Source organism: Castor canadensis, chromosome 10, assembly GCF_047511655.1.
Source record: "Castor canadensis chromosome 10, mCasCan1.hap1v2, whole genome shotgun sequence".
NCBI lineage: Eukaryota > Metazoa > Chordata > Mammalia > Rodentia > Castoridae > Castor > Castor canadensis.
In genome coordinates, this window is record NC_133395.1 from 107,980,167 (window position 1) to 108,052,255 (window position 72,089).

Sequence of the window (72,089 nt, forward strand, 5' to 3'; positions counted from 1 at the left end):
TCTTAAGGTGAGAGAGTCTCAAAAACTGATAAGACCATACAATTTTATAGTGGTATGAATTAGAATCAGATACTTCTGTTGGGATCAATCAAGCAACTACTTCTCTGTGTTAAGGTGAAAGTCACATTCTTAGGTAAGCTGCTAGACTATTCCCTTACATAGATTTTTATAGACCTTGAGAATCCCATTATTTGAGTAAGATTCCATCTCTAGAGTTTTGGTAAGTAAGGGGTAGGGCCACCAATTTAGTTTAGAAGCCAACCTAATGTTTCATTTCCACTAACATTTAAGATCTTTTTCTATAGCAAAGCTTTTGTAAGCCTTGTTATATTATCCTTGGAGATATTTCGTAATACCTGGATGTGTCTCTAGTATATCTTTTTTTAAATTTCCTTTATTCATATGTGCATACAATGATTGGGTCATTACTCCCCCCTTCCCCCCACTCCCTCCCTTTTGCCCCCACCCACCTCGCTTCCAGGCAGAAACTGTTTTGTCCTTATCTCTAATTTTGTTGAAGAGAGAGTATAAACATTAATAAGGAGGACCAGGGGGTTTTGCTAGTTGAGGTAAGGATAGCTATAGAGGGAGATTCCTAATTTTGCTTCCATGTACATATGTGTTACTTTCTAAATTGATTCTTCTTGAACTACCCTTTTCTCTAGTTCCTACTCCCCTTTTCCTATTAAATATTTTCTTTGGCCTTACTGGGGTTTGCACTCAGGGCCTAATGCTTGCTCAGTAGGTGCTGTACCACTTGAGTCACTCCACCCACCAATCCATCTATTAAATGTTATAACCAGCTATCAAGTAGCATTTCACTATTCTAATATTTTGCAAAACTTATACATCAACAAAAACAGGACTCTGTGTATATATATATATATATATAACTTGATAAGCCTGAAGGAACACCAAGGCGCTTTCCCTATCCCACTCCCTCCTGTTCTCTGCTGGAGTTGGAGCTTCTTTCTCCAGCTCTGAAGAGCTCTGGAAGTCTGCTTCCTCCCACCACCTCTTGGAGTCCCAACACTCTTATAAAAATACGACCTATGAATGCTAGATTTTTGTTTTGAAAACCCATCCTCCATTACACATGCTTTAACTCTCACCTAAGTAACTCAGAGCAGGCTAATTTCAGAAGTCAACATCTTCTCTTGGGCTAACTTAGAATCTTTTCAAGATGGGTGGTGCCAAATGCAAATAGTTCTACTAATGGTTTTACAAAAAGTATTTGAAGCATCCCAGACAGCACTTGGGGAGTCAGCAAAGAATTAAAGATGAACAGCATTTGCAGCTCTTAATCAGAAGCTCTTTCTATGGGGAAAAAAAGAGAAATTTAAAAAATGTTCCTGCATTACCTACAGTGTTGTTAATGTAACTTTCTATTTACATAATATGCAAAAGGCGCTGTCTGCAAACTGCAGTAATCTATATGGAATGAGGACAAAAGATACTGATTTCTCTAAAATGTTCTTGTTAAGGAATAATCAAGAAGTTAGAACCTCTAATCTTGCAGTCAAAGCAGAAGTTTGGGGGATTTTTTTCTTCTTTTTTTCATTTTTGCTCATGTATATATATTCACATGCACAGACGAGTACAGACAGATTTACAGATATCAAATATATCATCTTTAACATTCAGGAACAAAATTAAACTTCAAAGAAAAAGTTAAAGTTCCCAGTGAAGGAAACATTTATTCACTTTTGATTTAGCCTTAAGCACTTCCAAGGGGTTTACTATGAGAAGTCCGAAGAAACATTAAGGGTGTGAGTGTATGTGTATTCACCTACATATAACAGGGAGAAAGATGATGGTGGGAAGAGATGGAAAGCAGAGTGGAGGAGAAAAAAAAGGAAGAAAGAAGGAGGAGAGCAAGGGAAAGAGGGAAGATAGACTAGACTGAACTGGAATTGAATGGAGAGAGAAGGAGGGAAAATGAAGAGAGAATGAGAGATTAAAGGAGGGAAAGAGGAATGCAGGGAGAAGATTTTCTGATACTCTTTCTCCTCCAGATTCCTGTCTTTTAATGGTTGTGAGGTGTATTTTACCATGAATTAAAACAGTCAGCCTAAGGAAGCTACTGAAGAAGAAAATTCCAAAAGCAGAACTATCGAAGAAAAAGTTCAATGGCTTATTGTCTTCTATCTTCAGTTGTTAAAGGAGACTCTGGCTGGTATCAATTGTCATGAGGCCACATGTAGAGAAATTTTTCTCTAAGGCAGCAAGGGATGATTAGAAAAAAGATCAACACCTGGAATTGTAGTTGTGAACATACAGCCAGTGAGTACACAGTCCCGTTGGGACTGCTTTGTAAATTACTGCATTCTATGCTAGTGTGAACTTCCCAGAGTGCTGAGAGGAATACCTGTAGTCCAGTGGGTGCCTTAGAATCCTACAATTTTGATGAGTACAGCCAAATTAAAAAGAGAGAGTATGGTAAAATCTGTTGTAAAAACCTAAATCTAATAGTAGACTTTCTATTATATCTTTATTTACATACAGTTCTTCAAATATATAAACGATTGCATTGTTGATTAATTTTGCTCTCAAATACAATGATACCTTTTAAAATTCACATTCACCCAAGACTGTTATTCAAATTTTGCATGACAATATGAAAGACAAATATTTCCTGAGCCAAAATGTAAGTTTGAGTACTAGATCTACTTTAGACTAGCTCTGTGTTTTTATCCAAGTCTTAAATTACTGTGGGTCTCCAATTATTCCTTTGTACAATAAAGATGATTATATAAATGCTACATACTTCATAGAGACTTCCTGGGGGGGTCAATTAAGCCCAGAGGAATTACCTGATTATAATTCATATAGCTACATAAAACCTATATGGCTTTATCAGTTTATGAGACTGTCTCACCTTATAATGGTGTTATATTGTCATTGTTGAAAAGACTCCTCCACTACCCTTATTTCTATTATGTGCATATATTTGAAGGGACCAAGGAGAGAGAGAAAAAAATTAAAGATAGTCTGAAGGGATGGGTACATATCAAACTTAAATAGCGGGATGGAGAAGTATCAATAGGGATGAAATTTGAATTGATGTTATTTCCTATTTTTTAAATAAAGGCATACTGTTTTGCTTTAAAAAGAATAGAATTTAAAAAATATATTTTACAACACTTCTGAATTTTTTCTAAACTCTGTGTCTGAATGAATTTAAGCCAGGGGAATGCTATTTATTTGAATTTTTTGCTCCTGTTCCTCCACACTGATTCAATCTTTAACTTCTATCAAAGTCATTATAAGAAAGAGCTGTGAGGAAAGACCCTTTTACTTCTCCTACAGACTGGTTTCCAGAATATCATTTATCTTATCCTCCTCTAATCTGTGTTAAATTCCATATATTTATTAAAATATAATCCCAGAAAAAATTCTTTTCCCTGAAGAATTGATAAGCCTTCTTCTTTCGACTAATACAGGAGACAAACCAATCATCCTGTTTTCTTTGTGCAAGATGGAGGGCTTGGCCACATTTTCTCCTTTGTGATAACTGTGTTCATCTTTTATTTATTCTTTTTGCAGTGCTGAGGATTATACTCAGTACCTTGCACATGCCAGGCATGTACTTTACCCCTGAGCCAAACCTTTCCTCAGAGCTAGTTCCTATTTTGCTTTTGTTTCTTTTAGTGGACATATATTCTCTCTTCTAAGTTTCTTCAAATCATGTTTAAGAAGAAGTACTGTATGAAGCACTTAGTAGTAAACTATAATAGTTATGCATTTAGGAGGTGGGACTATATCTACCAAAGGAATAAAATTACTTCTGATATAAGTTTCATTTATTAATTCAACAAAACATATAATGTTGCCTTTTGGGTAAAAGCAAATAAAAAACACAAATAATTGAAAAACTATGTCCAACTATGAGATGTTTGGTAGGGTAATGAATAGAGAATCATAAGAGCTCTGCATGAGTTGCATTCAACTGGTTCAGTTGGATAGTTCAGTTACTCATGCACATTTTTGAAATTCAATAGCTAAAGAAGTGATGGAGATGAACCAGGATGCAATAAACATGTGCATGGAAGCAATGCTAGGAATCTCATTGCATAGCTATGTTTATCTCAAATTAGCACAAACACTATGTCTTTCTTATTATCTCTTCTGTTTTCTCTTCAACAAAATTGAGAACAAGAAGGCAGCACAGGTTCTGCCCAGAAGCATGGTGGGGGATGGGACGGGAAGAGAGGGGAGGTGGCCCAAATAATGTATATACATGTAAGTAAATATAAAAACAATTAAAAAAAAGAAAAAAAGGAAAGAAAAAAAAAAAAGAAGTGATCTCCCCATGAAGCCCGAGCCAGGGGAAAGAATTAATGGAAAGGTTCTGAGAGAAGTCTAAGGCAGGAATACTAGAACGAAATACTGAGGATATTCATCAGAGAAAGCTTAAAGAAGCCTTCTGTAGCTGGATTGGAGAGAAATGATATAGTTGAGATTCTAGTTGGATATAGACATGGATGCAAATGAAGGTGTCTTATAGAAAATGGCAGAAAAATAAAGGAGATCTGAAAGTCTCTGGAATTTATTTAGTGGGTTCCACTATGGAGCAGCCTCTATGCTCCATGCTAAGACATTTCAGTGAACTCAGCAGCTGAGGTCTGAGTCATGTCAAAGGATGCATGGTAAAGGTGGATATGGGTGCAAATACCCATGGATGGTATGGAGGGAAAGCAAAGGATTTTTGACACGTGAGGTCTAGTGGATCCAGATTTGTAAAGTGACAGGATTCTGAGAAATGATCTCACTTTTTTTGTTTGAATTACAAGCTCATTAAGATTTTCATCTTCTGGTGAGACAGAAACAGGAAATGTCATACTAGAGAGGAGGCAATTTTGTCATCTGAATATAAAGCCACCTGAGAGCATGGCAATGAAAATGACATTGTCTCAGCACACTGTTGGGTTAGGATTCTCTCATTCTTTGATTAATCAGCACACTTGATTTATCCACACCCTGCAACTTTCACTGTGTAAAAGTTAAGACCCAAGCACTATGTGGAGCTTGAATCAGATACTTTTTGTGCCCTGGTCCCTGTTCATGTTCTATGCAACTGTGGTGGACAGTTGTTTACATGCAATATCATTTCAATTCAGCCATCCAACTCAGCATTTCTCTGCTTTTTTTTTTTTTAAATGGGGTTTTATGTGAAGCCAAAAACTGTCCTCAGTTCACTTCCAGATGCTCCTTGGGAATGAAAGAAGTTAATCCTGATTGAAGTCCCTTGACCAATGAGGGGTGGAAGTTGGTGGATATTTTCCCAGACCTTTGTCCTTAGAGGATCACTTATGAAGAAATTGCTACACAGTTCCTCACAGTTTCCTAGCTGGATTGAGCTCTGACTGCTCACAGCACTAACCAGTTAGTAATAGTTATTACTTTCCCTAGTTATTCATCTTAACTTCCTGTTCCCTCATACCTGCTTCTTTGGATCAATTTCCAAATAACAATATTTTTGGCCTCTACTTTCAAGGGAATCCAAACTAAGGCAGATCTCAAGGTAGTTCTTCAGATTCTTTCCTACCTCCATTTTACAGTCCTCTACTTACTTTGGATCTAATCTCTTCTCAACACCTGACCTCTTAGCTATGTATTCTTGATTTTGATCCAAGGCATCACCATTTGAATTCCTCCTTCTTATTTTTAGTTCCTCCTAGTTGGACCTCAGTTTCTTCTTCAAAATTCTATATTATGTCATCCCTCTGTGTTTCTGAGTGGTGAATTCTATTTTAGCTCTGAAAAACATAAAAGTTACTTCCATTTGTTGGAGAAATCCCCAGGCAAGAATTCTGACTTAAATATCCTTCCAGCCAACAAAACGAAAATGTTTTCAATTATTGGGGTTGATTTTAAGACTTTTATTGAGTCACACAAAAGACAAAATAAACAATGGCTTTGTTCTGAGATGCTAATTCTTAAAGTCAGAGGTGATAAGTCAAGTGTAACTCTCAGATTGTCATAACATTGTGACTTTTCTGTGTATGTGGATTGGAAGACAAAATTTGGGGGTATATCCTCTAAAATATCCACATTCCACAAGAAGGTTTTTTTTACAAATATGGTATATCTATAGAGTAGAGTAAAAGGCTAGTGCACAGAAATTATAGAGGAAAAATGTTCCCTAATTGGGTTTTTACTTACTGTTTTGGTATGAACTCCAATAATATATTTATTTGAACCAAGTTGCTCTTCCTCCATTAGCCTCACAAGTAGCTATCAATCATCAACTAAATGCTTGAATTTCTCAGATAAGATAAAATCATTGTAATGATAGCTAATGGGTTAATATTTTCTTCTAACAATCAATATCCTCTCCCAAAGTAGCCTCCAAAACATTGATCCATATCAGCCTTGGAGAATGGTTAGCAACTTCAGTGGCACTGCAGAAATGAAAACAAAAAAATTTACAATGTTAACCTCACGAACTTCTAAAAAGGTGTAGTATCAAGATAGCAACTTTGAGAAAAGCTGTTATTTTGAGTGGTGGAGCATATATCTTTTGAGCATCAGTTTCTAATACTCTGATTCAAACTGGAGATACAAAAGAATATATGATCAGTCAGAATAAGTGACTACAACTGTTCAGACTAGATAACAACCCCACAGGTGGGCCAGTGGAGGAATAAAAGTCAGAAATGAAGCAAAATAGAGGCAATGCTTAGAGACTGTCTTAAAAAGGGAGGACTGTATTGTCCTCAATCTCAAATGACAATGTGGGAGGCTAGTCATCCTTGAGGACTAGATGCAACTCTACATATCTACAAATGCTCATGTATCCCCAGAACTTAGATGCAACCAAGGATGATAATAATGGGAAGACAAAATTAGAAAATAAGTGGCTTTAAACATGAATTGTCAGATTCAACATTTACAATTTGGAGGGATTTCATTTAAAAGTTGCCTTTCTAGCTTCATTTGAAAAATCAGAAAATGTGGCAACACCAGATATTCTTTGTGATCTGGCATTTTCCCACTAGAGGTGAGTATTATTTGTCCCTTTTCAACTTAGTTGACCAGTTGCCTCAATCCCTACAACCAATGTGTTACACCTTCACTCACTTAAATTACTACCTGGGATCTGGAAGTATTTAATTGATTACTTTTGAATTAAAGTAAAGCAAAAGAATCACTCAAAAGAATCTATATATCTTCAGAAGAGGAATTATATTTATCATGCAATTTTGTCAACAAATGTTGCCATTTCACCAATTTGATAATTCAGATGTTTCACCTGGAAATCATGACCTGCTTTTTTCAGAAGGTACACTTAGACCCCATGAGACTCGGAGAATAGAAGACTTAGTCTCTGACTGGATGTAGACAGAAACATTTATATTTTTGTGTATATGTGCATATGAATTAGCTCCCCTAACACCCAACAAGTTTGTCAGAATATCCAACTCTCGAGTTACAATTATGAAAACAAAACTGGTTTCCTCTTAATTTTGTAGATACCAGGTTTGCATACAGCATTAGCCATTTTCCTGTACATTTCCATTAGTAATGTCTTTGCTGATTAGTTTTTTCTAAATTAGCATGTTTATCCATTAGCATATCAATATTGCTGCCAACCATCCTCTTAATTTTTAGTTTTCTTGTTGCAACAAAAATTTTTTTGCCAATAAAAGCAGGCATTTCTTAAAGCCTTAATTAACTCCAGCACAATTCTTTTTTGCTTCTTTAATAATAGTGTGTAATATTTACTAAGATTATAGATTTTGCCTTATTCAAAAACACCACTCACTCGAATAAGCAAAATCTTCACATTTTTGGATTTGGCATTAACACAGTCTCTTCTTGTTGAGAGAGTTTCCCTGATTTCTGAAATGCTCTAGAAATACTGTAAATTTTCATGATCAGTGTCAATAAAGCTTTAGAGGCAAGGATTTTTTAAATATAAGAACTTTTCTAAGGGTTTATTGCAATAAGGTGAAATCTCAGTAAGCATTGTAAGGGGGAAAAGCAACTGTCTAAGCCTGCACTCTCTTGGCACAGTCTTCTTATCCTTAATATATCACCACAAACAAGCAGAATTCTGCTTGACTCATAGATTTACTGTGTACAATTACATAAATTTCAAGTCACCTACATAGAATAGGTTACACTATGTTTAACAAAATACACAGGAAGACAGTTAAAATATACAGTCCGTTACAGACTCTTGTCTACCCTGTTATTTAAGGTAGGTTCTTTTGACTACGATAATGAAATATCTTCAATAATTTTTTTTTCTGCTGAGTCTGAGTAGACAGTTGTTAAAGTTTTGCTTACCCAGCTCTAAGCACTGTCTTATTAAGGTAAGTGCTAGTAATTATAAATGTTTATGTTTAAGTGTAGGGTTTTTTTCACACCTTTCTGGTGATTAAGAAGGGAAAATGGTAAAGATGTTGATGATGTTGATAACTATATCTCACGTTCTCTTGTGGGGGTGTGAATTGTCACAGTCTTTCTGGAGGGCAATTTGGTTTTACCTGTCAAATGAAAATACCCTTCAACCTAAAGTTCCATTTCTGAAAATTATTCCTAAGGAAATAATTGGAGAAGACAAAGATTAATGTGTAAAGATGTTCATAATAGTGGAAAATAAAAACAGTCATAAAATTCATCAATCAAATTATGAAAATTCATACAGTGGAATACTAGGAAGCCATAAAAATGGATTGAAGTGCATAAAAGGTTAGTTATTTAGTATTTAAATTTAAAATAACATACATCATATCATATAGGAAGATATGTTTACCTTTGTAAATAAAAAGCCAGGAAAGATATAATCTAGCCATTAATATTGTTAACCTCTGATAGTCCAAATATGAAGGCATTTTTCTTTTTTATTTTATTTACCATTTATTTAAATCATTTCTATGGTTTAAAGTTTTCACAACTAGTAAGTCTTGGCCGACAATTGCCTATTTATTTATCCTTTTTAATGATGTGTTAAAACACCCAAACCCTTGATTTTCACTTTTTATCTTAATCTCCTTCTTGAGGGACATCACTGCTTAGGTGTAGCCTGGCTGAGGACAGTGCCGACCTCTCAAAAAGGACGTTGAAAAGACCCAATATTCCCTGAAGCTGCAAGGTGCCCATATGGCACAATTTTCCCCAGGACTTCAATGCTCCAAAGAGTCATTAAAGGAGTGGGGGGAAACAAGCTGTCAGATGCTATGTTGGGAGCAGAGGATGCATAAAACTCAGCCATTCCCATGGGGTGACTTTTCTTGTTTTCCTGCTACTCAGCTCTTGGGACACTTCTTGTCCTTTGACACACATCATCCTCCAAATGCCCGCCAATTTCATCAGCCCTTTCTATGCCTCTCATTATCTCCATTTGGCTTTTGATGGCCATAGTCTGCTTCTAACTGATATATATATATATATATATATATATATATATATATATATATGTATATATATATATGTTTGTATGTATGTGATATGTATATATAAACACATATACAAATATATATAGTTTTATTGTTAGGAGAAAAAACAACTGTTTCTGTTTCTAATTATGAAATGAAATAACATACAGTATTTGGATAACAAAATAAGTATTAGTCAAAAATCAAAATAGACACACATGAAAGCAAGAAGAAGAAGGAAGAGGAGAAAAAAATTTCCTTATAATTCCAAAGTGTACAGCAACCAGATAAATTAATGGTATGGACAAAGACCAGAAGTGAGAATAAAGGTCAAAGTGTGTGTGTGACTGTGTGCAGCTAGTTAGAATAATTAGTATATGTCAAGAAGTAGTTCACTTCTATATTTTTCTTTTAATAAAATAAAACAGGGGCCATATTAACAATTTAATTTTTATTGTTCACTGTAGATTTATTGAACTATGAGTCCCTTGGGGAGGCCTGGTTAATTTATTTCATATGAAAGAGGTACCTTCTCTATTGGAAAGTATTGTATTTTGTTCATTTTTGAAATGCTAAATTATCCAGCCTTGTATATTTCCCTTACTAAGGTCAGATAGACTCCTGGATTCACAATAATAGAAGCATAAACAAATAACACTGAAATAATGCAGAAATAGTTTAGATCATGACTCTCTGTAATCTGAAGACATAATGTTCCCTCTTTGAATACCCAAATAATTCAAGTAAAGGAATTCTTTAAACTTTTCCAGTATTCATATCTAAGAACATAAAATATTTTCACAATACAAGTACATTTACCAAGAGCAAATGTTTAAACAAAAGAACCAGGGTTCTTAATGAAACACCCTCAGGAAAATGTTTAAACTTTGCCCTTAAGTTTACTTTGTTCACTAATAGGCTTCTATTTCGAGTAGAGAGTAGGAAGGGTAAGTTCAATGTGTTAATAAGAAAAAAGTAATAATATTTAATTAATTCTGGCTGAACACACATGGTTTAATATACTTGGCAATATCATTCTATCACATGATATGATAATTTAATGGAACTTTTTTATTTAAATTGCTGGCAAGTTTATGAAATTATAAAGCAAATAGGCCATGCACTTGGGTGTAATTGACTGTATAAATGTGTTTTATACTATACTGTTGGCAAATTAGCCAATCCCTGTCACGGAATCAATTATTATCTAGCTGAATTCCACAAACACAATAGCAGAAATATTGCATTTATACAAAAAAACACTATGATTGTTAATCTTACATTGTGCATCTTAAAGCAAGGCAATAAACATTTATACACTGGATAATTGTCTTAAGATAATGCTACTGCCAAATGATGCACATTTAAAGATTCCTTGTTGGAGACAGTCGTTTGGGTTTTATTTGTGCTTGCCTCTCAGATCAATGAAGAGAATAATGGAAGCTTCAGTAGTTCAAGTCAAGTAGAGGTTCAGCCACCTGACCTCCATTTCAAAGATATGCACTGCCCAATGACAGCATAACATGATACATGCATACCTTGCTCCAGATGTTCTAGAGGTAATAATAATGCTTTGTATTTAAACAGAGCTATCGTTTTCCAAAGGTTTTCATGCACACTCAATCTTTTCACCTTTCAAAGTAGAAAGCTGTGCTATGGATGACCACAAGAAAAACTATGTTTTATCAGTTTCTAGTCTAGTTTAGCATATTAAACACAGAATCTGACAAAGGAGGAGCAAGAAATAGGCTTCCACATATTTTGTTTCCTTTTCAGGTTGCCCCCACAGTATTTCCAGCCTGAGTTGCTGTAAACTGCTTGCCACTACAATTCCTGAGGTCAGCTTCTTGGATTGGATTGTGAAGCTCAAAAGTTGCCCAAGGATACGATGAACTCTTGACATACTGTTTTTAAAATTGAATTCAGTGAGATGAAGTGCCCCTTCCCCTGGATGTGGCCCTTAACCTACATTTCCTCATTTAAGCTTCATACAAGCCTGTGAGATGGACATTCTTCATTTGTTTGTTATTCTTAACATTAGTTTTCTAACTAAGACCGAAACAGTTAGGAGGATCTATCCAAAATCACACATATATCAAGTGACAGAGTTGGTCTGTCTATCCCACATATTCTAATCTAAAATATTTGTTTTTTCATTAAGATGAAAGCCTAAACAACAAATCCATCTTTATGTATGGCTAGAGAAGAAATTAAGTCTGAAAGACAATGCTGAAATGGATTCAACAGGGAGCTTATCAAGAATATACCCTGTGAGAATATTTTCTCCTTCAAGAGAGAGGAACATTCTTTTTTGTCTCTCCACTCCAGCAGGGAGTGGCTTTCTTTAAGTGCTATCTCCTCTTTGTTTTTTTCATATTCACTTGGATGAATGTTGTAATGTGTCACTTGCTCTAAGAGAGGTTTTCTACCTTGAGGTTTAACAGATTGCATTCTATGTGTAGAGTGCACAGAACAAGATATTGTTCACAGTAAGTTTACAATATATGTTAGCTCTTCTTGTTACTATTATGATCCAAAAGTTGATTTTGTGAAGGAGGCTTTTATTCCACTCATCATCCTAGAGAAACATGGTTCTTCAAGACCAGGATCTTAAGGAAGACATGCACAATTTGGCTGATATTTGTGCCTTCTCTTTACACCAACAGTGCTTTGTTCATGTGTTTAATAAAGGTTTGCCTGACTGAAAGTTACATACCAATTTCGAATATTTATTTCTCCATTAAACTTTAATGTTATCAAGAGAACACACAAGGTCATATTCCTTCTTGGATACCCAGAAATCTAGTCAAGTGTCAGTTTAATAGGCACAGAACAAATAAATGATTGTTGATTGAATAAAAGACACCTCTTACATGACATTAGAAAAACCAAGAGATTGCTGTGTATCATATGTAAAACCTTAAAGAGACTTAAAAAAATTTCAAAATCTTAGTAATCAATTTATACCTCCAAGAGATCTTGCCCTAGATTGTTGAACTGCCAAAAGCTTCCCTGTTCTTGCATACCTTCCTCCAGAAGGATGAGAAATTGGTCCATTCTATCTTTTTCTGTATCATCCTTTTGAGAGAAGAATGGGTGGGGTAGAAATATTCTATCTTACTCTGTCTTACATGTATTTTAGAGTTTGAGGTAGAGTATTGCTGTGCTAGTAAGATTCAGAAAACATTTCATTCATTTGCATGTGACTCATGCCAGAGACCTGCCAGGGAGTGTAGATATGAATCAAAAAATGTTGTGATTCATTATTCCCTATATAGAAGTGATTATCTATGCCCATGAGAGTCTCCCAAAGGGACAGCATGATATTTAAAACAGAAGAATTTATAGCTCTCACACATATTTGCATCTTTTTAAAAGTTGATATTTTTGAAAAGAATTGTGTGGAAGAGATGGGTGCCCTCAGGCCTGCAGAGTTCCAATGAAGCTTGCCAAATATTACATACTAAAGAACTCCACTTGATTGGCAATCCGAAGCTTGATCAATGGGTGTGGAATATTACCATCTTGAGGTGATAGCCCTTACAAGTACAAATGACAGCTCTTACATCCTAGGTTTTCTTCAGGATATTTTCTCAAATGTTTTGGTATTCCCCAAGTGTCAGGGGGAATGAGAATTAATTTAGAATGATTGATGGTTTGGCAACCATGGAATGAAAATGATTCACTCCTTCTCTCCTTGGCAGTTAAAACTCAGTTTGGTTTCCTTCTTTCTGTAACCCATGAAAGTAGGATTTTCTAAGTGTTTAGTAGAAGCTGCTGAATGGTTTCATTAAAACTGACTTGCCGAAACAGGATACAGAAGAGGTATATGATAGTAACCTATCATAAATTACCCAATTATTTTCATGCTCAAACACTAAGACTAAAACTACTGTCCTTTTTTGTTTTTTAAGAGATGGGTGATTTAGGCAGGCTGTTCTAAGTGGCCTTGATTATTTAACATTGCTCAGGAAAATGGTTCAATTCCAGTTGTTTTGGGAGATTTTAACAAACTCAAATCTAATTACCAGTCCTCTACCCTTCCAGCAGAAGGTCCAAAGACTTGAAGGATTCTAGTTAGTGTCATTTTATTTCAGCAAGAGCCTAAGTCTTAGTGTTTCTCAAACTCTAATGTACATAGGAATCTCCTGTAAATCCTCATAAAAAGGCAGAGGTTGAGTCAATGGGTAGGAGAAAGAGTGTCAGTCCTAACAAGCTCCAGGTTCTACAGATCACACTTTATCAGGGTTTAGTTGCAGGTCTCAGGCCTGAGTTGATCCTTTTATGTCATTCAGGGTCCTCTAGCTACAATGTGTGGAGGAAATTAGATGTTTTGGAATGATAGAGTAAGGCATAGATCTGAAAAGGAATTTTTTTAAAAAGGCCCTCACAAGCCATTTGGAATTGAGAGGCTTAGAACTTCAGAGAACATATCATCTGATCTCTTTGTTCTAGCAACAGAGGGCCCCCAGAATTGCCCAGGTTTCCAGACTTTTTTTTTTTTTAGCATCATCTCAGTATTTCAAGAGTGGGGAAAGAGGTTATTAGAGGTTTACTTTCACATTTCTCAAACTGAAATCCATTCTTGCACTACAATGGATAATCTTGAACTCCGTAAGATAATCCAAGTAATACTTTGGGCATATATTTGTGGAGTCCTGTAGAGGATAATACCTGTGCCTCTTCCAGACCCCCTGTTGGATCTGTTCCTAGTTGCTGTAATGCATTGGTTGGGTTAATTTTCCTGGGTTAAGTAGGAATCTCCTGCCCTGGGAGGTTACCTATCCCCTTACCTCTGCGACCACTAGAATTGAATAAATGGCCAAACCATCCTGGGATGCCAAACAAAAGCTATCAAGCCTCAAGGCCAATTTCATGCTCCAAAACTGCCCTGTGTGCAGGCTGAGGTTAGTCTCTAGTTAACCAAGTCCTTGCATGGTTCTTTCCCCTGAAATATCCTGCTTCCTTTACTGCTTTTTCAGATCAGTCCCCAATAAATTACTTTGCACAATAGACCTCAATTCAGGTCCCACTTCTAAAGAACTGACCTGAGATAGATTCTGTCACAACTCTCGATTGTCAAAGTCAAGAAGTGCCATTTATTTTCAAGAAATGTCATTGGTTTCAAATGAGAAAAAGTAAGGAAGATCAAAAGTAAAGGGAGGGAAGGAAGAAAAGGAGGGAAGGTGGAAAGTCTGAATAAATGACAATATCTAAATGGCAGGAAGCAACCCTTTCTTATAGTGGTAGTATGTATTTCTTGAGTTGCTGTGTAGTTTGGGATAGAATAATTTGCTAGTACTGAGTAGAAGGAATTATCCATGTTGATTTCTTGCTTACATAAGATGATCTGGGATAAGACAAGAAAACCAATGCTATCAATTCCTTACTCAGAGCCACATTAATATATGCTCACTTTCTGAAATTCTAAAGAAATATGGTAAAAACCAAACTCTTAGAAGAACAGAATATAAGCCAGATTATTCAGGTTCAAATAGATCTGTTTCTGTTCAGATTGAAAAGATGAGGCAATTAAAAAAGGATGACGTCTCTATCTTGTCTTTGAATGAGTGGTGGAGTTATAAATAAAATGTTCAGGAGATGTATAAATAAATTGGCATAATTAGATGTCATAATTAGGTGCCCATTGCTGTATCAGATACATTTACATAATTGTCAGTACTGCAATGAAAATAATTGTTTGCCAGGATTGCTTCTGTTAAGGTTGATAGAGCCTTACTTAGTATAGTTTGTTCTAAGTGGTTGTTTGGAAAATATTCTAAACTCTGATTGTGGAATCATTGTACACACAGGGCTAAATTTGGGCTTATCAAAATTTACTTTTTAAAAGTAAAGCAAGGGGCAAATAGCTCATAATTGGGAACTTTACCCATAAGTGGAATTTGGAAGTACATATATACATACATTTAAAAATGTATGCGTATAAAAATAGGTACTGTGTGTGGAGGGTGTACTAGTGGGGAAGGGGGAGGGCGAATGAAGGAGACTAAGGTGAGAGAATACGGTGGATGGACTTCATATTCTTACACAAAATAGAATGATGAAAACTCTTGGAACTGCTTTAAGTGGGGCAGGAGGTGTGGACGGGGAGTGATCTAACCAATGTACAATATAAGCTTATTTGGAACTGCCACAATGAATCTCCCTGTATTACAGACATATCCTCATAAAAATTTATACATATATAAATATGTATATAATTATATGCATATATTTAGGCAACTTTTACTCTAGACTTCACCTTTTGAAATATTGTTTTATTTAACTACAAATTGCTTTCCTTATTAACAAATAACTGTTGAAGGTCAACTGGAACACAGTAGTTTTAAGAAATTAATGTGATTCTCCCTGAGAGAGAAAAGTAGGAGAGAGAGGCTCCCGTAGCCACTGGATATCTTTATTAATTATCTGTCCTAGGACACAGACTTCCTGGATTCTCTTTCTCCAGATGTCCCTCAAGTCCATTAAGTCTTTGCTCAGATGTCACCTTCTAGAAGGTTCTACTTCGGCCTCCTCCACCATTCACACATATGTTTCATATCCTGCTCCATTTTTTATCCATAGTAGTGATCATCTTCTACCAGGCTACAAGGTTTAGCATTTAATTATGATTATTATTATCTGTTTCCTCACTCTAGAAAGTTCCATGAAGCAGCAATCTTTTTTCTTATAAATAAATAAATAAATAAGAAACACAAAACATAACAGCAAGAAGGAATTTATTAGCATTGAGGGTATAGTTCAGTGTTAAAATGTATACTTAGCATTCATGAGGCCCTGAGTTTAATACCCAACCCCATGAGAAAAAAAATGAAGGAAGTTATTGGTTCACATAACTAAAAGATCTAGCCATCATTACTTGTAGTGATGGCTAGATCCAGATTCACATAAAGTTCTGAGAATGTGCTATTTCTTTCACTGTCTTCCTGCTTTTTCTTCTCCTATTCATCCTAAGACAAATTTTTCTATGCAGTGGCAATGCTTTCAGCCCTATAGCAACTCCAGATTACATTTTCACCAGCCAAGAAACACCAAAGCAAAGACAGAATGACCTTTCCAGTGTAAGAGACAACATTTGCTTTTCAACCCCGGTGTTAGGGTAAAAGAAGGTGGGATCTGCGGAATGTAATTAGATGATGAGGGTGGAGCCCCAAGAGATGTGATTAGTGCCCTTCAAAGAAGAGACATGAGGCAACTTGTTTCCTTCTCTCTGCTCTCCACTATGTTAGTGTATAATGAGAAAATGGGGATCTGAAAATCAGGGAAAAGGCCATCACTAGACACAGGACCTATAGGAACCTTGATCTCAGATTTCTCGGAGGCTATAATTGTGAGAAATAAATATTAAGGCCACCCAGTTCATGTATAGTTGTTATAGCAGCCTATTATACAAGGTATCTACTAAATTTCTTTGGAACATGAATCTAATTCTTTCATTGATCTATTCCTAGTGCCTACCACAATAACTGATAAATATCAGGTGTTTAACAAAAACATGTTCAATTAACTTGTGGAAAATCACTACATCAATGTACTCTCAATTTCCTCAAGGATAGGGTGGTAACAGCAAGCCCCCACAAACTACCTTGAAATTACTATGATGCAGCAACTTTCCATCATCACCCATTACCAGCTGTTGAGAATCATTGTTTTAATCCAGCAAGATTTCCTTTTTGTGTAATACATGACTCCTATCCTTACTTTTATCCAAATCATTAGTAATTTTTTGAAGGTACTGAGGTTTGAACTTAAGGCCTCATGTGTTGAGCCAAAACTTCAGCACTTTTTGCTTTAGTTATTTTTCAGATATGCTTTTTGCCTGGGCCAGCCTCAGACAGTGATCCTTCTATGCATCTGAGATTACAGTCCTGTGTCACCATGCCAAATTGTTCTTTGATATAGGCTCTCAATAACTGTTTTTTCCCAGGTGGGCCTTGAAATTTGATTCTCCTATTTCTGTTTTCCAAGTAGTTGGGATTACAGGTGTGAACCACCATGTGGCTTGTGCCTTAGGGATGAATTATGGATCAGTGAATGCCATAATGTATATTTCATTCCTGACCCAAACACATTATTACAGCAATGAAAGATTCATATGATCATTTACAACAGAAGAGCTGAGTTACAACCAATTTTCAAGGCCACAGACTCATTACAAAGGGTATCAAATTATTGTCAAGAGTTTATTCTTGATTCCATACCTACTAAACCTTAGACTCACATAGTAGATAATTTTGTCATCTAAATGTTTATTGTGTTAAAACATAGTTTCTAATATTAAGTGAATATTCTTCTAACTTCCTTCACCTACTGATATTAGCAAATAATGTCTCTGTTTGTAACATTATTTAAGTTTTAGATAAACAGTTATACCTCCCTGTTTAGGTAGTCAGCCTCCTTTGACTTGAGTGAATAGTCCCAAGTTCTTAACCTTTCCTCACAGGCTTTGTTTTGTAAACCTTTCTTATCATTTTTGCTAGTCTCTTCTGAGCTACTACAGAATATTTTCTTAAAGAAAATACAGTGCCTAATATCCTTATCTGCACCAGAACTACTTCTGAGTAGTAGTTCTGCTGCCGAACTTAAATAAAATAAATTCTTTAAAAAAAGAACAGAATCAGTTCTTTTATTTAAGGAATTTTTTTTTTGAGCTGCTGTATAAAGCCTCTTTTCTAACCTACAGGTGGGTTATATTATTGCTTAACTGGTATTCCCCAGTTTTAAAGCTATTTGGAAATTTACCAAATGTCATCATCAGACCCCTGCACAGATGTACAAAATATAATGAAGCAATTATTTAAAAGAACATAAAACTAATTGTTTTTTAAAAAGAAAAAAAAAACCCTCTCCAAGTTGATCCAGCTGTTGACTCTGACCTGCTTTCAGCAGGAAGTTTACATGCGAAAAAGACAGTATTACCTGCAGGTGTGAACACTCCTTGATATGGTTAACTTAAGAATTTGGCTGTGTTATTTGGCCTTGTTCATGTTTTGGTTTGGGTTTTGAATTCTTCTGTTATACATAGCCAGACTTTCTAGAAAATGTTAACACTTACACTTTTCAAAATTACACTAGACATTGAAGTATCATAAAATTGCACAAGGGAAAAACATCCCAATTGACACCAATCCACCTGTCATTTATAATTAATTTACTGATCTCATATTTTCATTGAGATAAATATGACATAATATTTAACAATATTCTGTATAAAGATGCCATTGAAGGTATAGAACAATCAAGAATGTATGCATAATGCCATTATATTTTCAGATTACCTAATGCAATGTACTGTCTGATAACACATACATATTCTGTAACATACTGTTACACCATCCAACCATACGTCTTTAATGAAACTTCAAGCCTTTGTGCAATATCAATCTGCCAAAGAAAGTAGTCCCTTTACAGGTGATATAAGCAAACTCAGCTGCTTCCTTTTTAAACTTACAGTTTCCTCTGCCACAATCAATCTAGTTGCTAGGATTATCTATGTGACAGATGTTAAATGGAGAGATGTTTAATTTTCCCAAGGTGTTATTATATACTTATTTTATGTTCATTTGTTTTCACTTGCTTAACTGCTTCATTGGTATGAAATTTCCTCGATTACTGTCTTGGGCTGTAGGAACTCCACACCTCATTCCTAAATAAGCCTTCCCTGACCTAAAAGAGCATTTTACTGCTCCATAAAAATAAATCCTTTTGCTCTGTGTCTGCTCTTGTAGCTAATGATTGGATCTGCATTTCCCAAGGAATTATCCCAAGAAAATGAGATACTCTATGACAAAAGGGTCTTCTGACCACATAGGGTTGGGAAATTGTGTATTCTAATCCCTTGTCAAAAATCACAATCCACATATGAATAATAAAATCTTTGAAAAGCCAGAGGATGGAGAAACCCATTCAGGGCAGTGTTGCCTTACGTGTTTTGGACTTGACACTTATGGGGATTTTACTACCCCATAGCTCCTATTAACAGTGCTTGGGAATCACTGAAACACTGAAATATTGGTTTGCAACAATGTTTCACAGAAACTTCCAAGTCTAAGATCAGTGATGTTTCTTTAATAATTGGTGATCATCTCTAATGTGTGGGGTGTACATGGTGAGATAAGATACTGACCTGAGTATAGGAATAGGGTCAGTGCTAATTTCTGAAAGGTCTATAATGAACACTTTTACATACTTTATGTACATTCATTCATTCAACACATATTTGTGAGATGCCTATTATTATAGGTGGTATGAATCAGCCTAGAATAAGACAAATTCCCCATCTGGATGATGCTTAGATTATCGTGTTGAATCTTCCAGAAGTAAGGATTTTTATCTTTGTTTTACAGATGATAAAAATTGAAGCTCAGAGATACTAGCAGAACTTACCCAACATCACAGAGATAGAAACTCAACATGGAAACTTACACAGACCTCATCATGAGGCTCCTCTCCCTACCAATCCCTTGTGTGCTGGTTGCTGCTGCCTAGATGCTAGAATGGCTGACAGTAGAGACCCACAGGAGATGAGATCAGGGCATTCAGACTCGGAGACAGCTCATCAAAATTCCTGAGCTTGAGATACCTGATTACCTGTTACACACCTTCTTGAACTACCTATAATAATATGAAGAGGCAAGCCTGGAGGCACATTTATGTGTGCAAATAACACTCCTCTCTGTTCCAAGACAGTTTTGCATCAGCATTCTCCAAACCCTTTCATCCTTGGTTCCTAACCTAACTTTACTGGGAAACTTAATCTATATATTTACAAATCACTCTCCAAAAGTGAGCCTCAAAGCCATCCTTAAGTTCATGAAACTACTTATTCGGCCTCTCACAGCCAATATTATGCTGTATACAGAAATTCTCTGTATGCAGAGAATTTGAAACCCTGTGGTTTCACAGGGTTGTAAAATGAACTTTGAATTTAGGCTTGAGTTCCTGCTTTTCTTCTTACTTAGAAAGTATGAACAATTCAATCTCCTTTTTTTCCTTCACTGTGCTTTCTTTTGCCTCCTTGTACTGGAAATACCTTTTCAAAATTGGCTCTTGGAGAAGGATGTGAAATGTATTTAGGTAACACTACTCCATGTTTTCCTCTTGTCTCTCATGGTGGGTAAATTCTCCCAGGTTCTACTGCGGCTGTTGCATTTGGTCTCCTGTAGAGCACTTTCTACAGGATTGTCATTCACAACCCTGGCTTTAGCTCTTGCCTGCATGGTGCTGGTTAACCAATCTTCAGGACAGCATTTCCTTCTGAACTCCAAACCCACATTTCCAGCTGCCTGGCCTTATCATCTACATAACTTTTAATAGCTTGACTTCTCTTTCTCCAAAGATGCTCCCTTCTCAGTATTCCCTACCTCGGGTCTACTCTGCAACTCAGCCATTCTTTAGGCCTTAGCTTTTCCAGGAGGGGAAAAGTTCATGGATCTTCATGTTCTGACCATGAAATTTCAAACATGGCACCTCTAAGTCATAAGTATGCTTATCATTTTGTAATCGATTTTCCTAACAATATCTAGTGTGTCTTATCTACCACTCCATTCCTAATGCTGAGCAAGAACCAGGAACAGAGTGTCAAGTAGTTGATAATGAATATATAACTAAACAGAAAAAAAGGAAGGCAGGGAGGAAAGAAGGAAGGAAGGAAGGGAGGAAGGCAAAAATGACCATTTCTGAGTACCTAATTCTTTGCTTATCATTTAAGAGACTTATAAACGTAAAGTTAAACTAGTAGTAGAGACACTAGTAGCATGTTTAACCACTTGTAAAGCAATGTTTCTGACTTTTGTATAGAAAACACATTGAAGAGCAATGTGGGAATAGATCTACTAAAATGTTTTTGAACCTAGAATTGTGAAATATGGAACTATTTCAATTTTTGTATATATAAATTTTGGTATCTTGGATCAAAAATGCAAATTATGGGTTTATATCTTTATAAATTCTTGTTATACAGTCAGAATATTCTTTTAATGTAACATGTGAGATCAGGAAAGTCTAAGATGTTGGTCAGAAAATTTCTCAAAGTCAACAACGGTCTGGAATTCTTTGTATCCGGAATTGCTAGACCCAATTCTTTCCTTATTTTCTTTAGCTTCCTGGTTTCTTTTGACTTGAGTCTGTCTGTGGCTATTTATGAAGTTTGAGCAGGTTAATTCTTCCTGGAGCTTGAAAATCAGTTTGCTTATCATCCAAGGTAGAAGTTTATCTGCATATTAAACACGTTTTTGTTCACAATCCCCTTTTTTCTTATAGTAAAACAACATTAAGACTGTAAGCCAAATTTCCCAAATATACAAATAAAGGAATCATAAGCCTTCTGGTCTTTAAGATGTTATCTGTGTTCCTACAATTTGTTCAATATACAAACAAAGAGGAGAGTCCACAACTTTTTGTGTGAGCTATTGACACCTGTCTTTCTGACAATGCAAAAAAAGAACTAAGTATTCTATATGCATGTTAAAATGTAAAAGCTTCATTTTTAAATGACTGTTCCACTGCACAAAAGACAACATATCACACCAAGTTACTTGAAAATAGAGACAGGGATCTTCTACTGTAAAGAAAGCACATATTCTCTTTGATAAGAGGGATATGATGTAGTAAATGGGCTTTGGATTCATAAATAATAAGAGCAAATACATCCTGGCATTTCCTATAAGCCAAGTTCTCTAAGTATGCTACATAAATTAACACATTTCGTCTTCACAACCGCCCTGTGAAATATGCACTATTTTTATCCCTTTTATAATTAAGGGAATTGATCAGTAGAACTGTACCTAGGACCAAGAGCATGCAAGTGGCAGGGCCAAAATTTACACCCAGGCAGTCAGACTTCAGAGTGTTCTAACCATGAGGTTGTGCTAATCTGATTCTTAATTCTAGCTCTACTAACTGCATAACTTGGGCAGCAAATATCTTTTTGAGCCTTAGTTTTCTAATCCATAAAGATGATAGTATCTACTATGTAGTATTTTTATAAAAATCAAATGAATACTGGATGTGCAGCTTATAGTGGACTGTAATGTAACTGTTATCCATCAGGATACCATACAGACATATTTTATGTCTGACCTGTCATTAGACTCTACCAGTCAATGTCCCATAAGGAAACAAATGGCATGCTCATATGGGTAATTGAGTTGAATTTAATGAACAGACCATTGAGGAAAATCAACAGAAAAAAAGAGAATACCCCCCCGCACCGCAATATCTAGATAGTAAATACCTGGAGATCTTACCAACCACCTGCACCTGAAACAGACAGCACAGGGAGAAGTTTATAGAACCTTTAATTTCACAAAACTGATAAACACTATTGTCTTCAGTTGACAGTTATCACTGCCAACACATGGCCTAGCAGGGAAGGAACTAGGATAATGAATGCCTAGATTTCCACCTCCAAACATCTTTCAGTTTCCTGTCAGAGATCACCTTAGGCCTCACCCAAAAGAAAGTGAGACCTCAAGAGAATTGGCTTGATGTTCTTCATAGTCTTCCAGTGCTTGGTTTATGGATTCTATCATTGTTTTCAGTACAAAAAATCCTGTGTGTGTGTGGTCTGCCTGATTCTATGGGAAAATGTGTTGTGTGCATAATTTGAAATCAGCCATTGTAGATAATTTCTCTGCTAAGAATGAATCATTCCTACCATGCTTGAGTTATTTGTTCATTTTTAGTATGTCATAGGTGAAATATGAATTTACACATTTATTTCTGCTTATTTCTTTATTTAAGAAACCCTAATATGAAGCTGGTCTTATACTAGGCACTATTCTAAATCATCAACTGTTACATTATTTAACTTAATCCTAGTAAGAACACCACAGAGCCAATACATTTTTCTATCCCTGTTTTATAGATGACGGAACTTAAGCCAAAGCAAACTCAAAGCCACACAACATGAATCCCCCCTGTACAACGAATATATCCTAATAAAAATATTTTTTAAAACAGGTCACACAACAAAAATTAACAGAGCTTGGGTTTGAACCCAAGTTGACTCCAGAGTAATAGCATTGGTATCATTCATGGTCCACTTTTCTGTTTTCTGTGAGGGTATCACAGTTTCTTTAAAGTGAATAGTTTCCTTGGTTGCAAAATTCTTCCTGAGAAGAGCTTATAAGGTGGACTTTAAAATATGTGACCCTTGTTTGGATCCTGAATTGAACAAAAAGACTAAAAAAAAAAAAGAAACTTTTAAAAACAATCTGGAATGGTTAATCACATTATTAGATGGTAATAAGGGATTGTTGAAATAATTTTCATTGTATAATATTTCAAAAAAAACTGCTATCTCTTAAAAAAATCTTGAAGTTTTATGAGTGAAGATATAAAATGTCTTAGATATGAAGAATGAGGAGATGAGCTAAACAAGAATGATAACAATGTTTATAATTGTTTCTGGATAATATGTTCTGGACATCATGCTATTCTTTTGTATATACTAACAACTTTTCATAATTTAAAAATACTATTGATCACGATAGAGTTATTTTAAGAAAACTGTAAGAAAGGAAAACTTAAGTTTAATGCAGTAATGTCACTGATTATAATTCTAGTAAAACATAATATAATCCATGAGTTCACTAAAGCATATAGCCTTGAGACCATGTCTTACTTCCTAGAGCTGTGATCTGAAATTGCTCAGTATATTCTTGTGTATCATGTATTGCATTCTTTTTCACATAACCAGGTATAAGGGTCTGACTTCTCCATCATGTGAGCCCACTGGAGTTGAGCACTGATGTTCTTTCTCCTTTAGACACAGTCTGTGACCTCAGCACTGTCCCCTATTACTCTCAGTTGTGTGGCTATCCCCTGCTCTATCTGCCTAGAAGATTTAGCCATTGAAAATTACAATATCCGAAGCCACATTTCTTCTTAGATCCTAATAAGAAAAACATTCTTTCTCACGTTCATGCCTCTTCACCCATTAGAGACTCTACTTAAAACATACACAAATCCCACCCTAACCTCATCCACCAACTACTTGCATATAATGCTTCTCTATCCAACTAGATTCACCATGCCATCTAACTCTCATTTCTTCCCATTACCCTTTCCAGATGGGCTATTCTGTGTTACCATCTTACTCTTTTGAATGATCATCGGGGGGGCAGTCATCAGTTTTATTAATTTTTGTATTTTCATTTGCTTAGAACCTGAGTTACAGAAGGGCTAAAATAAATAGTTGATGAATAAGTAAATTAAACTTTATTTAAGCCTTCCTAACATACCACTTACTACAAAGTTAAATTCTTTCAACCAGAATTATTATTTTTTTAATATCCCCTACCACCAGACACTGAATGTCCTGCTTCTCATTTCCCTATCTAAGTGCATTATAAGGTGATTTAAAAGAGCTTGGAATTTTTCCTAAGTTTACAATGATAGGACTCTCAGAAAAGTGCTGTGTATGCCATAGCTGTGAGCTATAGCATCTCCTTTATTGGCTCCTCCTCTTTGTTTACAATGCCCCTATAACTTCCTCCCCTTTTTATACATCCTTCAAGACTCACCTAGAATCACTTTATCTGTGAATCCTTCTATTAAATGATAGTTAATTATTTATATTTATCTATGCTATTATATTATTTATATACTTCATTATACAGTACTTTATTACTTTTTAAGTTAAGAAATCACAGAATTTAGAGGTCCAGAGGCCTTAGAATACCCTAATCCTACTTCTTCATTTCATAGCAAGGACATGGAGAATGAAGAAGGTTAATCAACATGCCCAAATTTATATCAATGCTAAGCTTTGGTCTTTCCCCAAAGAATATCAATTCTTACTCTACATTTTCCACTTAGAGAAAGTTAATAGCTTGGCCTTCATTTTTAAGACTGAGGCTTACAACATACCCCACTACTGATAAATGAATCAAGAAAATGTGGTATTTATATACAATGGGATTTTATTCAGCCACAAAGAAGAATGAAATTTTGTCATTTTCAGGTAAATGCATGGAGCTGGAGAACATCATCTTAAGTGAAGTTAGCCAGGTGCAGAAAGCCAAAGGCCACATGTTTTCTCTCATATGTGGAATATAGACCTAATTCAAACACAGTAATTCTATGAAAAACAGGTCACACTAAGGGAGGTCACATACAAGAGGGGGAGTGTAAAAGAAAGAAGTTAAGAAGGTTGATGAACTCTCCAAACATGAATGAATATAGAATTTTTAAATCAGTTAAAACCACCATAAGAAAGGGACTAAGGCAGAAAGAAGAAAAAGAGGAGATGAACCAAATTGGGCTATAATACATATAAACATGGACGTACCACAGGAAACTCCCAGTGTAGCTATCTTAAACAACCAAAAATGTAATTATTTTTCTTCTTTTCTTATACAAAATCATTGAACAAGAGGGAGGAACAGGTCCTGCCTGGGGGGCGGGGGGTGGGCAGTGGTACCCATGGGAGGGGGAAGGAAGTGGGGAAATGGTGAAGGAGGGTGAATATGGTGCAAATTCTGTGTACAAGTGTATGTAAATGGAAGAATGATACCTGTTGAAACTATTCCAGGAGTGGGGGGAGGGGAGTATGAAGGAGAATTGTGGAGGGGTGAATTCAAGTACGATATATTCAATATACTGTAAGAACTTTTGTTAATGCCACAGTGTACCCGACACAGCACAACAATAAAAGAAGTATGACAACAAAAGCACAAAATAATAAAATAAACTGAGAAAAAAAAGAACTGTTTACACGAGTTTGGAGGTACTTTTTAAGAGAAAGGAAACAAAATTATACATACAAAATTGGTATGTATATGAATCTTTATTTAACATAAGGAAATAGTCATGATATGATGCAATATTTAAAAATATTTAAAATATCACAAATATCCAAAATGTTAAAGAGTAACAATATTTGTATAAATTAATTTTCCCTAAATCCTTTTCATTAACTCATTTATTTGAATTGCTATTGAATTATTATTGAATTGCCATTCTTAAAAGAGTCCTATCTAATAACATGATGTGCTAAGAATTCCTTGGTTAAAAGTAAGATTTTATATGAGTAAATAAAAATGTAATAAAGGATTATGTATTTCTCCAAATTGTGAAGACTTCACCTCTGGTAGTTTCTGTCAGGAATATCAAAGTCATATAGAGCCCCAGCAGCTAAGCACACCTTAGACATGGCTAGGTATGAGAAATAACCATGTAAGCATTCATTCGTTCATTAGACATTCATGAATGTCAGTCACTGCTGGGTAGTCGAGATACAAGGACAAATAATGCATCTTCCTTATGGCTTGGAGCCTCAGTCTGTTGGAGAAGACAGGCAAACAGAAAGTCAGAAATAGGAGTGTGAAACAGAGGATCATTTTTTTTAGGGAGATGTGGTAGAAAAGGATTTATAGATGAAGTGATTCTGATTTGAGACTTGAAGGATGATTAAAATGGGAAAGAAGCTGTAGGGACAATATTTACAGAAATGAGAAGCCAGTAAATGGGATACAGCTTACATCCCCTTTCCAGAAGATGTAAGCCCATCTTTTAGGATTTGAATGACGGAAAAGGACACATGAGTGACATGTATAGTATGCTAAACACCTTGAACAGTAACATGTGTTATGAAGCTCTGCTCTGCTAAAGCAGAATCCCTTGTACTTGGTGACTTACTTGTACTGGAGAGTCTAAGATCAAAGTGGTAAGAGATGCTTTGCAGATGGGCAATTTCTCATTGCATCCTCACTTAAAACAGAGCAGAGAGAGAAGAGATGTAAGCTCTCCTATGACTTCATATTCTCATAAGGGCCATTCAGGAGGGCCTCATTCTCTGATCTAATTTCCTCCCAAGCTCCCCAATTTGCAAATACCCTCATTCTGACTCTTAGGATAACAACTTATGAATGTGGGTGGCCACATCCATTTAGTTCACAAACCCTTGAAGAATTTTAAGTAGATGAGCAATGTAATATTGGTACTTGAGTGGAGGATTGACTAAAGGGAGAAGAGAAAGTATAAGACGGAAGACGACCACATTGCACATCTAAAAGTCTGGGTGAGAAGGGGCCTGAACAAAGTCAGTGGTTGAGTGGGTGCAGAAGAGAAGGTCAGTATAGTCCTCTGTAAAAGACAAGAAAGACAGGACTGGTGGTTAATTCCATAATGCAGATGAGAGAAAAGTGAGAAACTGGGGAAAGTCCCAGAATTCTAGTTTGGGTACTCAGGAATGAAATTATTACCTGCTGAGATGAGAACTATTAAAGGAGTGTAGATATTCTAATCAATATTCTCCCATGTGCTTTGTTCCTATACAAAAACATACATACATATACACATATATTCACTTTCTGCTTACAAAAATGTCTTTAGAACAAAAAGTAAATGAGAATATTGTTAGTGATACCTAAGTACTTAATACTTCATTACTAACTATAGTCTCTATTCTCTAAATATAAGAAGTTAAAAATATTTCACCTGTTTCTCATTTCATAAAATTTAGCCCCATTTTACCTACTTATACTGGCATTTATTTTCATTTGAGAAACAACTTTACTCTTTCTGTAAACTCTTGTACTAATCAGATTTCAACCTTTATATGGTTTCCCTATTCCTTCTTATAGTTTCTGATTTGCCCTAAAGGGACTTAAAAGAAAGCCCTTGGAATAGCTCCTTGTCTGCCACCATCAGTTCTATTCTTCTAATTCAGCACTATTCCCACAGGTAAATAGTTTTTCAAGCATTTTCTTAAAGAGGTAAATCTTTTTGCAGTATTCAACATGGTAATCACGAGCCACATGTAGATATTTGCATTAAAATAAAATACATTAAAATTCAATTCTTTAGCTACACTAGACACATGTCAAGTACTCAATAGTACATGTGACTGTTGGCTACTCTACTGGATAACTCAGACATCAAAGGTACATCCTTCTGGAAAGTTCTATATTATCCTAGGAAGTTCTATTGAAAGTTTAGGGCAAAATCAGTAGCCTTCCTGGTTCTTTCAAAACTATAAATGTTTATATAGAATGCTAATGAACTTTTCCCTTTAATTCTGTTCACAGAAAACACAATCACATCTATTTTCATATGAATTGTCTGTAATATTTTAAAAATAATTTTGATGGAATCATTAAAACAGTGAAGTTTGAAATATTTATGAAACAATTTTGATCCAGTTAGCAGAGGTTGCCAATACTGAAAAGCATTAGAAAGATGTAATCGCGGTCTTTGATACGATGTCAAAGTGACATCACTACTTTTGCAGGGAAAAGGTAGCCTGTAATACTGAATGGTTCATCTTGGCCAATCTGTCTCCAGTGTCTAATAAATCCTCCCTGTTTGCTAACTCAGCCAACTAATGTGCTTGATTGACTCCAGAGAAATTATAGTCTCTTTCTAAAAATTTATTACTATGAGGATCAGTATATTCATAATTTCAAGATTCCAAACAACCTCCTACCTAGCCACTCACAAATGAAAAAAGTGGCATCATTTATTTGAGCAGTAACTAGTTTTATGAGCATTTTCCCTCCAAACCATCTCTGTCACGCCTGTCAGCAAGTCAGAACATAGTTAGCTTGAAAAAAAAAGAGACAAAAACCTTATCATCACATTGCCAACTCTGGGTATGGTTTAAAAATGAATCAATCTCCCTTATGAAGACACTAAACCCTGGTAATTCATCTACCTAGAATATCCAAAAGAGAACTAGGTCATCATTGTAGCAAAAACAATAAGCATAGCACTATTTGGAAGAATCAATAGTGTCATGATAAATGAAGTCCCCTCCTATATTGCTGTAACAAATCTCCTGTGGCTAGGTAGGAAGGCCCGTTAGGCTCCCCATGCCCTTCTCCTCCCATGTATACACCCCTGGTATTTTTTCAGAGATTCTTGTAAGACAGAGTCTAGGTCACCCCAACCATGAACAGCCTTACAAACATAACTTCACTTAGAAGTAAACCAGCCCTTTTGGAAAGGGCACCCCAATGTGGCAAATCACTGGACCTCTGTTACATTTTCAGCTGTGCTGGCTATATTGTGTAGCCACCCTACTTAGCAAGTGTGACGGACACTCAGTGCTGGGAGAAGTTGATGCCATTCCTGCTGACTAGGATATTAACAGATGATTTTCTTCTTGTGCCATTCTGAGATGCATCAAACAAAGAAGCCAGTGGCCAGACTGCTCAAAGTTAACTGCAAACAAGAAAAAGAAAGTTAATGTGACACCCTGCAGTATTCTCTCTTAGCATGCAGTTGCAAGCTTTGAAAGTCCCGTTAAGTATCTCTTTTTTAAGATAAATACCTATTAAGTAATGTATATGCACAAGCTGAAGTGTTAAATGGTTTGTTGAAACCTATTAGAGTACACAAGATGATAAACATAAATTATAGCTAATATACTGCACCAGTGATTTTTAAACATAAAAATTACTGACACTGTAAAAACACACTTGAGTCATCGTAGCAGCATAATAGCACTAATCCATGTTTATCCAACCATGCACTTTTCAAAAACAACACAAACCTCTAATAAATGCTTTGGCTTCACCTTGACAACTTATATGGGTTATTGCCTCGTTCATGCCTGGATAACCATGTGTTATGACTTAAATGTTCTTTAATATCAATTTATGCCTTGAAGAAAAAAGATTGAATAACATAGTGTACATATGGTTCAATTTATTACAGCAAAACAATCATTTTAGTTTGAAGATATTTTCTCATGGTGCATATCATAGAAATCTTCTTCAATAGAGCTCTCAATAAACCAGATTTTTTATGTCACAATAAATGAAACTAAGGCAGCTAATTGTTGCTAAGATTCTAAGTAGATGGGTCTATTTGGCTTCCTTGTCAATCAAGAAATACATTCCTTAACACTTGTATTTCTGGATTCTAATGTCTCTAATTGGATTTTACACTATCTGATTAATGAGGTAGTTTATAGGCTAGTATAAAAAATTGATCCCAGAAAAATGAAGGAAGAAATTGTAGACTGTCAGCATTATTGAAGAGTCAAGAAGATATCAAAAATCATAGTGATCACAGGAACCAAACAGGAGGAAAGTGGGGGTGAGGAAGTGAATCCTAGAAAGAAAGTAAGTCAAAAATATCTGTGGTAATCTCAGAAATGATCCAGAAATAGTAGACACGCTAGTCTTCTAATTGGAATTTCCAGGGCATTTCATATCTGCCCTCTCCCCTCCCCCCAGCACACATACACACCCCAAAATCCCAAGTCTGGTAAGGAGATAGATGTTTGCTTCCTTAAGAAGAGTGAAGCACTCAAATCAACAGTTAATCATGAGTGGGAAATAGAACCAACACATTTGCACATGGCTCATAGTAAAATGACAAACAACAATTTTCAAATATACTCCTTTAATCCTTTATTCTTTATTTCTCATTGTGTCAATCAGTCAACAATGTTATCTGAGAACACTCCCTTGGGCATGGGGTGGGATGGAGTGGAATAGATAGACTAAAAGTGATTATATTAGTGTCTGATGAACGGTAAGACAAAAACTCACAGGGGCACCTGGAGGAATGAACGCTTCCTGAAGGAGGTAGCATTCTTGCTGAATCTTGAAAAACCAACACTAGTTAGTCTGAAAATGACCCATGACTATGATAAAAAGAAAACAAAAGACATATCATCTGGAAATTAATATTGACAATAAAATGTAGAAGGCCAAGGAATTTTCTCTAACAATGATAGTCAGTGGAGCATTTTACCCACTCAACAAACTTCAAAATAGTTTCTTTGAGATGTTTCACCAAAGTGGGCATTAAGTCTCCTTTTCATAATGGATTTCTACAGCTGGACTGAATTCAGTCTCTCAGTATGGTCTTTTCCGTAACCATTTGCACTCTTCTGCCAAGGCATTAATTAATCTTGTATGTCAAGTATGTGAAAAGTATTCCTGCAACCAGATACATTTTGTAAGGCATCTTAAATCAAATTATGATTAAAAATCATTTAAAAATCCAGGCAAATTAAACTTCCTTATTTCTAGAATTTGGTCATCTTTCTTTCTATCTAGGTCTCTAAACTTTGATTGCATTAGTTTCTTCTCCTAGAATTCTTCCTTTCCCATCCCTATTGCTCAAATTTAACCAATATTTTAAAGCCCTAATCATATCTCACTTCTACAAGGTAGCCTTTCCTGATTGTCCATGGTTTCAGTTAGCCTGTCTGTTTCCTTTCCACTCCCATAAGCTCTCCTTAATTTCTTGAGAGTGTACTGAAATTTATTCTACATTCTTATTGCTATGTTTGTGCTCCTTATCTTCCTTGGCAAACTCTGAGTACCTCAAGGGTAGAATGGGCCATCACTTTCCTCATTCTGTGCTTTCCCTAAAGTGTGGTGACCTTCCTTGAACAGCATAGCCCTTAACCAGGAATGTTGAATAAACATGTTGATTTGCTCATCATTTTGAGGCTTTCTTCTATTAGTCACAGAAACCCACCATAATGAATATTATACATTTGCTAAACTATTAATAAAGAATTGGAAATAGAAATGTTTTTTCTGGTTCCTATTATTATCTCAACAACACCACCAACAAAATACAGGTGATTTATAACCATGATTTCTTTCATTTTAGTTCTATTCTTAATCCATCCAGAGGTGATGGATTTTACACCTCTATGATTCATAAATACACATGGGCATTTAAAACTGTGAAAAGTGCCTGTCTTGTCTATCCTTGAAAGAATCATAGTGACAAACAGCAAGAACAGAGCATTGCGTCCTAATAGGCTAAGCCTATGTGGATGTGCATTGAAATGCATACTTGAACTGTCTAATCCTTCTCCATTATCCATTAGCCCAGCACACATATTCTGGGATGAAACTCAAAGTCAATGACTGTTTATCATCATTAGCGCCTCCAAGCAATGATTTACATGCAAGTCCAGATTCTGTGCACCACAGCTTCTCCAGCCCATCAGCAGCCAGGTTTCCCCTAGAGCATCCTTAAGTAATGCCAGCTTATGGAAACCCATCCTAGATTCCAAATGTGGTGGTCCTTGAGCAGCATCTTAGGAGACTATACAGTCTATATTTCTGAGTCCCCCAGGAACTATTAACCCTGGAAAGAACACATGCAAATATAACACAGTCATGTAAACACCACCTACTCTTTCTCTAAGAGCACCATTGTGGATAGGGTAGAGTGGGAGACCAAGCAAAAATAGAGTCTTGGTGGTAATTTAGAAAACAGCTGACAGACTGCCCCTGGATTACTTGATAAATTATTCTTTCTCTGGAGCTACATGGATGGTTTTATAAGATAACCAAAAGACAGGCCCATCCAGCAGATTAAAACAGGGGAACTGGAAGACAAATGTCTCAGCTCTAACTTCGGCAATGCTGCCAATTTGCTGGGCCAGCCTTTGAAAAGTACTTGCTCTCTTATAGGGTACCATTTTCCTCCCTAAAACTATAGGATTGTCACAGTGCATAATGCTTTTCTGATTTTCTTAATATTACATTTCAATCAAAAATAAATGACTTGACTCTCATGAAGTTTTAAAATCATCTTAAATAAAAGATCCTATAATCTTTTAGAATTGTGTCTCCAGGTGCCCTAGAAATCAGCTTTTAACAACTGGAGAAGAATCCATATGCTCTGCTTAAAAAGAAAAAGGAAAGCAAGCAAACAAAATGATTAACTTCCCCATGATCCCTATATTTTAAAAATCTGTGAATCTGTACTTTTAAGCTATGTTTAGAGATTATGTAAGCAATGGTGTTCATTTTGTTTCACATAATTTTTCCTCTTCTAGTTATGGTCTTCTTATGCAGAAATGCAATCTGCATTTTGCATATATTTACTCATATACATTCCAGGGTACAGTTTATAAACTCATCAGGGTAAAAAAAGATCCAGACCCATGTAAAAATCTTAGTGATACTGCCTGCACACTGATCAGTTCCCCATCTCATCCAAACCTTTCTAGCTCCAGTGATAGCCTTGCTATGAAAACATGATCTCAGGCCATTCTAAGGTAAATTTAATATTCACTTTCCTAGGAAACTTGTATATCAAGCTTAAATCTGAACTTGAAATATTTGAAATTCTTGCCTTACAGCAAGAATTGGGAGGTGAGAAACTCCTGGGACTGTGAATTGAGGAGTCAAGAAGTCTTCTCCAGTATCCAAAAAATCATGCTTCGTGGAAAGTATCATAGTTTTATACTAAAGAGAAGCTACACAAAGATCATTTCATATTTGTTTTATATTTATGTTGCTAGGTGAAGTACATGTTTTGAAATAATTGTTAAATTGATACAGAATAAAAACATCCCCACAAAAATTATAGATTTCTTGTGGTAACTTTAAACTTCATTTTCTTCTTTTTCAATCTTTCTAGATAACAGGAAGAAACTACCAGTAAAAAGATGACAGCAGCAAGGTTGATCTAAAGGCATATACCCAAGAATTTCCCTTTGCTAAATCATGTTATATTTTACCTCAATTTCCCCTGAATGAACAGTCTGGGTAGAAACAGGGTTTATCTTCTTTACATTCAGATGATTGCATTTCCTGCTTAAAATGTCAGCTGGATTGTCTCTGCACCCTGCCTCCCCCCATCTTTTGGTCTCCCAGAAGCTGTCTGCTGCCTCAGGCAAACTTAATGATGGTAGGGCCGCAGAGCCAAAAAAGGAAAAACACCTGTGGCCAGTGGAAAGTTTAGTCCTGAAATAGATAGGCAATAGCCATCACCTGCCTGCTGTGTGAGAGCCCAATCAAGTCTATTCATCACAACTGTGGAGATAAGGGCTTTTTTTTTTCTCCCCCTCTTTTTTTCTTTCTTCTTTTTTTCCTGTTGTTTTTGTTGAACTGAGTATGATAGAAAGCAAACAGAATATAGCAAAGAAATTATTCCCTCTGCCTGGGCCTAAGGGACTGCTGTTCAGACATGTCCCTCAGAAGTGGTCATACGGAATAAAATGTCTCACAGGACATGCCATTCTGGAAAATGAACCAGGACTTTTTAAAAAAGTTCTACTATGACTTTTTTTAAGTTTCCTAAGTAATTATGAAAAAGAGTAAAGGCCATTGACAGCTTAACTGAGGGCCTATCATGTATCAAGGTTGTGTTAACAAGGTTTAGGAGGATTCTCTCTTGTCCATGCATTGTCATAACAGGAAAGAGAAATATGAGGAAAACGCAGGCAATTTCGGATACCATGGAAATATTTATGATCCCATCACTATCTTCCTGCAATTCTTGGTATGTTTGATACCTGCCCCTCTTGAAATACTTGCTTCCTTTGATTCCAAAGTCTCTTTGTTCCAATCTCCTTGGCTGGCTATTCCCCATTTCCTTTACAGGCACCTCCATTTTCTCTGCTCCTCTTTCTTAATGGGTGTTGAGTCTACATTCTAATTACTGTCTGCATACTATCCTTGGAAGATCTCATCTCCTTTTACCACTACAAAGCTGTTAAGTAACATCCATATATTGACATCTGCCCAAGCTGTTTCTTTACCTGAGGTCTCTCTCCTGAGCTCCACACCAATATTCAGGGCAGTGACTTGCCGTGATGCTGACCAATGAGACACATGCTGACGACTTCTGAGAAATTAAGATGCTCAGCCTTTCTGATACAAGTGTCAAAGTGCCATTCTTTCCTTTTTTATAATGGAGCTATATGTGAAAGAAAAAACAAAACAGAACAGCTATCATATAACCAAGAGATAGCCATAAGAAAAATGCTATCTGCTGAACATGAAACAGTAAAAAAGAACAGATGAAAGACTTTAACATATTTATCAGATTATGGCCTAAACTGTGATTGCTTGCCCTAGACTTTTAATACTATAAGAAAAATAATTCCTTTCTTTAGTTGTATATATGTATAGAGAGTTATAGGTATAGCTGCATATAACTTTGTACTTTAAATGAAATGATTATATTTAACATGGAAGGAATGTTTGCAAAATTGATTATGTATTTTTTTTCCACAAAGGTTACCTCAACATAAAAAAAATTTTTTGCTCCAAAAAAGCAAAAAATTCTTTGGACTACCTTTATTGACTCTAACTTAATAAAATCAGAGGTTAACTGCAATAACATGAATTCCCACACCATTACCACCATAAACATCCAAATCTACTTAGCTAGAAATTTAAAATCACAACTTCTAAGAAATTCTGAACAAAAGAAAAAATGAGATGCAAATTACAATTTAATGATAAGAGGCATTCTACCATAAGGGATTCTTTTCTCTTTATATATCTGTCTGTCTGTCTATATTATATGAACTGGTAAATTCTAATTTTTGTTCAATGGGATATAATTTGTTATAATCAGTCTTCATTTTGCCCCCAAATTTGTGGCATCTTTGGCCAGCAGGAACCCCTTCAAGCTGCCTCCTGTGTCTTTTTGACATGACTCCATCATTTTTTTCTTTGAGATTCAATTACTTTTATTGTTAGGCTTGGCTATGATTGTCTTTAATGGTCAGAAAATTATTCAGCATCTAAAAAAACAAACACAGTTAAGAAAAGCAGCCACAGTGTGTCCCTGCAATTTTGGGCTGGCACTAAGGAAGTATTTCTTCAGAGGAGTTCTTTCAGACAGTTGGCCTTCAGAAGAACTTACTCATTTTTAAACATTACTTCTATCTCAAGATATCACTACTCACATTATGCTTTTCCTGCTCTAGCTCTGGGACTACTTACTTCTCTAGGAGTGCTGGTTTCTTTTAACGAGGAATAATATTTAGACACCAAGCTTAGGTATGCCAGTTTCTCTCAAAGTACCATTGCTTCCAGGTCATTCCAGAACATGGAATTCATTCCAGTCTTCTGCTCTTTCCTATTTGTAATATAGTTGTCTCTACTGTCAATGTATTTACTCATTCTTCCAGATTAAGAAACAGTGTCAACTTCTCTCCCTTATCTCTATAAGAAGTAAATCCACTAACTACATCTTAGTATCTGGTTACAGATCTTTACTCTTCAAAAATACTAGCCATGAAAGACCAAAAAAAGTATGAGAAAAATTTTCTAAATTAACAAGAGACTTAACAAGTGAGTGGGAAAAAATGATTTTGGTTTACATTATGCGGCAAAAAAGAATATTTGGATAATTAGTGCTATTTACTATAGATTTAAGATTAGCTAATATCTTTGGATCAGTGTTGTATTTTAAGATTTGAAAATTCAGTTATGATAATGTAAATAATACTTAGTTTAGATACATGTCTCAAATTTTCTCTCAAATTGTTCAGAAAATATATATGCATGTATTTTCAACATGTATATATGAACACGTCTAGATAGTAAGCAAAAAAGTAAAAGGGAAAAATGGTAACAATTGGGAAATATGGACAAATAGCATAATAAAGTTATTTGTGCTACACTATAATTTGAAAGTTTTGAAAGATTTTATTAAAAGTAAATATAGGAAAAAAGAAATTAAGAAAATAAATAACAATGTACATTCTTCATATCAAGCAAAGGTATGCTACTGGGGGAAGTATCTAAAGGAAATTTATAACTTTAGGAACATATATTTAGAATAGAGAAAGTATTCATATAAATGAGCTTATTAACAATTAAATAAAAGTAATTAGAACAACAACCAAAACATAAAAACAAACCATCGGTATTAACAAATAAGATGAAAGCCTATTTTCTGAAAAGAACAATAACATAAACACTGTTTTGAAATGTTGGGTTCAAAGAAAAAATGCTTGTACAGGGTAATAATGTGAGGGGCATAGCTGCTGTGGATGCAGACTTAAAGTTAATAAATTTGAAAACCTAGTTAAAGTGGATGATACAATAGGAAAATATAAATTTACTCAGGAAAATGAAGAAAATCTGGACAACATAACCACACACAGAACAAAAACTAGATCTCAAAGCTGTTATAGGACTACTCCTGATAGGGAGGAGACATGTCAGGTTATACAAGAAGTGTTATATACTTCACATGCAGTGAAAAACCATGGTGTTATGACAATTGGCTACTCTGTTAGGAAAAAAATACATAGATACTTGCCTTTTACCATTTACATAAATATAACAAATCTCAAATAGATTAAAGCTATAAATTTTCTTTAAAAATTAAAAACCCATTCAAAGGAATTTGGGTGAAGTGCTTTTAGAAACTTGGGATAGAACAGGTCTTCATAAACATGACACAAATTAAAAATGCTATATAAGAAAAACTGATTTTATTTTTATTTAAAGAAAATGCCAGTAAGACAAATGATAAAAAAAGAAAATACTGATTAGGATATATTTTAATTACTTAACACTGAAAGGAATTAAAAATCAGGATGTATTTTAAAACTCTTAAAATCCTTTTAAAAGAGACCATCAACTCAACCAAAAAAATGGGCAAAGGATACGAGCAGGCTATTCATAGAACAGGAAGTACACATGGTTGGTAAATACTAAAAAGATGTCTAAGCCAGGTACTGGTGGCTCACGCCTATAATCCTAGCTACTAAGGAAGCAGAGATCAGGAGGATCGCATGTTTGAAGCCAGCTAGGGTAAATAGTTTGTGAGAACCTACCTCAAAAAACCCTTCACAAAAAAAAGGGCTGGTGAAGAGGCTCGAGGTGTAGGCCCTGAGTTCAAACCCCAGTACTACAAAAAGAAAAAAAAAATACAAGATGACTAGCATTATTAAGAACCAGGGAAATGTGAAGGAACACAAGACTGACAAAACATACAAAGCTTGACAGTATCAAGAGGTGACGAAAGTGGGAAGAAAGATCTATTCTTAAATACTACTGGTAAAAAATCAATTTGTATGGCCACTGTGGCAGGATATTTCTGAGTCCTGTAAATTAAACAAATGAGTGAATTCCCTTTGGCCCAGGAACTTTACTTCTCATTATTTAATCTTGGACAACATGTATATTTGTGCACAAACAGGCACATACATGATGTGTCCTGAAGCATTTTGCAATGATAGCAAGAAAATTAAGGAGGTGAAAATGTTCGCTGGAATGCAAAGAAAAACCAAATCCTGTGTGTAATTTGGGTGAAATGTGGCCAATTTATGTAAATGATATGAAAGAAATAACAAGACATATTGCACAGTGGCAAAAACAAGCTATGAGAACATATCTGGTACTATATACCATTTTTAAAAGAATCACATAAATAAAACTACATACAACTATATATACTAGCTATAAATCCATAGAAGAAATGCCTATACCAAAGAATTTAATGAACATAAAGACTTATTGTCCTTATGGAATATATAGGAAAAGAGATTATGATTCAAATCGGTATATAATTCTATCTGTGTTGTTTGGGTTTTTTATATAAATTCAAGTCACATTATAGTTGAAAATATTTGTTTCAGTTTCTAAGAAGAGAAAAAGTGAACTTATTTGCCCTGCAGCCACAGCTAACATGTGTATTATACTCACATAAATTGAAAATCCCAAAGACAAATTTATGAGTAAATGACACAAACATCGTCCTTCCACATTTTCTTTCTTTTTTTTTTTCCAACATGGTTCATGCTAATGTAGTTGAAGTTGGATTCAAACTCACTATGTAGCCCAAGCTGGCCTCAAACCCATGGTCCTCCTACCTCAGCTTCCGAAGTGCTGGGATTGTAGGTGTGAGCCTCCATACCCAGGTTCATCTCCACATTTCTATATATACATACATGCATACATACATATGTACACATGCAGCTGGTTTGAATGAGAATTACTGTATAAAATAATTATGTACATTTAATTTTATCTAATATTTATATTCCTAAAAATATTCAACTATTTTTCCTAAATTGAATTGTATTTTAAACCTACTAAGAGTAGAGTTATTTAATAAACTATCCTATAGTGAATTATTTTGTAAAGACTCCATAAAGTGCTTGACTTGTAAATGTGAATTTTATATATCAACTTTACTTAATAGAAGCTAGTCCTACAAATAATTTTGCTCTCTATCTTTGTTCTCCTTCAGATAGAATACAGCTAGTTAATACAGATTATTTTTATTATATTCCTTAACCAGTTTATTTTTTATAGAAAGCACTATAGAATGCAGCCCCTTTATTTAAATATCAAAAATCCTCCACAGATTTCTTTCCGAATCATCAAAATCTCCTTGGAAAACTGTGTGTTTGGGGGCAATTGCTATATTAGTTTTCATATTTTAATTTTATTGTCAAATATTTAAATATCTTTGATAAGTACTGATGCAAGCTGAGGATCTTAAGCGTGTGTTCAAGGAGATTAAATTAGAGGCCTCAGAGTAGCTTCCAGATCTGGAGGGATTTCCAAAGCTAAATGAATTCTTAGCAGGTTTATGAGAAAACCTTTGGAAGTATTTTCTAAGTTTACTTGTTAAGCAGCAGATCTGATTTCTATAGTATTGTCTACTGTGAACAATTAGCTATTTTTCATAGTTGTAATACTTAGTTAAGAATGATAAATTTTAATTACAGATTTTATTTTTTTTCTTTAAAAGACAAGAGATAAAAGAACATGAAATATTCCTTAAAGTAAAAGGTTACCAAATTTCATTTTCTTTATATTACAGGTCTTAGTCTATCAACAGCCAGATTAATCTTAATGATCAATTAAGAAAGATCTTAGTGATCTAAGTCAATCACATGGTCTGTCCCACCTTGTGGTAGTTGGAGGTAAGTCAAATGTGATAATTGAGTATGAAAGGTCATGGAATCCAAAAGGTAGGACCCAGAGCTGGGTTTAGAATCTTTCTTACACCATTATGTTTTCCTCTCTAAAATTTGTTGGTGATCAAACAAGGGGGGAAAGCTGTGTTTCTAGCTCCAACTTTCCTCAGGGATTAGGAAAAATACTCAAAGACAAGTGGGATTCAAATCTATAACCACTATAGCATTTTCACAATCTAGTTGCAATATTTTTATTACTATTTAAAAGGTAAAACACCAAAGAATAGAATAACAAAAAACCTATAAAATTTAAATTTGACTAATCACACGACCAAGACATATCTTTGAATACTCACTAAAAGTTAGTGAACATGCTTTAATGTTTCATTTAATAATGAAAGAAAGTCACCATTTAGCTCCCACACTTACCCAACAAAGTGAAGTTAAACCTGCTTTCCTAATCATTTTTCTTCACAGTTCAGGAGCAATCAATTAGAACCCCTCAGTAATCACATAGCAAGAGGCTATGCACATAAAATTTTAACATTAAAAAGTACAAAATGGAAAAGGGAAGTGTCCCATAATCCTATGCTCAAAAGACAGAAAAGGCAAATGGTCTGATGCACATTCAGTCAGATATTATTCTGCAATGATAGATGAAAGCAGAAGTATATTGACAAACAGCTTATGTATAAATACATTTTTTTCAAATTTACCCTTTGATTTTTAAGGTTCACTGTTGGAACACATAGTAGGGGAGAAAATAATGTTTATAGAAAACTGAAAAGAAGTAGATTAGGTCAGGAGATGGAGAGTTTCCGGGAAGTTGATGACCTAATGAAAGGATTTCTTAGAATTAGCCATTTGACCAATCATAAAAACTTATGTAGTAATACTTTTACTTTATCTTTGTCAATTACCTCTGCTAAAAACATGTAAATTGAACTTCACCCTTTTCACCAATAGGGCATTTTGAGAAATTTTAAATTGTGTTTAAAATCCTAACATATTCATAAAAATGAAAGCAAAAGTGCCTGGTTGGAGCTGCCAGATGTTCAGGGCTATACCAAGGTGAAAAATGCTTAGTGTAGGGTTGGGGACTGAGAGGTCCCTAAATAGAGAGGTTTTCCTTTCAACTGTTTTAACTTGTGCTAAAATTTTTTGGATCTACAGAGGTAGGTATTCTACCACTTGAACCACATCCTCAGACCTTTTGTACTCTAGTTATTTTTCAGGTAGGTCCTTGTGTTTTCTTCCAGGGCCAGCCTGAGACCATAATCCTCCTACCTCTGACCTTCTGCCATAGCTGGGGTCACAGGTGTGCACCCAGCTAATTAAGTAAGATGAGGTGTGGTTAACTTTCTGCTTGGGCTGGCCTTGAACTTTGATCCTCCAAATTTCCACCTATCAAGTAGTTGGAATTACAGGTATGAATCCCCAGTGCTAGGCCCTGAATTTTTAAAATTCTACTTCTTAAAAAAATTATAAATCACAGCCAGGCGCCAGTGGTACACGTCTGTAATCCTAGCTACTTAGGAGCAGAGATCAGGAGGATTGTGGTTCAAAGCCAACTGGAGCAAATAGTTTGCAAAGCCTAGCTCAAAAATATCCTATACAAAATGGGGCTGGTGGAGAGGTTCCAGTGGTAGACAAGTGGTAGAGTGCCTGCCTAGCAAGCTTGGGGCCCTGAGTACAAACTCCAGTACCACGAAGAAAAAATTTATAAATCACTGTTGTGGCATAAAAAACAGAAAAGATTGAGGTACTGATTATTAATTTTGACATGTCTCCAGCTCTTCATTTCCATGTTTGCCACCTTTTTTACCCATATCTTCCTGATATGTATCACAAACTTTTTGTGATGGCTAAATCATATTAACATAAGCCAATCTATGTATTAAAATTCTAAAATGTGAACTATATGCAGCAGCATGAACCAAGTGGCTTTTCTTCCTTGGATAAAAAAAGAAAAAAAATTACTGACCAGAAAGAGTCAGTTTGGAAATTATCACATTAGTCCTCAAATTGAAGCATTAGTGATTCTGTCTCATAAAAATGGGCTCAGGAAGGAAATGATACTTAATGCCAGATATCGGTAATGCCAAGGTATCTATTTCATAAGGAATAATTTTTCAACAATGGAAATATGCTTTCCACATCTAAGACCAGACTGCATGCCATTGTGGTAAAGTGAGTGTGTATGTTTCTTTTATTATCATGAAAAATTAAGGCAATTAGAAACTAAAGGAAACCCAAATGTGCACAAGAAATGGATGCTCTAAATATGACTATGGAATTAAGGAAAAAAACTTGTAGTGAATGTTGCAGTGTACCAGCTAGATACTTCTGGGGGATCAAGGCACTCCTTTTCCCCGAAAATAGGAGAGTTGCCTGTTGAGTTTTTCTCAAATGAATTCCTCTCTTAAGAATTGTCATTTGCTAAGTGGAGATGATTTACCCAAAGACTCTTCTTCCAAGGCAGCCCACAGTCCGTCATGGTCCATATGAATGTACAAATGCCCACCAGCTCACTTGCTTTAATAAAAGACAGCGTTAAAGGACCATTCCAGCTTCAGAGTTGAGAGTTGATGCTCTCCTTCAGTCAAACCTCTCCCTGTGCCCCTCCCTGTTTGTTTCACACCCTTATAGGTGTAAAGTGGTCCTGAAAGCACACTCTAATAAACTTCTTTCACAGAAATTGCTTTCTTCAAATCTTTTCTAAGGAGCCCAACCTAAGACAAGATACCAAAAGACTTTGACATTAGGAACAATGGCTCATTTGGAGTAAAGAGTCAATAGATACTTAAATTTAACAAATCAAAAGTAACAGTAAAATATTATTATATTAACATTATGAAAAAAATCAATAAATAAATGCAGAAATTGATGGGTAAAAAAACCTTTACCTCTTGGAGTGTGAAGTAGAAAAACCAACCTTTTCACTATAAGAATTTATGTGCTAACTAGTAATTTGTACATATTACTTTGAATTGGTTAAGGATAAGAACCTTTTAAAAATATGCATGTGTTTCTGCTTCCTATCTTCAAGAATAATTTATACTCTTCATATTCTTTATAGTTCTATGAAATGTAAAGGAGTCAGGATGGAAGTAAATCATAGAATGTATCTGTACAAAAACATAATGGTATAACTTCAAATTTGGTTGAAAATAATCAAACAAAAGATTGCCAAATCACTAAAGGAAAGAGGGTCAACACCCTGGTCCTTAATGTCAAAAAGTGACAGCTAAGGGCTGGAGGTGTAGTTCAGTGTTAGAGCACTTGCTCAGCATGCATGAAGCCTTAGGTTCAACCACCAGCACTGCAAAAACTGAAGTGTCAGTCAAAGAAAGAATGAAATTATAACACGGTCTGGTTTAACAAATCTACAAATCTGCTTCCCAACCCTCAAGCTCACAAATTTCATAAACATTATTAATATAAGAAGATAAATCTAAAAAACATTGAAAAATTTCCCTATTATTTCTCCTCCAAACTCACACTGACCCCAGTTTGAAGAAAGGTACACCAAGAAGGTTTATTAAAGAGCCCAGGAGACTATAAGGAGAAAACTCTTGTAAATAGTTCTTTCTGTCATCCTGGTGTCAAAGGAGGTCTGGGTTCACTATTTTTAAATCCTCTATGCAAAAATCTGGGATTGGGGAAAGGGCACAATGCACAGTCTTTGAACTATAAGAAGGTAAAGAACATATGTCAAGTAAAATAATGTATCAAGGAAAACCCACCCACATGTCTGAAAACAATGAAAGGGAAAAATTCCCATGTTAAACCAGAGAAAAATAGAAATAAATGCCATGAGGAATAGTCTGAAAGAACATAGGAGGAAGAAAGAAGAGAAAGCAAGAAGAAAAGAAAGGAGGGAGAGAAGGCAAGGGAGGAAAATAGCTTGAAAAAGAACTGTGATGAACTTATCCTTCACCATTAGATTAACATTCAAAAATCAATATAATTTACCATATTAACAAACTAAGAAAAAAAAAACAGTTGACCAAATCACCTCAATAGATGCAGAAAAAACTCATTTACTAGTCTCTAACACTCACTCAGGATAAAAAATGTTCTGCAAACAAAATGGAAGACATTTTGTTCAAGACAGTTTCTCAGGTGATTCTAGAGAAATGATCACAAAGGTTAATAAAGCATAACCAAAGAAAAGAGACATGAAGGAAGGGCAGGCTGAACAAGCCAACACACATTAAATTCAGCAGTATACAGACCTAGAGTCTATGGTGTTCTCACCCCCACCACTGTGGGCCAATGTATTAATTTGAAAGATGAAAGGCTTGGTCTTGTATATTGAAACCCACTATTATAATGAATGTCTTACTCTCATTTCAAAATATTCACCATAGTCCCATAACTATGTATTCTTCTGTATATCAATAACATTCTCATCTCTCTTCCTCATGTCACTTTTCTGACTTTTATTTGTATCAATAGTTTTGTCATTCTATTCAACTGTAAACTCATTGGAAAGAGAAATGTGGATTTTTCATCTTTATTTTTTAACTGCAAAGCATGAATGACAGACATTCTCATAGGCATTTCTCAATAGTGACTTGTTAAATAAACTTGAATGAAATGGTATTATAAGGGACAGACCCATGTACTCAAAAGAAGAAGTCTTGAACTCTAAGGGGACTCAGTTGCTAACCAGTTATATGACTGTGTAGAAGTCTCTGCTTCTTCAATTTCAGTTTTCTTTTCTATTAAATGAAACAGTTAATTGTGAAGTCTTACAAGTCCTTGCAGCTATATGTCTGCATTTTGTTATGAACTTTAAAAGATAAACTTAAAAATTACTTCTCCCTCAGATGCATGAATGATGCCATTGTTGTCATTGCCAGATGTTGTCTTCATCATGAGGCTAAGGGGTGGGGAAGGAACAACCAGAAATACAGTTTCCCCAGTAGGAACCGTAGCAGGGACCTATGCAGGTGTTCAAGGTAGGACATCTTATGGGTGTCCTCATATCTCTGTGGTGTGGCCAAAGATCAAAGGAACAAAGAAATTTGGGGAAGATAAGAGTGTCACAGGTGTACCTACAGTTAAAGAATTCTGTGTTGTAGATCACCGTGAAATCTGGAGAAAAGAAAAGGGAGCCGCCAGATCAGCATACTCTCTTTTAGAGGCTGAGTTTACACAGGAACAGTTGCCAGTGTGGGACCAGCCTAATGATTTTATCTCATTCTCTATCTGACTTCCCTCCAGTGAATCTTGTAAAGGAACCAGCTACCTGATCCTTTAATCCAGCTAACATTTTATAAAAGAAGATTCAAATTAGTTTTGCTTATTCCAGATGCTTTATATGCAAATGAGCCTCAGAACTGGTGGCAACTAAAATGTGAAGCAGACACCATGATCTGCTGGAGGAAATACTCCCACCTGAGCACCCTCCCTGAACAATGGGATCACTGTTTTCCCCTGTTGCTCCTGGTTCTCTTTTCTCAAGGGAAGAGTTAAGGAATTCCTAGGTATCCACTGTGCAACTCTTTGATCCCAAGGATGAACTCCTCAGATTCCTTCCATGTATAATTGCCTTTTGAAACATGTGGATCACTATCCCTGCCTTCCATAAAAAGCATTACCTACGCAGTATTAATCAGAGTTTGCAAGTCAAATATTGAGATCATTCCTTGGGGTAATTCAATGGTACAACATTGCCATTTATTTTCCCCTTTGCAACTCTTACTAGACAAAGGAGACTGAAACACTGAGCTAGAAATTATTTATTTAAAGCCACAAGCCAACACATGCAGACTCTGGATAAAAATTGCTTGTTCTCCTTTACAATAAAAGTGGCATCTTAATGCAGAGCCGTGTGGAGCCTCAACCTTGCCTGTAGGCCAGCTCTTACATCCTCCCATGTAGCCTGGCATTTGCCCTCTAGCATTCCCATGTTGTTTGACTCCAAATGGAAGTGCTCTTAATTTCAAATGATTTATTGGGGACAAGTGGGAGGCTCCATCTGATCTAAGTCTGTTTATATTTGGCTTCCCATGTCTCAGGGGGTAATTCTTAGATGATATCTTACGTTGTAAACCAGGGCTAGGAAAAAGAGAAATGCCCACCTACTCTTGGGCTATAGCTCAGTGGTGTTTTATGCAGCTGCCTGATGCCATTTTCAGGAGCAATGAAAAGAAACAGAGTCCAGTCTAAGGACAACAGCTAGCTTACCAACTGGCAGGGGTTATTTATGCAACTCCCATGGAGTTGTTTCTTGAAAGGCAGTCCTGTTGGTTTGTTCAAAGAACAGGGGTGACAGCCATTGACCACAGTTTCTCTGTTGTCCAGTTCCCACAGCACTCACTCTCAAAACTCTGCAGAAATTACATCTCTTTCTGTCTGTCTCCAGAATCTGATTATGAGCTACTCATAGGAAAGTGCTGAATTTTGTATTCAATTGATTCTGCACATTACAAAGCAAATAATACATACTCAAGAAAAGTGTTAAATGAATGGACATGTGTGTGAAACTATTCCAACTATTTTTCAGCTAAAGCAGGTGGGTAGTTAATGAAGAAAGGTGCTATATTTAAATAGCAGCATCTGATGAAAATACACTTCATGAACTTTTGCTACCAGTTCTCTTTACATAGAATATCTGATGCAAGGATTGCAGCACCGTCCAATAAAACCTTCCTCCATAATGGAAATGTTGTGTATCTGAATCTAATCCAGTAGCCACTGTGTGGTCATTGAACACTTGATATATGGCTAGTGTGACTGAGAAACTATATTTTAAATTTTACTTAGTTTTAATACATTTAAATTTACATAGTCACTTGTGACCTATTGTTTTTATTGGACAGCATATCATGTGTCTAGAGGCATTCCCAGGAAAAACAGAAAAGTATACTACCATCGATGATTGTCAGAGGAAGAAGTGCCCATGTGTACATGTAAGTGTAGTGTATATTATAACTGGTTACTGTCAGACACATCATCAAATGTGTTAGAAGCATTATTTTTGGAATAAAGCAGATCTCATTTGAGTCTTTGGCTTTGTCACTTACAAGCTATGTGACCTTGAATAACTCATTGTTATTACTGGCATGCAAAAATGTCCTTCCTGCCAAGGATTTCAAGATGAAAACCTTAATTTTTTAGAGATGATATGATAGAATGTCAACAACATTATAAAAATGAGTTGTTGATAGGTAGACCCCTACCAAAAAAAGGACAACATATGATTTACATATGTGTGTATGTGTATGTATACATAATAATGCCATATTACAATTGCAATTCTTTTTAGTTTATGAAATCCTATGTCACTTGTCCTATCTGCCATGGCTTCAACTTCATACCTCTGAAAAAAACAGTTACTTCATTATTTATGAGAGAATAGGGTCAAGAATTTCAGTGCATTATTGGACTCCATAACAGAAATGTACACTTTAAATATGAAAAGCCAAGAGAAGAAAGCCACAGGAAGGAAAGAGGAAAAAAGACCCAAGATGTAAGAACTCAGTTGACTGATTGGCTTTTGTTCCAGTTAAACATCTGGGTAGAGGTGGTATTGATGCAAGGAAAGGCATCAGATATCCTTGAATTTGAATTTGTACTCAGCAGGTTATTCTGAGTCCCTGGTCATGTTATTTAACCTCTACCAACATCAGTTCTCCATCAGTAAAATAGGGATTAATTTTACTGCAGAACTGTTAGGAGAATATGAGATGGACAGTGTTGGGCACATAGCAAACACTACAAATGTTTCCCTCATCCTCTTTGTTCTATGACTACTGTTAGCATTTTTCTCAGTTTCAGGTTTCTCTCCATATCAGGAGAGCAGATCCCACAGGGTATTAGATCATTGTTTTACCTACTCTTCAATACATCTTTAAAAATAAATCTGAAACCACAGGTTTACATTTTCTTTATCTGTATCTTGAGATCAACAAATTGGATGAATATAGGAGCTAAAAGATGGCTATCCTAATGGAACTACCAGCTTTTACCATTAGCAAACTGATAGAAAATCCAGTTCTTCTACTGTTAATTCCATATTAATGTGCACATGTTCCATTAAAGCAGTGTTGGGAATAGGGATTCATTTTTAAAAGGCTTTAAATTATAGTTTGGGCCACAGTGTCCCCAACCCAAGACAGCTTGGGCATACACACTCTACTTTCTGATCTTTAAGACTTAGAAATGAGTCAGTTCAAACTGAGCTAAGCTAAAAATGGATGCAACTATTCAGCAAACACAAACATCAAGACTGTGGTCAACCCAGTGGGAGCCATGATATGCCAGCCTCATACTCCCCAGGTCCCTATGTTATGAAGAGGCAGTAGGGTTGGACACCCTCTTTTGCATGCACCTTCAGGCAACTTGTTGGGGGGAGCAAAGAAAAAAAAAGCCCTTCTCTGAAGTACCTCTCCCTTGCACCAAAACAAAACACTTTCCCATACTCAAACACCTGCACATTTTCAAGAAAGTATATCAACCAAAAGGGGTTAGTCCATTAATCAACTGAAGTTGACAAAAGTGTTAGCATTCTTCACATGCTCACTGAGGAGTACTGTGGTCATAGATTGCTATCTCATATCTTCCTTTCATCGCTGGAGGCACCTAAGGAAACAAGTCCCTTCCACTGATATCTCTGCATCAGACTCTTTTTCCTTAGCAGTAATAATCTACAGTTATGCTTCTTGGGAAGCAAAATTAAGAGTAAAAAAAATTGGACAAGTTTGGGTTTGTTGCTATAAATATTTCAAAGGGCCAAACTGAGTTCCTAAGTGCTTTCATTATGACAGCTGGATCACCATACCTAGGGGAAGGTTGGGAAAATCATTAAATGTATTTTTTTAAAACTTGCAATGTTTGCTTTGTTAGGATTTGGGACATACCCTTAAAAGATTGGAACTCAGAAAGAAGTAGATCAAAGGTCTTCTTTAGAAATATTGGACAGGAGATAATAGACCATGAAGTCCAATATTAAAGCAGATGTGGATAAAAATAATGAACAATTTTTTCTTTAAATTTCAAGCACTTTGCATAATGGTTGCCACACAGTAGTTGCTTAGTGCTTGTGGATGTGTTAAATTGTCTAAAGATAAAAGAAAAAAAAAGAAATTCAGGAATAAATTAAGATTTTTTTAAGACCCTACGCTTGGAAAAAATTATATAATTCAAACTAATACAAAACAATTTTAAATTGTAAAGCAAGAGTAAAGAAAGCTAATAACGCTGAGATTTTTCCCATGATACTTTTTAAATAAGATCATAAAAATAAAATCCTTCAAAATATTTTTTAGGTCTGTTGGTGCCTCTGGTTTGTAGGGATCCTAAACATGGACTTCTTTTCCTATTCCAGATGGACGGCTAGCTTTTTCACCAATTGACTTGTTTTCTAGTTCACCCTTTGGACTTTTATTGAAGGGCAGGTATTTGTAAGACTAGGAACCCATAGACAGATAAAAGTAAAGTCTTTACTTAAAGTCTGGAAGGGCTCAAACTCTAGTGGAGTGACAAACGTCAGTATGACGGCAGTGTGGAAAGTATTGTAAAGACTTCATCAAAGCACCAGGGAAAATTTAAACTGGGGAGACATCAGAGATGCATTCCAGAGATGGCACCAGAGTCTTGTGAGACAGGTGTGGTGGTATACCTTGTAATCCCAGCACTCAGGAGGTTGGAGCAGAAAGATCATGAGTTCAAACCAAAGTGAGCTATGTAATGAGATACTGTGTCAAGATAAATAAATAATGATTTGTGGAGAGTGGAAGAGGATACCGTGACCCCTCTTTTCTGTGGGGATACATTCAATGCCCTCCCCACTAACCATGGATGCTTGAACTGCAGATGGTGTCAAACCCCATATAAAATAATATTTTCCTATACATATAAACCTATGATAAAGTTTGTTTTATAGTTTGGGGACAATAAAAGATTAACAAGTTATGACACATACTGTAATATGTGTCATATTACAGTTTGTAATGTGTGATTTTTCTCTGTCTCAAAATGTCTTACTAAACTTTTACATTTTCACTTTAATGAAGCACTGTATGGCTTCTCTTTTGCATATCTCATTGCCAACATCACGACCCTTGCACTTTGGGGCCATTGTGAAGGAAAATAAGGGTAACTTGAACAGAAGTATTGTGATGTCACAGCTGGCTTGATGACCAGAGGGCTACTAAGTGATAAATGAGCAGACAACATGAACAGCATGGCTAACTCTGGACAAAAGGATGATTCACATTCTGAGTGGGAAGCAGTAGGTCAGCACCAGATTTCACCTCACTAATTCAGAACGGCACACACTGAAAACAACTTATTTATTTCCAGGATTTTCCATTTAATATTTTTAGACCACAGTCAATCACAGGTAACTGAAACCTTGGAAGTGAAATTGGTGGATAAGGGGCTGTTGTGCATGACGTAGCTTTGGGTCCTCTAGGCAAAAAGACATGCACATGGAACTAGGGGAACACTGTTAGAGATAAGGGATTTCAGGCCCATTTTGACTTATTTCTTCTTTGTTCCTGTTCTCAGGTTTGGCATTTTTACATTTATTTTCATATTTTATGCATTTTTTAGCTCTACAGCTGCCTCACAATTTAAGATTGCATTCTGAACCTTGGGCCCCCAGGCCCTTAGAGGCAGAACCTTAGAGGTTCTACAACCTTAAAAGAACTTAAGTTCTTAAAAGAACTGGTAGCATTCTGCATTTCCCTTTAGCTTGGTTTGTTTGAATAGTCTCCTTAGTGATTAGAATAGTCAGATAAAGAGATCTTTCTCTGCATCCACATTCATTATGTCCGATTTATGTACTGTAATGCTTTTGTTAATTCGATGTGTGGATGCTGGGCATAGGGGGAGGACACACATAGATTTCAAGCGATACTCTTGGTGCCTCAGTGTCTGAGCACCTGGAAGGATCTGGGGACTGTTACAGAGCTAATTGTCAGGTGTAGTACATTTTAAGTACAAAGATCTCCCAAGCATCGAGGAATAACCACCTCTCTTTAGATCTTTAAAGAGAAACATTCAAGTCTATCTTTGTCCTATTTGCTTAGCATTAGAAGTAGACTCTCAAGTGGTTGGCAGTGGATCACATTAGAAGGATATGAAACCAAAGAGAGTCGAGTATGGAAAAGGTGCCTATCATAGATCCACACCAAGAGAACTTCATTCTTTTCAGCTTGGTTTGAGATACTCTATTCTCGAGATCTGTGGGAAAGGTAGGTATCATATTTCTTTAAATTTTACATGAACAGACCCAGTTTCTTCTTCTCTGGAACCAAAGAAAACTGCAGACCTTCTAAGAAATGTACAGATGTGCATGTGGATATGAGTGAAGTGAGGACAAGGGAATCCTGGTTCTGGAAACAGATTGCAAATCAGCGGGCAAAAGATCATGGAGAGACAAGAGGAGCTCAAGTTTGAGGCTAACCTGGGCTACGTAGTGAGATCCTGTCTCCAAAAAAAAAAAACAAAAATCCTGGAGAATATCAAGTGGCTTAAAATTTTCCTCTACAATGGCCGAGGGATAGCAAATGGAGCCTAATGGAATAGTGCATATTACAAACCACGCCAAGAATGTACACTTTTGCTAATAATTAGAAAATGGAAATTCCTCCCTAGGGTTTTAAACTGAGAAACCATATGAGTAGATCAGTGTTTTAGAGACAGTAGCTCACTTTCAGCTTGAAGCACAGGTTAAAGTCAAAACTGTTAGTTGCAGGGTGATCCACATAAAGCTTATGCTGTTAGCAAAAGTGATAAAGCCATAAAATAGAAAAGCACGATGAGATCCTGAATTAAAGTACCAGAAGCAATGGGGATGGAAGTGATAGAAAAGAATCAAGGACTCCCAGAAAACAAAACGAAAAGAACTTAGTGAAAAGAGGAGGATTAAGAAAAAATCAAAATATCTCTCTTCTGGCTTCAGTAAGTGGAAGGGTGAGGGTCAAGGTCAATAGCGCAAATAAATTAGAAGCAGAGGGTTTGTGGACAAAACGCAGAGAAAAGCCTCGGCTCTGAGGAAACGTGGTCTATAACTGGGCCTCATTCGCTTTGGAGTCCTGGTCCTTTGCTTTTATAGTAATGTAAGGCGGACTACCTTGACATCATGCTGATCCTACAAGGCCCTGACATTTGTTTTTTCTTTAGCACTGTGTGCCTAAAATTTTGAATTAGATGCTCAGATTTAAAAATAAGAATATTTTTACATGAAAATCAGGACTTCAGACTATTATTGAAAAATTGAAACATTTTCCAGTGTCCCTCCCCCAAATCAACAAACCCATAAGCTAAACACGTGCTCTTTAATTTGGCACAGTACCCATCATTTTCTCTTGTCCCTCTTTTCCCTTTTTTATTAGCATATATTAATTGTCAAAATAATGGATTTCATTATGATATTATGTAATATAACAAGTTTTTATCATATTTATCCCCCATTATACTCTCTTGTTTCCCCATCCTGCTGGTCCCTTTCCTGTTCCCAGAGTGTCCCCCTTTTACCTTCATGCTTTTTTCTTCTAGACTCCACATATGAGGAAAACATGCAATATTTGTCTTTTTAAATCTGGTTTATTTTGCTTGATATGATGATATCCAATTCCATCCATTCTCTTGCAAATGACATAATTTGTTCTTTGTGACTAAAAAATGTTCCATTTCACATATATACATTTTCTTTATCCATTTATGGGTTGATGGGTACCTAGACTGATTCTGTAGCTTGGCTATTGTGAATAGTCCCCAATAAACACAAGTGTGCAAGTATCTCTTTTGTATTCTGATTTTGATTCCTTTGGGTTTATGCCAAGGAGTGGGATAGCTGGATCATATGATAGTTCAATTTTTTGTTTTTTTAGGACTCTCCATCCTGATTTCCATAGTGACTGCACTAGCTTACCTTCCTACCAACACTGTACAAGGGTTACTTTTTCCTCACATCCTTGCCAGAATTTGTTATTTTTTATATTCTAGGTGATAGCCGTTCTAACTGGGATGAGATACATCTCAATGTCATTTCGATTTGCATTTCCCTCATGGCTAAAGATGTTGAACAATTTTTTCATGTATTTCTTGACCATTTGCTCTTTTGGGAACTGTTTTGTTCTCCCGCCCATTTATTAACTGGATTCCTATTGATTCTTTGACAGTCCGTTTTCCTCATTCTTGTTTCCTGTGTGGGTTTCATAGACTGCAGGTGTTATGGAAGCCCTACCTTGATCCCTTGGGCTGCCCCCAGAAGTTGCCTCATACAGTTCTCGAGGCTTCCTGTACCTCTCTACCTGTGGCTGTTCTTTTCCCACTGGACTGCACTTGGCACATCTGTGGACCAGACCAGAAGTACCAGCGACTTAAGTATCTCCCTCCCCAGCAACCATCAACCAATGAAAAATTGGAATTGTTACATGAATACTTCAGCACCCTTGCCACCTCAAAGAGACCATTGTGAGGGTTTCCATACATTCTCTCAGAGAGTTCCAATGAGATTGACTCCGGTTGCCTACTTGGTCACCCTCATCTTTATTAACTGCCTTCACTTTGCTGACTCACTTCCCTGTTCCTGCCTGTGCTTTCTGGGATCATGTCCAAAATGAGCAACTCACATCCAAATCTTGTTTTAGTGTCTGTTTGGGGGAAACTCAAACTAAGACAGGATCAACAACCAACGAAATCTGTCATCTTTGATTTTGACTGACTTCTTGGTACTTACTGCATTTCCAGAGTGAGTTCTCTAGTCTTCATAAAAGTGAGAAATAAAAGTCACTTTAGAGGCCATGTGGGCATAAGGACCACAAGTGAATTTTCTGAGATCACACAGCATGATCACCTCAAAGATAAATGAGATTCTCTATCCTGACCCTGAGCCTCAGTATTATGTCTACTACCTCAAGATGGACAATTCATTGCATCTTCCTTTGCCAAATCCAGCCAATATCTGCTTTTGAAAGCAAAGTTTAATTGAAACACAGCCATGCCTACTCATTCACCAGAGTCTTTGACTGCTTTCTCATTTCCTCAGCAGAGGTAAGTAGTTGCAACAGAGACCTTCTAGTTCACAAAAGCCTAAAACATTTACACTCTTAGAGCCAAAGTTTGCCAACCCCTACCCTCCATTACAGTAGCACTGGCGACATCACCCTTGCCCAGGCTCACTTACAGGTAACATGGCAGAAACAGCCCCTCCCTTTCATATGATCTCAGTGAGACAAAAATCACAGCTACCTCCCTTTTGTTCAGCTGGCAGAGGATGCTCCTGGCAGAGCCCAAGGATCAAGGCTGCAGCTCTGACTTCTCTCTAGATAAATTAATTTATTATTTAAGCACATCTGCCTGTTTATTTAAAGAGGTGCGGTGGCCCCCACTTGTGCACTTGTGCAGAGGAAAACATCACACTGAGATCTCAAGTGTCACAGCAATTAGTCAAATGGGGAAGGATGCTGCTCTACGATGTTTAGGGACACTGAACTTGATAATCTTTAATTTGCTCAATATTACAATTAAAGTAACTTCAAATGTGTTATAACCTTAATAATGTCAACATGTTTCCATTATCTCTGGTGTACATATTATTTTTAACCTACTTCACACATAAGAATGTATTAATGCATTTTTTGGCTGCGAGTAAAGTGGCCCTCTAACAGGCTTGTGAAGGACTTAATAACCTTGTAGAAATGTTTTACTGATGAGTATTTAAAAATTATTAGAAAATCACTCAGAGAGGACGAAAAAAATGTACTACATTATCATTGGGTGGGAGAGAGAGAATCATGAGAAGAGACAGGATTAATAGGAAGACTAACAAGAGAAAGCTATGGTGGCAAAAGAAACAGGGTATGGGTAGAAAAACACAGCTGAATCACAAGTCAAAAGACGTGGGTTTCTAGCTGAGACTTTACAACACATGAGCTGTGTGATCTTGGGAAAGTTGCTGAACTTGTCTGAGAGTTGATTTTTTCATTTCCAGCTTCAAAGTCCTGATCATTACAACATTACTCATATGTAAATGTAATTGATGGGTGCTGGTGAATGACTTGTAAAATGCAAAGTGTAAAATTCAACTATGTGTTATTGTTGCATAAAGCTGGAATGAAAAATATTAAGATAGTAATACTTCTTGCTTCCTGTGTTCATGTAGTGCTTGTAGTCCATTGGTATTTTAAGATGATTAAATAAAAATAAGGAGAAAAAGAGATAGAGAAAATAACTCATTTCTTCCATCTTGGGCCACCTGGCCAGAAATGACAGGCCCCAGCCCAATACAATGGGACAGAAGCAACCTCCTAAGTAACCACCAGAAAATGGAATTTGTGGGAATAATATCATTCACCAGATTTCATTTTCTTAGTTTGAAAGCAACTTCACCAGCCTGGGACAGTCACTCATGTCCTCTCCTCTTTCACCAACTATTCAGGGCAAGCATGGATTATTGAGGTAAACATTTATATAATTCCAATGCTTTCCACTGGTGTGAAATTACTGATATGTTGGGATCCTCTGTTTTCCCTAATTAGACCAGTGAGTGAGGGATTTGCAGAAACAATTCCAGAGACTCTCACTTTAATATTAACTAATGTGCACTTGGCCTACTTTTTGATTTTCCCACTGAACATATAGGGTCAGTTTCTCATCTTGCTCACACCCCTGTGGAGTAAGCTCTTAGCTCAGAACTGCAATGTTTTCAGAGGCGGTGTCTTGCCTTCCTCCTACCTCTGCTTTATCCTTTGCCTCCCGCTAGGATTCAGTTCACTGACCATCCACAGACAGAAGCTTTGCTTTCACCAGGTGCAAAACTATTTTGGCAAACTTATCTATTGTACTCAGTTAAGGAAATTGAAACTATTTTCTATGTTTATAGATATATCTGTATGATTACTATTCTCATGCATATGTGTGTATCAATGTATGTGTTTTTTAAACATGGACTTAGTTTCATAGTTTTAGGACACTATTCAGGTAGATTTTTGGAAAAGTAAACCAGGAACACAAAAGGAACCACTCTTCCTGAAGATCAATGTAGAACACAGTGGTAACAATAACAATTTTTGGAGTCAGATGGTATTCAAATTCTGGCCACTGAAATGACCTCTTTTGTAATCTTTATCTCATCAATTTATCTGACCCCCGAATTCCCCATGAACAAAATGAGAATAAAACTTAGTTCTTAATATGGTTGTGAATTTGTAACAAAGGTTATAATAAATTGTTCACCATATTCTGGCAAGAGATACTGGATAAGTTATAGTTGTAGCCGTAGGACTAGTTACCTCAACTTCACTTGTCACTTCTGAGGGGTTCATGAGGTAGAAAAGTGTGTAGAAAAATCTACTCGATGTACCAGTGGGAGGGAGGAGGAGGTGGGGAAAGGGCATGGGAGGATGAATATAAGCAAATACTGCATATACATGTGTGTATATGGAAAAATGATACCTGTTGAAACTATTCCAGGAGTGGGGGGAGGGAGAGTAAAGGAGAATGGTGGAGGGGGTGAATTCAAGTAAGATATATTCAATATATTGTAAGAATGTTTGTAAATGCCACAATGTATCCCCACCCAACACAATAAAAAAAGAGGGGAAAAAAAGAAAAGGTAACTCTAAATATTGACTTGACTTGGAAATGAAGAGACATGAGGTCAAAGCTTTCTGTCAGCTACTTTGTCTTTAGGTTTGCTTATTAATAAAATTCCCTCTTTCTCTCTCCCTCTCTCTCTCTCTCTCTCTCTCCCCTCTTCGCACTATGTACACTTTGAGGTCAAACAGTATCACATTTTAGAAGAAGGACAAAGGACAAAAGAGAATGAACAGGATACCAGCCTCCCAACCCAGCTCTAATCAAAGGAGCTGTTTGTCTCTTGCACACCTGATTTCTAGACAGGATGTGGTTGTCTAGCAAGGCTTCCTCATCTAGAACAGCTTGGCTCCCCATGGGACAAGATAATCTTAAGATTTCTTCTCATCCTTGTATTGTGCCAGGATGCTGTCACTTTTCCCAAACTTTAGGTTTGGCTGACTGTTGAGAAGCTTCAGACACCAGAAAAGTTCAAGTCATTTTTAGGCAAAGTCAGCTTTTTGAAAACTACAAAGTCAGCATAATTCTTAGTCTCCATTTTCTCCATAGAGACGGCCCTGCTCATCCATGGATTCCTCACTAGAGACCTACTCAGGCCCTAGAGTTTCTCAGAACACCTGCCTGCCTTGGGCTCCCTCCTCACCAAGCCCATTGCTCCCTATTCTCACAGCCCACCTCTCTGTTGAGATATAAAAAACTAATCCTTACCCTTGATGATGTCTTGAATTGCAGTTCATTAGAAAATTCCTCTGGAATGGCTATATTACCCAGAACAATAAGCATTGGAGGGAAATATTTTTCTTGGGGGACATCAATTCTCAGCTTTCAAATTCCCACTGCAATCGTGAGTTATCTTGCTTGTCTGACCCAGAAAGCCAGCATTGATGTCCGATGTGAAAATCTCTGCTATCATCCTTAAAAAATGAGCTTGTGGCTCAAACAGACCCCTGCTTTAGACCTGGTTGCATAACTCCTTTGCTTCTCTGCCTTGGCCAACTTACCAACTCTCCCAGTTTCTGTTATTTATATTTATTATCTATCTTGATGTTGATATGGAAATGTGAAGGTTTTCTGGGATAAACAATCCTTAAAATCAATCTTATCTCTTACTATTTTGTTATCATCATTATTTATTCACTTGACTCAGTATAAATCTCAAGTCTCCAAGAAATGCCACAAGTCTTTATTTGATTATTTTTCTCCTTTATCTCCCCTCCCCCATATCTAGTTGATACAAGTAAAGTAAAATTCTATTTTAGTTATTATTGAAATTCCATCACTCTCTCTCTCTGTCTCTCTGTATGTCTCTGTCTCTGTCTCTCTCTCCCTCTCACTCACATACACACACACACACACACACACACACACACTCATTTTTGTTGGTGGTGATGGATCTAAGTATTGAACCCAGGACCTCACAGATATTGGACAAACACTATACCATTGAGCCCAGCACACACATTTTAACTTATACAGGAAGATGCTTGGATCTTTCCAATACTAGAGCTTTGGTGGAAACCCAGTTATTGCTGGCTAATAGTTATTTGTTGCTCCAGTTTCTCTGATATCTCTTTTGGTCCACAAGGGCTCTGCTGTTTCTTGGTTATACTCAGGTCATAAGATGCTCTTATGAGAATGAGAACTCCCATGCCTGGAGTCCACTCAAGCATTATTGTGTACTCTTATAGTATCATCTTGGTGTAATAAGCAGTCACATTTCTCTCAAAACTTTTCTATTTCTAACCTCTTCCCAGGCTGGGGGCATTTTTCCCTCTTCTCTCTCACCCCCCTTTCCCCTCACTTCCTTTCATCTCTTCCTGTCCTCTGCACTCCTCTCCTCTCTTCTTCTCTTGTGCCTTCAAGTTCATGTTCCTCTTACTGTCCCACCTCAGAATACACAGGACTTAGCCAGACATAGTGGTACACACCTCCCAGTACTTGGGAGGCTGAGACAGTAGAATCATTAGTTTGAAGTCTGCCCGACTACATAGCAAGATTTTATCTCAAAAAAAAAAAAGGATATCCTGGACTTAATAAAATACTGGAAGATTATACACACCCTTTGATAGAAAGGAGAATATCATCTAGAAATTGGATAAGTTAAACATGTACATACACATATTCATATATATGTGTGTATATATATGTGTGTGTGTGTATATATATATATATATATATATATATACATATATGTGATAACTCTGTCATAACACCAGCAATGTTACCATCACCATCACCATCATCATGCACCAGTACCAAGAACTCCTTTTCTAGAGTCATGACACTTTGCAATTTTTATGAGAAGACAAAGATGAGTTCAGTTTACTGTCAGATACCTATGAGATCAACAAAACTCTAATCTTAAAGGCATTCATGACCTATACAGCTACCAAGAAATCCCTTACTTTCATCCCTTACTTTCATCGAGTCTAATCCCTTTCCAACATAAAACTGAAAACTTACTTTCCTGGTGCATGGAGGAAAGAATAATATTATAAGAATGACTAAGTCAGCTCTCCACTGACGTTTCAGCTTAAATTTTAGAACATTAGTAGCTTTTCCTTATGAGCTGGTGAAAGTGAATAACTCACATTGGTATAGGGATCCTATTGATGGGTCTTTCCTGATTTTCAGGTAAATGTTAACTTTATATAAATCTCATTTAACTAAAGAGAAGTAAAACTCATTCAAAGACAAAGAAAGTGCAAGTCTATCAGTGCCTGTTTAATGGGTAGTGAAATCCATTAAAGGAGGCTTTGCTACTGTGACTCCTGAAGCAGTATAATTTCAGAACTTCCACGCCTAAAGGCAGAACCCCAAATATTTCCCCACTTCTGATCATATAGTGATATCTACCATGTATTAAGAGGTCACTGTATGCTTGCCTGAAAAGTGATATTTTTATAAATAATGTATCAGTTAACTCACGCATCAACTTTGCAGACAAAACTACTTCACCTCAAAATGGCTATTCAACTTCTCAACATCACATAGCCAGGAAGTGGTAAATCATGATTCAATTCTTGTTTGACTGATTCTGAGGCCTGTGCTGTTAACTACTAAGCTACACTGCTTCCTCCTCCCCGCCACTTCATAACGTCTGCGCCTAGATGAAAGCAGTGAGACATTTGTAACACAGCCACACCTCCCCCCAGCACCAGTTTTCAAACTTTTTACCCCCATGACTCCTTATTTATCCAGTTCATTTCAGCCAATAATGGCATTCAGTTGCCCTCACAAGCATGATTTGGAAGGTTTCTGTCGATGGTAGGTTGGCCTGATAGTTTTTGGGCCTGTGATGAGACAGGACATTCCCCACATCCAGTTAGTGGACAAGTACCTTCCTATTTTCTAGAAGTACCTTTAATTTACCCATCCTCTCCAGTAGGCTAGGTGCTCAGTATTTGCCATGTGGGATTGTGTTTTAGTTCTAATAAATTCCTCATCTGATCTTCCTTCCGTCATCTGTAAATAATTGTGAAAGACTTGAAAAGTACCTAACAAACCAATAGTGCTGAGTGTCCTGTTTACTACCCTCAAAGTTTATTCCTGCCTCCCACTATCTTTGACCTATTTATAACTCTAAATTACAGATAACTAGTAACAATGCAAATGGGTATAGTCTGTACACCCACAAACGAATTTCATTTGCTGAAGGAACAATGGATTTCTTCCTCTTACAAAGTCAGTTTCATGTCAATTGCAAAATTATTTCTGTGTTCTTGACAGTTCTTTTTATGTAGTGTACTGTTTTGAATTCTCCTTTGAATTGGGTGCACTTTCTTACTGGTTTCCTCATTAATAAATAAATTAAATAAAATCTTGACATGTGTTCATTTTACATTTGTATGAGAGTTTTGATTATATCTTTAAAATCTCTTTAATGCATCTATCCTTGACATTGTGATGTGTTAATTTTAACTCCTCAGGAAGCAGAGTTTGCAGCACAAATTTCCTTGCAATTATGTATCAGGAGATACATTAGTCAGGGTTGCATTACTGTAACAAATACCTGAAAAAACCTATAAGGGAAAAGGTTTATTTTTTCTCAGAGTTTTGAAGGTTTCAGTCCATGGTGGGTTGGCCTCATTCCTTTTGGACCTGTGGTATGACAGTACACAATGTTGGGCTCATATGGTAGAAGAAGCTACTCACTTCACAGTGGACAGGAAGTGAAGAGAAAAGGAAGGGCAGGGTCCCACAATCCCCTTCAAGGGCACGCCTCCAGGAACCTTAAACCTCCCACTAGGCCCAGACTCAAAGTTTCCATCATCTCCCAATAGTGTCAAGCTGTTGAGCAAGCATTTATAAACATGGACCTGTAGGGGACATTACATCTGAACTACAGTAGAAAGTGACCCTAGAAACTTGTGGTGATAGGGAGAGAGCAAGAAGAGAAAATCAGTAAAGAGTTTGTTACTGAGCAGGTCACCACTGTGGCCACCCCGACTCAATTCTGCTGGGATCCCTCTGAGGAGCCATATAGAATGTATGCCTTAAAATCATCCATACAAAGGTAAAGTACTAGGATATTTTTATGCTGACTGCTATCTCTTTACAGATTGAGAGTTACCTCAGGGGTGTTACCACCTTGGAATTCCTAGCTGTGCTTTTTGTGAATTTAGAAAAAGTTATAGACAGAAAAGTGAAGAAATACTGTTGTGTGTACTTGATGTCTTATCCTGGCAAAATGTTCAGAACTATATTCTGGCTGAACTAAACCCAGGTGGGCTGAGTGGATATGGTACAGGGCACAGAAACAACTACTACAAAACTAATGTGATCTGTCTAAACTGAAACCTAGTAAATCCCTCTTCAATTTAGAAACTGAGTAATTTTCTTTTTTTAAGATAAAATCCAAGCACAGGATCCTTCATGCTGTGGCCTTGCTTCATTTGTCACCTCTCTCCAGAGATATCCTATCCTCCATATGTACTCAGACACTTGCTGTTTTCCTCAGCACTATTTTGACTGTTGATGGTGTTTCTTCATCATTTATAGCTATTCATCATTACCTGTCATTTGAACATTTGAAGTGCTAGTGTCTGCCCACCCCCCTTTACTCCCCACTATTATATAACACTTCCTGACATATCATTCTTTTATAGTCTGTGCTTGCCTTTATCATAGCACCAACTTTCTCTCTCTCTCTTTCTCTCCCCCTCTCTGTGATTTCTTTAAGAGTGAAAATAATACTTATTTACCTTTAATCACCAATGCTTAATAGATTCTCATCCATTTTAGGCACTCAAAAAATGTCCAATTTATGTTTCAGTAACAAAGGACTGAGAAATCCTAAGTAATATAAAACTAATAAGGTTTATTTCATATTCACCCTGTGTATCAATAATATGTGATCAAAGGGCTTCTGACCATCATAGCTACTCAGGAAACTAAGAAGTCATCTAGAACACTATTGGTTCCTTTGTCCAAAGGGAAAGAGAGCTTGTGAGTATTTCTGCACTGGCAATTATATGCTCCTTCCAACAGTTACACAAATCACTTGTGCTCAAAATCCATAGGTTAGAATAAGTCATGTAGATCATCTGTTCAGAAGGGGGCTAGAAGTACCATTCTGCCACATACCCAGTAGAAAGAATGCTAGAATTATTAGCTGGTAATCTTCACAAATGACTACCAGAGTGTCAGGAATCATCATTTTTGCAACTGGAATTATGTCTTCTGCAAAATTCCTGTATTGAGGTTCTAACCATGACATAAAATTATTTAGAAATAGTGCCTTTGAGGATGTGATTAGTAAAGATGAGATCATACTGTAAATGATGGGCCCCTAATAAATATACTATGATTGGTGCCACCTTCTTATAAAAGAGAAGGTTTGGAGATCCAAGATGGCATCTAGGGCACAGAGCAGACAGCATGAACTCTGTGACTCCAAAACCTTACTCAGATGTTGGAACCACACTTGCTGGAAATAAAGCACTAAGGAGAATCAAAACTTTGACACCCTGAACCCCTACTCTGAAGAAAGCTTTTCATGCCCTGTTACACTGAGAAAACAGGAGCACTGCTGCCAGTGCCAGATGCCAGCTCCAAATCTGCTTGGGAAACATTTGGGAGATGAAACAGGTGAGTACCATGCATCACAGAGTATTCCCCCAGCCACCCCTGGGATAAACCAGAATACGCCCTCGGCAGACTGACCCTCCCACACACAAAAAAAGAACAATAAACAAGAACTGAAAACTAACACACAGCAGAAGGGTGGGGTTGCTGAAAGTGCACTGGAGAAGAGAGGATGGGCAAGTTGCTGATCTCCCCCTGAACTTTCAGTAAACAAATGCTGGAAAGGCAGAAGGGCAGACAGCAAGCAGTTGATAAGCTGCTGCCTGAAATAGGGCAGGTAGCAGTCCACAAAGCTCATCTCCTGAACCAGTGAGCAACATCCAAAGTCAAATGACACTGCAAAATTGAAAAATAATCAGCAAACCATCACAACACACTGACAGCAAGGGGCCAACTGACAGATCACTGACCTTACCCCAGAAAAAGAGGGCAAGGCAATGAAACAAGTCCACAGTAAACCAACACAGTGAAAACCCAACTCCAAAGCAAGATGGCTGGTGGGCTACAGAGCTGATTCCAGAACTGAGGACAACATACAAACTTAAACTGCCAGACCCCACTGAGGGAAGAGCTGACCAAGCAGCTGCTGCTGAAAGAATTAAAAAAACTACCCAACCACCAGGTGAGACTATGAGAGTTTCTGCTTAAATACCAACACCAGGACTGGATGCTGGAGGAGTAACACCAGAACATAAACTAAGATTGAAATTCTATTGTTCCTGAACCTGGAATTTTGGTTTGTTTGTGTTTTCTTGTTCATCTCTCCACATTGATTTCTTTGGGTTCTTTTTTGGTTACTTTTATTACTATGAATTAACTAATACTAAATTACACCCAGACCAGGAACAGAAATAGTACACACACACACTTAGTTACAAACCCAATACAGCCACAAAACAAAATTAAACCAAGGGAAAGAAAACAGGTGACTGAAACTACCAACTAGCCTATCAAGAACATAGTTGGACAGGACCACAAGGAGTGATGGGAAGACGAAAAAGGGATGGAAAGCATTCTCCCCCCAAAAATAATTTAATACAGGACTCAGAGGAAAATGAAGAAAATGGATAACCAGTTCCGGACTCCAACAAAACAAAGATAAATGATGCCAAGGAACCCAACAATGCCGACAAAAACACCCTCAAAGAAGAAATCCTGCAATAACCACTGAGAATTTCATGGAGATGCTACTAGACATGATTAACCAAAATGTACAAGAGGTACTCAAGAAATTTCAAGACCCCAAAAATAAAAATACAAGAAGACATAGAAACAAATAAATGAATTCATAGGCACTGTAAATACACACCAAAGTAAATAGAGAGCACTATAAATAGAGATAAATGAATTAAAGATGAAAATAGACAATATTAAAGAAGTGACCCATGATATGGAAAACCTCAGAAAAAAGAATGAAACAGAAATACAAAACACAATGAAAGGCCACTCCAGCAGACTAGAACAAGCAGAAGACAGAATCTCAGAACTTGAAGATAAAATGGAAATTAAAGAAAAAACTGAAGAACTGTTAGTCAAACAGCTCAAGATCTGTGAAAGGAATATGCAAGAACTCACTGACTCCATCAAAAGACCAAACCTGAGAATCATAGACATTGAAGGAAAAGAGGTGCAAGCAAAAGGGATTCATAATATGATCAACAAAATAATAACAGAAAATTTCCCAAACCTAGAGAGAGCTATGCCCATTCAGGTACAGGAAGCCTCAAGGACACCAAACAGACTTGACCAAAATAGAACCACCCCATGACATATTATCATTACAGTAACAAGCACAGACACTAGAGAAAGAATACTGAAGGCTGAAAGAGAGGAAAAAACAAATAACATACAAAGGTAAACACATCAAAATCTCAGCAGATTTCTCAACAGAAACCTTAAAAGCAAGAAGAGCGTGGGGTGAGATCTTCCAGGCACTGAATGAAAATAACTTCAACCCTAGGATACTCTACCCAGCAAAACTATCATTCAAAATAGATGGAGCAATAAAAGTCTTCCACAATAAACAGAAATTAAAACAATATATGACCACCAAGCCACCACTACAAAAGATTCTTCAAGGAATTCTGTACACAGAAAATGAAATCCAACATAACCATGAAAGGGCAGGCATCACCAAACCACAGGAGAAGAAAAGGCAAGAAAGTAGAGAGTAACATTGATTCAGCTGCACACAATCAAACCCTTAAACAACAAAAACAACTAAATAACAGGAATAACAACATTCCTATCAATATTAACACTGAATGTTAATGGACTTAACATCCCCATCAAAAAACAAAGTGGATTAAAAAGGAAGATCCAACAATCTGCTGCCTACAGGAGACCCACCTCTTTGACAGAAATAAGCACTGGCTGAAAGTGAAAGGCTGGAGAAGATTTACCAAGCCAATGGTCCCCGAAAACAGGCAGGAGTCGCAATACTTATCTTGGACAAAGTAGACTTCAAACTTGCATTAATCAAACAAGATAAAAAAAGACACTCCATGCTAATAAAAGGAGAAGTACACCAAATGGAAATAACAATTATCAACTCATATGCACCCAATGTCAGTGCACCCAATTTCATCAAACATACTCTGAAGGACTTAAAGGCATATATAGACTCCAATACAGTGGTAGTGAGAGACATTCATATCCCTCATCACCAAAAGATAGGTCATCCAAACAAAAAAATCAAAGAAATTCTAGAACTAAATCACACCATAGATCAAATGGACCTAGCTAATGTCTACAGAATATTTCATCCAACTTCTGCACAATATACATTCTTCTCAGCAGCCCATCGAAATTTCTTCAAAATTGATCATATCTTAGGGCACAAAGCAAGCCTCAGCAAATATAAGAAAATAGAAATAATCCCATGCATTCTATCCGATCACAATGCATTAAAACTACAACTCAACAACAAAAACAACATTAGAAAACATGCAAACAACTGGAAATCATCAGAGACTACTTTGAGAACCTATATTCTAATAAATTTGAAAATCTTAAAGGAATGGAAAAATTTCTAGATACTTATGATCACCAAAAATTGAACCAAAAGGGTATTAATCACCTGAATAGATCTATAACACAAAATGAAATTGAAGCAGCAATAAAGAGTCTCCCAAAAAAGGAAAGGTCAGGACCTGATGGATTCTCTGCTGAATTCTATCAGATCTTTAAAGAAGAACTAATATTAACATTCCTTAAACTTTTCCATGAAATAAAAATGGAAGGAACACTGCCTAACACATTTTATGAAGCCAGTATTGCACTCATCACAAACCAGACAAAGACACCTCTAAAAAGGAGAACTATAGGCCAGTCTCCTTAATGAATATTGATGCAAAAATCCTCAATAAAATAATGGAAAACCTAATCCAACAACACATCAGAATGGTCATACACCATGACCAAATTGACTTCACCCCAGGGATGCAGGGATGGTTCAAAATACACAAATCTATAAATGTAATACAGCACATTAATAGAAGCAAAGGCAAAAACCACTTGATCATCTCAATAGATGCAGAAAAAGCTTTCAACAAGATCCAAAACCACTTCATGATAAAAGCTCTAAGAAAACTAGGAGTAGAAGGAATGTACGTCAACATTGTAAAGGCTATATATGACAAACCTATAGCCAACATCTACTTAATGGAGAAAAACTAAAAACATTTCCCCTAAAATCAGGAACAAGACAAGGGTGCCCACTATCCCCACTCCTATTAAACATAGTCCTGGAATTCCTAGCCAGAGCAATTAGGTTAGAAGAAGAAATAAAACGAATACAAATAGGTAAAGAAACTGTCAACATATCCCTATTTGCAGATGACATAATCTATATCTTAAAGACCCAAAAAACTCTACCCAAAAACTCCTAAACATCATAAACAGCTACAGCAAAAGATGGCAGGATTCAAAATCAACTTACAAAAATCATTAGCTTTTCTGTACACCAACAATAAACAAATTGATAAAGAATAAATGGAAACAATTCCATTTACAATAGCCTAAAAAAAAAAAATCAAATACCTAGGAGAAAATTTAACAAAGGATGTGAATGACCTCTGCAAGGAGAACTACAAACCCCTGCAGAAAGAGATCAAGGAAGACTGCAGAAGGTGGAAGATCTCCCATGCTCATGGATTGGTAGAATCAACATAGTAAAAATGACTATACTACCAAAAGCCATCTACATGTTTAATGCAATTCCCATCAATATCCCAATGACTTTCATAAATGAGATTGAAAAATATACCCTAAAGTAAAGACAAAAAACATGTAAACAGCTGGAAACTAAATAACTCATTACTTAATGAACAATGGATCATCGATGAAATAAAAGAGGAAATTAAAAAGTTCCTGGAAGTCAATGAAAATGAAAACACAACCTACTGGAACCTATGGGACACAGCAAAGGCAGTCCTGAGAGGAAAGTTTATAGCCATGAGTGCATATGTTAAAAAGACTGAAAGATCCTAAATCAATGACCTAATGATACATCTCAAACTCCTAGAAAAACAAGAACAAGCAAATCCCAAAACAAATAGAAGGAGAGAAATAATAAAAATAAGAGCTGAAATGAAACCAAAAAAACCATACAAAGAATTAATGAAACAAAAAGTTGGTTCTTTGAAAAAATAAACAAGAACAATAGACCCCTGGCAAACCTGACTAAAATGAGGAGAGAAAAAACCCAAATTAGTAGAATCAGGAATGCAAAAGGGGAGATAATAACAAACACCATGGAAGTCCAGGAAATCATCAGAGACTACTTTGAGAACCTATATTCAAATAAAATTGAAAATCTTGAAGAAATGGACAGATTTCTAGATACATATGATCATCCAAAACTGAACCAAGAGGAAATTAATCACCTGAATAGATCTATAACACAAAATGAAATTGAAGCAGCAATCAAGAGTCTCCCCGAAAAGAAAAGTCCAGGACCTGATGGATTCTCTGCTGAATTCTATCAGACCTTTGTAGAAGAACTGATAGCAACCCTCCTTAAACTGTTCCACAAAATAGAAAGGGAAGGAAAACTGCCAAACACCTTTTATGAAGCCAGTATTACACTTATCCCAAAACCAGGCAAAGACACCTCCAAAAAGGAGAACTGTAGGCCAATCTCCTTAATGAACATTGATGCAAAAATCATCAACAAAATAATGGCAAACCGAATTCAACAACACATCAAAAAGATTATTCACCACGACCAAGTAGGCTTCATCCCAGGGATGCAGGGCTGGTTCAACATACGAAAATCAATAGATGTAATAAACCACATTAACAGAAGCAAAGACAAAAACCACTTGATCATCTCAATAGATGCAGAAAAAGCCTTTGATAAGATCCAACACCATTTCATGATAAAAGCTCTAAGAAAAGTAGGAATAGAAGGAAAGTACCTCAACATTATAAAAGCTATATATGACAAACCTACAGCCAGCATTATACTTAATGGAGAAAAACTGAAACCATTCCCTCTAAAATCAGGAACCAGACAAGGATGCCCACTATCTCCACTCCTATTCAACATAGTACTGGAATTCCTAGCCAGAGCAATTAGGCAAGAAGAAGGAATAAAAGGAATACAAATAGGTAAAGAAACTGTCAAAATATCCCTATTTGCAGACGACATGATCCTATACCTTAAAGACCCAAAACACTATACTCAGAAGCTTCTAGACATCATCAATAGCTACAGCAAGGTAGCAGGATATAAAATCAACATAGAAAAATCATTAGCATTTCTATACACTAACAATGAGCAAACTGAAAAAGAATGTATAAAAACGATTCCATTTACAATAGCCTCAAAAAAAATCAAATACCTAGGTATAAACCTAACAAAAGATGTGAATGACCTCTACAAGGAAAACTATACACTTCTGAAGAAAGAGATTGAGGAAGACTATAGAAAGTGGAGCGATCTCCCATGCTCATGGATTGGTAGAATCAACATAGTAAAAATGTCTATACTCCCAAAAGTAATCTACATGTTTAATGCAATTCCCATCAAAATTCCAATGACATTCATTAAAGAGACTGAAAAATCTACCGTGAAATTTATATGGAAACACAAGAGGCCATGAATAGCCAAGGCAATACTCAGTCAAAAGAACAATGCAAGAGGTATCACAATACCTGACTTCAAACTATATTACAAAGCAGTAACAATAAAAACAGCATGGTACTGGCACAAAAACAGACATGAAGACCAGTGGAACAGAATAGAGGATCCAGATATGAAGCCACACAACTATGAGCAACTTATCTTTGACAAAGGAGCTAAAAATATGCAATGGAGAAATAGCAGCCTCTTCAACAAAAACTGCTGGGAAAACTTGTTAGCAGTCTGCAAAAAACTGAAACTAGATCCATGTATATCACCCTATACCAAGATTAACTCAAAATGGATCAAGGATCTTAATATCAGACCACAAACTCTAAAGTCTATACAGGAAAGAGTAGGAAATACTCTGGAGTTAGTAGGTATAGGTAAGAACTTTCTCAACAGAACCCCAGCAGCACAGCAACTAAGAGATAGCATAGATAAATGGGACTTCATAAAACTAAAAAGCTTCTGTTCATCAAAAGAAATGGTCTCTAAACCGAAGAGAACACTCACAGAGTGGGAGAAAATATTTGCCAGCTACACATCAGACAAAGGACTGATAACCAGAATATATAGGGAACTTAAAAAAACTAAATTCTCCCAAAACTAATGAGACAATAAAGAAATGGGCAAGTGAACTAAACAGAACTTTCTCAAAAGAAGAAATTCAAATGGCCAAAAAACACATGAAAAAATGCTCACCATCTCTAGCAATAAAGGAAATGCAAATTAAAACTACACTAAGATTCCACCTCACGCCTGTTAAAATAGCCATCATTGGCAACACCACGAACAACAGGTGTTGGTGAGGATGCAGGGAAAAAGGAACCCTCTTATACTGTTGGTGGGAATGTAGACTAGTACAACCTCTCTGGAAAAAAATTTGGAGGCTACTTAAAAAGCTAAACTTTGATTTACCATTTGATCCAGCAATACCACTCTTGGGGATATACCCAAAAGACTGTGACACAGGTTACTCCAGAGGCACCTGCACACCCATGTTTATTACGGCACTATTCACAATAGCGAAGTTATGGAAATAGCCAAGATGCCCCACCACTGACGAATGGATTAAGAAAATGTGATATCTATACACAATGGAATTTTATGCAGCCATGAAGAAGAATGAAATGTTATTATTCGCTGGTAAATGGATGGACTTGGAGAGCATCATTCTGAGTGAGGTTAGCCTGGCCCCAAAGACCAAAAATCGTATGTTCTCCCTCATAGGCGGACATTAGGTCAAGGGCAAACACAACAAGGGGATTAGACTTTGAGCACATGATAAAAGCGAGAGCACACAAGGGAGGGGTGAGGATAGGTAAGACACCTAAAAAATTAGCTAGCATTTTTTGCCCTTAACGCAGAGAAACTAAAGCAGATACCTTAAAAGCAACTGAGGCCAATAGGAAAAGGGGATCAGGAACTACAGAAAAGGTTAGATCAAAAAGAATTAACCTAGAAGGTAACATACACGCACAGGATATTAATGTGAGTCAACTCCCTGTTTGGCTATCCTTATCTCAACCAGCAAAATCACTTGTTCCTTCCTATTATTGCTTATACTCTCTCTTCAACAAAATTAGAGATAAGGGCAAAATAGTTTCTGCTGGGTATTGAGGGGGTGTGGGGGAGAGTGAGGGGGTGGAGTGAGTGGTAAGGGAGGGGATGGGGGCAGGGATGAGAAATGACCCAAGCCTTGTATGCACATATGAATAATAAAACAAAAAAGAATATATATATATATATCCTGAAGTTCATTTGGAAACACAAGAGACCATGAATAGCCCAGGCAATACTCAGCAAAAAGAACAATGCTGGAGGTATCACAGAACCCGACTTCAAACTATATTACAAAGCAATTGCAATAAAAATAGCATTGTACAGGCACAAAAGCATACATGAAGACCCGTGGAACAGAATAGTGGATCCAGATATGAATCCACACAGCTATGCCCATCTTATTTTTGACAAAGTCACCAAAAACATATAATAGAGAGAAGACAGCCTCTTCAACAAATGTTGCTGGGAAAAGTGGTTATCTGCCTCCAAAAAACTGAAACTAGATCCAATGTGTATCACTCTGTACTACTATCAACTCAAAATGGATCAAGGTCCTTAATACCGGACCTGAAACTCTTAAGTGTGCAGGAGCCTCTGGAGTAACCTGAGGTGCATTCCTTTGGGTACATCCCTAGGAGTGGGATTGCTGGATCATATGGCAGATCTATGTTTAGTTTTTTTACGAAAGATGCCATATTGTTTTCCACAGTGGTTTTACTAGCTTGCATTCCCACCAGCAGTGTACAAGGGTTCCTTTTTCCCCACATCCTCGCCAACACCTGTTGTTGGTGGTGTTTTTGATGATAGCTATTCTAACAGGGGTGAGGTGGAATCTTAGTGTGGTTTTAATTTGCATTTCCTTTATGGCCAGAGATGGTGAGCATTTTTTCATGTGTTTTTTTGGCCATTTGAATTTCTTCTTTTGAAAAAGTTCTGTTTAGTTCAGTTGCCCATTCCTTTATTGGTTCATTGATTTTGGGAGCCTTTAGGTTTTTGAGCTCCCTCTTCTGTAGACCTGTAAGACCAGACAATAAGTTATGTACTTCACTCATTCCAAATAAGAATTCAGAAAAAAAAAAGGAGGCTATGTATCCCAAGCAAGTCTAAATTCCAGAAAGAAAAATTCTATAGGATTTTAATGTTCGAGAAAAATCTTCTTTGGCTCAGTGCTCTGTTCCATAAGTCCATCAGAGTGGTGGCTCTGCCCCTTAGCCTTTGGTGGTCTTTCCTCCTGGTCTCTGGGCAGCAGCCCTACCCTCCACAGGTGGGGTGACTCAGTCATCTGGCACAGAGGAGAAGCCAGCCCTCGAGCTACATTAAAATCAACATTCCTGATAGCACCTGTAGGACAAATCTGTCTGACCACTTGCTTTGTAAATAAAGTTTTATTTATGAAAAAAATCAACATTCCTTCATTTTGTCCCATCTCTTTCTCTTACTAACCAAGCCAACAATGGTCCTGCTGGTATAAAATCCTCAAAAACTTTGTAAGTCTTTGGCAATTCATAAGGACCCATGCCATTAGACAAAAGAATCCTTCACAGATTGTTCCTAGAGAGCTGTATCTCTTTTTCTGACTTCTGCTGAGGTGAGTGGTTGCCTTATGAGTCAAACACCTAATTTTCCTAGCAAACGGTTGTCTAGCCACATCCTCAGCACTCTCTCCAATGCAAGTTTTAATTTTCTGCAATATGGACAGTTTGGGAGCCTTCCAAATCTTGAAGTA

The 72,089-nt window shown here is 36.5% G+C and overlaps 1 long non-coding RNA gene across 1 annotated transcript; it reads right to left on the bottom strand.

Moving 5' to 3' along the window:
* Nucleotides 1-26,260: 26,260 nt before the first annotated feature.
* LOC141411339 (uncharacterized) lies at nt 26,261-57,565 on the bottom strand. Its single transcript, XR_012436103.1, has 3 exons — nt 57,292-57,565; nt 34,885-35,042; nt 26,261-29,576 (listed from the first exon to the last, which is right to left on the bottom strand). It is a non-coding gene; the product is annotated as an uncharacterized lncRNA (long non-coding RNA).
* Between the last annotated feature and the right edge of the window lie 14,524 nt (nt 57,566-72,089).